This window comes from Quercus suber, unplaced genomic scaffold (genome assembly GCF_002906115.3).
Source record: "Quercus suber isolate HL8 unplaced genomic scaffold, Cork oak 2.0 scaffold_332, whole genome shotgun sequence".
NCBI lineage: Eukaryota > Viridiplantae > Streptophyta > Magnoliopsida > Fagales > Fagaceae > Quercus > Quercus suber.
This window is the reverse complement of record NW_027069785.1, coordinates 302314-374402: the sequence shown is the minus strand read 5'-3', so window position 1 is coordinate 374402 and position 72089 is coordinate 302314. Positions and strand designations below refer to the sequence as shown.

General features: G+C 37.7%; 2 protein-coding genes across 2 annotated transcripts; one reads left to right on the top strand and one right to left on the bottom strand.

Moving 5' to 3' along the window:
* The first annotated feature begins 32096 nt into the window (after nucleotides 1-32096).
* LOC136061592 (uncharacterized) lies at nucleotides 32097-36358 on the top strand. Its single transcript, XM_065759555.1, has 6 exons — nucleotides 32097-32447; nucleotides 32820-32966; nucleotides 33191-33376; nucleotides 34217-34590; nucleotides 34651-35032; nucleotides 35141-36358. Exons 1-6 carry the CDS (start codon nucleotides 32097-32099, stop codon nucleotides 36356-36358), a joined length of 2658 nt encoding a protein of 885 aa, XP_065615627.1.
* Nucleotides 36359-38327: 1969 nt separating this feature from the next.
* Nucleotides 38328-63812, bottom strand: LOC112040973 (protein FRIGIDA-ESSENTIAL 1). Its single transcript, XM_024073890.2, has 5 exons — nucleotides 63307-63812; nucleotides 40854-41382; nucleotides 40476-40705; nucleotides 38811-40393; nucleotides 38328-38714 (listed from the first exon to the last, which is right to left on the bottom strand). The coding sequence occupies exons 1-5, from the start codon at nucleotides 63554-63556 to the stop codon at nucleotides 38685-38687; spliced, it is 2622 nt and encodes an 873-aa protein (XP_023929658.1). The 5' UTR covers nucleotides 63557-63812; the 3' UTR covers nucleotides 38328-38684.
* Between the last annotated feature and the right edge of the window lie 8277 nt (nucleotides 63813-72089).

The following is a 72089-nucleotide window of genomic DNA, read 5'->3' as shown; positions in this document are numbered from 1 at the left end:
TCAGGAAGACCACAATCCACGACTAATACTACCGGGCTTCTGGGCTAGCACACAAATAAAATAAATTATATTCAAGCAAATGATGCATGACATGCAATATAATGACATATTGGACATATTATATACAAAAATCAATAAACAAATAATAACATGGTTGGCCACCATAACCTAATTGAAGCTTAGCCCTCAATATCCCCAGCGGAGTTGCCACTATGAGAGACCACACCCCTGGCCCGTTTTTAGGATATTGGGTCAAACCCACGTGAATGGATGGAGTCGTATTATTGCCTCTCAAAATGGAGGTTCGACTAGTTATAATTTCTCCCTTAGATTAAGGGTTTTACAATGGAGCCGTTACTTATTTAATTATTGAAAACATAAGAAAAAAATAATTGAAAAATTCTTCATTTTATTAATTTGAAATTTACATTGATCATAGGAAAATTACATGGCTTTGGTCCTAGATAAAATCTAAGATAAAGTGCATGGATTTGTTCTCTAGTTACAATCTAAAAATCAAAAATTACATGGATAAGCATCTGATCTACTAACCCTTGATCTAAGTTCGGAGGCTATGTTACAAGGTGGGAAGGTGTTAGGCACCCACCTTGCCCGGCGAAACCGGTCTTTTAGACTATGGTGGCCAATATTCATATCACATCATCCAATATGTTATCAATCAACTTGCATGTTGAATTTAATGTGTGTGCATGTAATAAACCCTAATTCAATTTATTAAGCATTGCGTTTGGATTAAAAAAATAAATTTTAGTGAATGTGTGTGGATGGTGATAACTTAGATTCAAGGATTTGAAAGAATTTTGAAACAAACATGTTTTTCATTTTTTTTAATGTGGATTTAATATTAAAACTAGTGTTATGCATGAACATATGATGAACAGCCAAGAACATGTGAAGAATATATAAGAACAATTAAGAACATTCAAACATATTCAAGGGGATTTAAATAATTACTATCATGCTTTAATCTTAAATTCTTATCATAGCAACATAAAAACTAGTTAGGGAAAGAGATTCTACCTTCATGCAAGATCTATATGGTGGAGGAGGAGACTGTTGGTGGAGGTCCTAAGGGTGGAGGAAAAAAAAAAGAACTAGGAGGGGGAGAGTGAGTCTCACTCAATACCTTGAGTTTCAGGAAGACCAAGATATGACAAAACTACTATACTTCACTAGAACTCAAGAGAAGAGAAGAGAGAGATTTTTTGTGTGCTTTGAAATGAAGGAGAAGGAGGATTTATATAGTAGTGGTGGAGGGAATATGAATGGAATACCATTTAATAAGGGTTGACAAAGAATCATGAACCTAGACCTCATTTTAGCCTTGGAAAAAATCTGGTGCATTAAATAGAAAGATTGGTGATTGGTGGGAGTGAAAAGTAAGCCTAAATTCGGTTTTCTCGTAGCTGCTGTAACAGCCTGTAAAGCCAACTTCAAAAAATCATATCTGACTCAATTCTGATCAAAATTGTCTCATTATTAAGTCAAATTGAAGCCTCAGATGTCTAGTTTCTGGAAAAATTAACCTCATTCACAGATTCAAAATATTCTGAAAGATATCGAAGAAATGGTGACTTATGCGTGGGCCTTATGGAGTAGTAGGAATGACATTCGCCAAGGGGGGAAACGGAAAACAGGTTTGGAGCTGGTGCGAGGGGCAACTCAGTACTTAGAAGAATTCCATGCTGCGAATACAGTGGAGGAGGTTGGAAGAAATCTTAACACACAACAGGTCCTTTGGGTTCCACCTCAGGGGCAAACGTTCAAAGCAAATGTTGATGGGGCCGTTTTTGCTGAAATAAAGGCTGTGGGGATAGGGGTGGTCATAAGGGATATGGAAGGGAAAGTCAAGGCAGCTTTGTGTCAGAAAATAAAAGCTTGGGTTCCACCTCAGGGGCAAACGTTCAAAGCAAATGTTGATGGGGCCGTTTTTGCTGAAATAAAGGCTGTGGGGATAGGGGTGGTCATAAGGGATATGGAAGGGAAAGTCAAGGCAGCTTTGTGTCAGAAAATAAAAGCACCATTTGGACCTGTAGAAGCTGAAGCCAAGGCTTTTGAAATGGGCACTCAGTTTGCAAAGGACTTGGGAATAAGAGATGTGGTGATCGAAGGAGACTCCTTAATTGTGCAGCGTGCATTGAACGAGTTAGCCCCACCTCCTCCATCAGTAGATGCAGTTGTTATGGGTATACTAGATGCAGCAGTTGACTTCCAGCACATAGCCTTCACACATGTAGGCCGTAAAGGGAACAAGCCAGCCCATTTGCTAGCAAAATATGCCAAGAGCATTGATAATGTTTTAGTTTGGATTGAAGAGATTCCTTGTGTTATAGAACAAGCTCTTATCCAAGATGTAATGTCTTTCTAATGATTTAATAAAAGTTTTCACTCTTCATATCAAAAAAAAAAAAAAATATTAATAGGTCTCAAATTAGCTGCCAATTAACATTAAATGGCTCCAATAACTGCCATTTCAGACTTAATTGGTTCCAAATTTACTCTAATTGAAAGATAATTGCACAAATTACTCATTGAATAATTAATGTTTAACTATCTAATTAATTAGGTATGCAACCTCACCATAAAATGTAGTCCTAACCAATCTAATTATGACATGTCATTGATCTCAAATTAATTACACTTATAACCAATTGAAATCAATTGTTCATAATCACATATAGTTGGACTAAATTTGTGATAGTGCATCTCAGCCATTAAAACTTGATTTGATAATAATATTCAATCTGGTGGTCCGATTAGGGCTTATAACTAATCAATTTGATTGTTATAATATCAAGATTATTTTAGTGAAATGAGATTAAGGATCTTATGGTTAGAATCAAGATGCATATTTCCAAGGTAAAATTACCCTTTTACCCTCTATGTGAGGTTAAGTACGAGTTGCAAAATGGGGTGTCAACAACTCTGCATTGTTCGGTAGTTTGCCCTCTGTCTCTATGGTAAGTACAATACATATTCTGATTTCTCCTCAAGAGGTCACCTTCCATCTTGTTGGGCCACCGAAAGTACAGCTCATTCTTGATCCAGTCCACAATCCTGTGCACTGACTCCTTGAACGTCACATTCACTTCCCCCACCTGTACACTCGGCTCCTGAATTCTCAAATCCTTCTAGGGCCTTGATTGAAAACCCCATTGTCTTGGATGACTTATGATTGAAGCATTTCCTTTGTTCTGTTACCGATCATCCTCTAACCATTTATATTCTTCGATACGCCTCATCAACTGCCTCATATCCTCAGGAGGCCTCCTTGTTAGTGACTCTCACAGTTCAGAATCCTCAGGCAATCCCATTTGGAAGGTACTCGCTACGATTTTTTTGTTGCCCCCGCCAATTTCGTTGTAAAGCTTCCAATACCAACTAGTATAGCTACAAAAGGTTTCTCCGCCCCCATTTTCATGGATAGCAGGGCATCTACTAGTTGCGGCACCCAGCTATAGGTCATAAACTGGAAACTAAACTCTTGGATCAACTCAGCAAAGTTATGGATCGAGTCCTTCCTCAATCCGTTAAACCACCGCAAAGCAGTAGGCCCGAGACTCGAAGGAAACACTTTAGACATTAGCGCATCTTTATGCGTGTGTAAAGACATCATTTGGATGTAGTGGCTTACGTGCTCCACTGGATCCGTCTTCCCATCATAAGAGTTAAACGGAGGCCGTGTAAATCTGCTCGGCATAGGAGCTCGTTCAATATCCCCCAAAAATGGTGACCAAGCAGCTCTGTGTAACAGTCAGCTCATTGCGTCCATAGCAGCATTCCAGGGTCATCGTTCTTTCAGGAAAATTGAGTCGCGGTCCGCGTACTCCCGCGACCAACACTGTGCTTATTGCATCTATCGATGAGACCCTCTTCATGACAATCCCCCAAACTAGCTGACTCCTCCTTGTGCTCCTCGTGATCCCTTCTCTGACACCTACCTCATGCTTCCAATTCCAAATCCCTCACCAATCTACGCAAACATTCAAGTTCCACGTCCCTTTCACCAAAGCGATTATGCCTTGATGCGCCTGATATTGTCCGATGCATTTGATACAACCTTTCTCTAAGGCCGGGTTGCTCTTCCTCCTACTCATGCTCTCTATATTCATGCTAGTTCTACCTTCTTTCCTGCCAAGTGGATCCCCGAGAAGATCTCCCGGAGCCACTTTCAGCATAACTCCTTGATTGACCTTCAGACATTCTTCCCGCATGAGTCTCAGCAGAACCACAGCTACGTAGGAGATTCCCACAGATGTCGCCAATTATGCGTACCCAAAAATGGTTATCAAGCTCAACCCTTACTTGGGCTCACAATTTATTTGTATTGTGGGTTTTGGGTTTCCTACTATGGGTGGTCCTATGTTTGGAGACTCAGATACACACTCTTGTTTTTACAAGCCCTCCTCTTTATCTTACAGAGCTGCTCTCCTTTCTCTCTTGGTTCAGTCATTCTTGTCTCTCAATTCTCTCTCCAGAATCGCCAACCCCCATTTCTCAATCCATTCTCCTATTTATAGCTTGAGATGAGTGAATGTATCATGATTACTTCCTTACTCATGTGAATGGAGGTCCAATTCTATTGTTCTAAGTGGATGTTCCGTCAGGAAAGGTGGTAATGACATTGGAATTGATTCCCCCCTCTAAAAAACCACTCGGCAGTGGTATTCCTGAAGGCATTACTGGGCAGCTGAGTACAAGTATCCCCGAGCAATGATACCCCCGACCAAGTTAAAGACAATCAGGAGGAGCTCACTTTTGGTATTCAAGATAGCATATCCTCATTTCAGCCCTTGGGCCCAGATTGGATCCTGAGGTGTCCGAATCGAGGTTATGGGTCCAATGGGGATGGGGTGGTGTACTAGGCTGCCATGCCAGGTCTCAAGGCCCAATGGGCCTGGGGCTCTGGCCTATACAACTGCCTTGTGACATACTTGCTGCCCTTGGACATATATATGTGTCAGATGAGTGGTAGGGTTTTATGCCATGTAATGCAATTGGATGATATGCCATGTTGATTGCTTTAGGTGCATGTTAGAGTATGTCTGTGAGTCTAGAATAACATGTTAGAGGATCCTCTAATGGGAATAAAATTTGAAACACAATAAGTGGAGGTCGACACATAGGTTGTGTGGGATTAGGTGCCTAACACCTTCCTATCCCCATACCTAAACTTCAGATACGTGCTAACACCTTCCTTTCTACCCTAGGCCGATGTGTACTTCCCACGATGAAACCACTCGTCATGAGCATTTGCGCTCACAGGTGGCCAACCACCATTGCCATTAGCCGGTGGTTGCTAACACTACCAGTCCCTCGATCACAAATTTTTTATCTAAAATTTTCCTCTATTTTTATATTTTATTATATATGTGTTTGGGAGATAAGAAAATGTGAGAAAATAGTAGAAAATACATTTTCCATATCAATTTTAGGAATGTAGCCAAATACTGAAAAATATTTCTTGAAGTATTTTCAAGAACATAACCAAACACATGAAAATAATTTATTTTTTGAAAAATATTTTCACCTAAAATATTTTACTATTAGAAAATATTTCCCATCAAATAAAACACAATCTTAGTCACAATGAATGGTACCAATGTCACATTGGATGATACCAACGTCTCAAATGGGAATACCAATGTCCATATGTAAGCAAGAGTGTACAAAATTTCATAGTCTTAAACAATCTATAGTGCTAGATAGTCATCCCAACTCCAAAAGGAACAATTTTTTTTATTTTATTTATTTATTTTTTATGATGTTTTAGATTTTTTTTTTCATCACTCACACATCTGATTGCAACTCACATATCACCATAGCATGCAAGGGATTATTCTAGGCATATCAATATACATATTTATCAGGGAACTACATTCATAGTAATTGTGGGGGGAAAAGGGCCTAACCCAACATAGTGGGCCGAGAGCCCATATGAGAGCTACTGTGCGACCGAGAAGAGGGAGATGGTAAGGGCAAGGCCCATCTGGAAGTGGTACCCTCAGAGAGAAGAGTAATTACAATCCGAAGAGGTCATCTTCTGTCCGAGGAGGTTATATTCCTCTGACGAGAATAGTATAGATCAATTGAACGTATAAAAGGTCAAGATGATCTTCTGAGGACTCCTCCTGATCGAGATAAGCTCTGAGTACACTAGGAAACGATAAGGATGGAGAAATATCTAAAGGGAAAGCTGCTACCACCGTATTTAATGTTCTACAGCAACTTTTCTGGCCGCATTTATGTGGAGAAGACCCCTGAACAGTGTATCCTCACCTACCGCCACTCACACAGAGCTAAAGAAGATGCTTGACGTGACATATACACAAGTAGCCTCACGGATGAGGTACAAGTGGACGATGGAGATGAAGAGAATAGAGGTTATATAAAGGAAAAAAGCTCCTAACAGAAGGGGGGGAGGAAAGAAAAGGAAAAACAGAGAAAGAGATAGAAAGAAAGAGAGAACTTGACTGTAACCCTAAGACCTTTGTTCATCAGATAAACAATAATATAGCTCTTCGGATATTCATGCTTTACGTGTAAATTCATGTTGGCTTGTGTTTGAAAGTTGTAATTCGTTGTTGTTGATCCAATACTTAACCTAGCTCTTTCACCCATACTCTATAAATTTATTGTTTTGGGCTTGGGCCGCAAATCCCAACCACACAGTAATCATTGTCAATAGAAAGGAAAATCATAATTATCAAGAGATTCCAAACAAGCATGCATAAAATTATCTTAAGTTAATTTTGACTGGTCCTTACAATATTAATTCAAATTTAATTCTATGAGTCAGACTCAATCGAAGTTGATCAATCATTTTTTTAACTTAGTGGTAAGCATAAGATAATTTGTAAAAGATTGTCTATTTGTGTATGTATTTTTTAACATCTTAGAGGGAATAACTTAAAGGTAAGTTACATGCATTTTAACCAATGATACCGTTGTTCGAGCCTTTGTGCTGAACTCTTATGGTTATTTTTTTGAAAAAAAAAAATTGATACTTTTAAAATTCCCATTCAAAAACAATAAACAATAACCCTAGCATCTTTTCTGTCTCTACCCTCCATTCACCAGCACCAACCCACTCTCCCAGGGTTTATCAACAAAAAAAAAAATTACCATATATTCATGATGGTGAACACATAGTACCTAAAATGAATACAATCAAATCAAATAGAGAAATTAACTTGAGACTAAAAACCAAAAATCGAAGTACAATGCATAAACCCCCAAGCTCAAAACCAATCAAAAAAAAAAAAAAAAATTCTTGATAAATAAGAACTTTAGTTAGTCAATAGTCTATCAGGCCCATATCTCAGCTATCTTCTTCAAGTTAGATCACCGTATTGCTGGCTTTTAAAGAAATTTATTCACTTAATTAATAAATAAATAAATAAAGACCCCTTCAAAAACAATAAACTAAATCTATCATCTTTTTCTATCTCTACTCTCCATTCTCGAGCGCCAACCCACACTCCTAGGGTTTATTAATATTAAAAAGCAAAACTATTCTACATTCACGATAATGAACACATAGTACCTAAAATGAATACAAGCAAATTAATTAGAGAAACTAACTTGAGATAAAAATAATAATAATAATAATAATAATAAATTGAAGTACAATGCGTAAACCCCCAAGCTCGAGACCAATCAAATAAAGTCTTGATAAGTAAGAACTTTTGTTAGTCAATAGTCTATCAAGTCCATATTTCCGCTATCTTCTTCGAGTAAGATCACCATATTGCTGGCTTTTAAAGAAATTTATTCACTTAATTCCTAAGAAAGGAAAAATGAAAAAACTCTATATCATTTGGCTCTTGTAAGAAATACATAAAAGGGAATTGAGCAAAAATAAAAGGGTATTGAGCAAAAAAGTAACATAAAAGGGAAATAAACACTGAGCACAGAACAATATACATAGGTGAACTTCAATCTTCTCAACAACATGTGGCATGAGATTCCTACTAATAGTACATTTACCAATGGTGGAATGTCAAAATACAAGGGAAACAACAAAATTTAGCACCTTTCATTTATTAAAAAAAAAAAAAAATCAGCTACCAATTGTTTTTGTTTCAGTATTAGGACCATCCATCTCCGCAGCTATACTGATCGTCTAGGCTTCTTTGTGGCACTTGGCCAAAACTAACGCACCAAATTTCTACTTTCAATAACTCATCTGTCTTCTCTCTAGGGGTGGTAAAATTGGATACTACCCACGAACCTGACATGACACGACACGAAATTAACAGGTTATAGGTTGAGACTTAATAGGTTTGTATAATATTTGAGTTGACACGATAGACCCATTTGATAAACGGGTTGGGTGAGCGTTCAACCTAGGGAACCCGTTTGACCTGTTTGACTTGTTTAATTAAATGAAATTTTACCAATATACCATTCAAACCCTAGGTATATAAACTTATTAGTTGTTGTAATTTATTTATTTTGACATATTGTGATTAATTATTTATGATATTGAGATATGCTTTAATTTTGAATGATTATTTGTGATATAGTTACTCGTTAGTTCTGAATTTTATATTTAAAATATTTATTTGCTTGTTTTTTCATAAATTTTTTTCTTTATTTTGATAAAATCAAATAAAAAGGTCGACACAACTAACCCGTTTAATAAATGGTACGTGTTAGGGTTGAGAAATCTTGACCCATTTAATAAACATGTCGGGTTAGTGTTGACCCATATAGTCGGATATGTATGAGTTGACATGACACGCGAACACAAATTGCCACCCCTACTTCTCTCATCAACATTTCTTCCAAGCACTTGATATCTAGATAAATATAGAATATGAATAAACTCATCCTATTTTGCAATTTATTCTGTTCAAATCAATCTTATTTGGATGCATATGGATATCATTGAAATACAAAAAAAAAAAAAAAATGATTATAATGCTTTCTAAAATCAAATTTTATGTCCACATTTTATCTATGCTATGTCCAAGGCACAAAATTCGTACAATCTGTCTCAGATGAGATGCATAGCAAAGACATGAAGTAAAGAATATTTTAGTTTGATGGCTATAACTATAGTTACCTCTCTGCTTTGAGAAAAAAACTTCTAACTTAGAGCTGAGATCCCTTTAGATATTAAAATAACTACTGATTTCTATACAAGTATTCTTCATGCATAAATCATAATTGTGCGTGCCTAAAGCTTGGCTAATGGGCCAACTGTGTGATTGGGCTCACAATGTACTTATTATTGTGGGTTTATGGGTTTTCTACAATGGGTAGTCCCTCAAGACTGATTAAGGCCCACAAAGATAATTAATCTCCCTGGCCAAACACTCTTCCTCCTAAGTTTCCTCACTTGCTCTTTCTCTATTCTCTAGTTTTCTCCCCTTTATTGTCTAACCCCTTTTTCCTATGTTTTCTTCCTATTTATAGCCTTTCCATAGTGGGTCAACAATGATTACTTTCCGACAACACTCATGTAGGTGGGGCCTGTTTTGATTATTCCCGACAGGAGTAGACCTCACTTTGGGAACAGGAGCTTGGATATTGGAAATAGCGCTAGACGCCGAATAGTGCTCGGCAGTGACATTCCCCAAGGCACTACCGAGGTATTTCAAAATGTACCCGAATAATAGCAGCTCCGAGGCCCAAAACAGTTATTGGTAAAACCTACCGTGCACATTAGTAATGGGCTAGTAACCATACACCATGCACAATTGGGGCCTATCTATGATGGGCCGATGACCACACACCGTACAATAGCCCTCCCTTGATTCGTTCCCTGTTCTTAGGGAACGGATCAAGGACTCTTGTCACAACGATGGTCTCTCATCGGGATACAAATCGTTGGATATTAATTACAGACAAGATAGTAGTTACTTTATGGGTAATTGTGGTGATAGGCTGTCTCATCGAACGACCATCATAACTTGATGGTTTATGTACTGATGCCACGCGTGCAACGGTAATGAAAAAAGGAATCAAGAGTTTTCCCACTTAAACACTCATTTAATACCTTCTTAGTCTTTTTCTCCCTATAAATTAGAACTTCCCCCTTACTCAGATCATTTTTCACATCCTCTATCTTTGAGCACCTTAAGTCACCGAGCACAAATTCCTTCCCGAGCAAGTCTCCCTTAATGTTCTTACTGTAAGTTATTCAATCTTTGCCTTGTTTTTAAGTATTCCTTCCCTTTATTTAGTGTTCTAGAATGGGTTTCTTGCATCTCCTTAGGACCGAGGCTGCTTTAGACAATTTTAGGGCTAGGTTGCCATTCCTTTTGACGTAGATATTGCATATTGTATTGTCACGAGGACAACATAGCCAATGAGAGGCGCCCTTATATAGTATTCTTCCCATTGATGGCAATTTTAGAGGGTGGGGTAAGATTTCCAATATACCTACTAATACTTAGGACCCTTAGATTTTATGGCTTTTGCTCCGATCAACTTCCACCAAACTTTTACCGAGTAATGAGTAGTGTAAGTAGGTTTAATGACTTGTACGGTCTACACCTTAACCTGCACGATATTAACTTCATGTAAAATTTGTTTGGTAACATACGGTCGGGGTATTACCTCAAAATCAAGGACACGATGGTACAGTTGATATCGTGTCTCCCCGATTCAAATAGAAACTTGGCAGGAGAGTTCATTTGAGTAAGAGGCAATTGGCTTGCTGATGAATTAACTTGCCCGACCTCACCTCGGGATGTCGGTCAATACCCTATTTTCTTTAACTTACTCCTTTATTACTGACATTTTATTACTTATTCGCTATAATCATTGTCTTCTACAAAACATAGATTGTTTTCTTTGCTGGTGCATATACCAAGCGATTTAGACAGGACATCAGTGCCATACACGTGCGGGACCTTAACTTCGTAATTTAGTCCGAGATTTTTGTGCACTTCGATGGACAACTAAGGCATCCCATCTTATCCTTAGCTGTACCCCCCCATACACGAGCTTTTAAGATCCCGGTTAAGCGTTAGCTGTGGGTAGTCCTCTCCTTTCTTATCTTCTCGACAAAGCTCGAGCGCTTGGCCCTCGGCAAATAAGGGAAGGCTCACGGTTACAAGTAAGGGACTATTCAGCGGATACGATGTTCCACGGTTGGGCCAAGCACCTCATCGTTGAAGAACCAGACAAAGAGACCCGAGGTAAGGACCCACATGAAAAAGCTCAGTTTAAGGGGCAAGTGGTGATTGAATCCGTAGACTCTTCTTCCAAAGGACTTGAAATTGAGAACCCTAATCTTGAGATGGTAGTTAAAAGGACAATGACAGCTGACTAATTCATGCCCGATAGACGGCTAGCCCCGCAACAACAGGCCCCTTCTCCTCCAGCTTCCCGTGGTTAAAAAAGGCCCTGAGACACAACTGAGCCTTTTGATTGACAGTGTGAGACAGCTTCTCGAGTCCCACTTGCCTCGCCTACTACCCCACTAGTCATTAGGGAGTCTGGTCTAGGCCCTCAGATTGCCGTGGAGGTGGGTTCCAATAAGCGTCCTCTTCGGCGCCTCTTACTACTAGATGGTAAAGTGTTTTTATACTCGAGGATCAACCCCTCTCGGTAATGTCTAGCATACGAAGCTAGGCGAATGGGCAAGGTGGTCATATTGCTTCGAGCTTAGGGCATGCTTTTCGGTTGCTAAATGAAGTGCAATATTTTGCAGAAGGCAGCAACAAAGTAGTGGCATTTGGGCTCCAATGGCATACTATTGCGGTAACAACTAGGCTCCTCTTCTTTTTAGTTATCTACATCATTTCTTTGACATTAGTTTAGTTTTATTATATATATTTTTCAAACAAATTTTCTGTCACTTGAATAGGAGGCCCAATTAGCCTTTATGTTGGAGGATAAGGTGAAGAGCTCGGCAGTGGAAATCGAGAAGGAGAGGGCTTTTAAAGAAGTAGCAGAGGCAACCATGCAGGAGAAGGGTAAAACATTGGATGCTGCCGTGGAGAAGGCTCATGGGTGTGCCTGAAGATTCCCCTTTCAGAAACGCCAAAAAAATCCCCTACCCGAAGCCTTCACCTCCTTCTACTTAGAATCTTGCCCATGGCGTGGATGAAGACAGCCAAAGTATGAGGGCACTGGTTGAGGAGATTAATGCCCATGCCGAGCTCATTGATCTTGAACTCTTAAGTGATCCTAATGTCGATCAAGGACAAGCACCTCAACCTATCCCAAATCCTGATCTCCAGTCTACCAAAGGTGCCATACCCTGCATATTTGATCAATCCCAAGAACCAACAGTTTAACTTTTTTATCAACTCGTTTGCTATTAGCCTTTACTTAATTTAAGTTTTTTGATATTACCCCTACTGCTTTCCTACTTCTCATGCTTCCCTAGGCCACTAGGGTGTGGTGGCAATACTTTAGACTTAAAATCACCACGGTTTCGGTGATAACACTTTAAATTTACATTTGAGGTCACCGTGGTTTGGTGATGAGACAATTGTATGTCATTAATTTACTATTCTTTCTCTTCCTTTATTATTCTTCGGAAGGTTCACATGACATTGCTTCATTTAACCTACTCGATTTTCCTTTGAATAGTGTTCAGGGTCAGATCCTTGAGAATTTAGGGTAAGGTTTCCACTTGGTCGATGAGCGGGGTCAGGCTGAGCCAAGGCTTCTGTCCTTAGAAAAGTTAGGATAAGGTTTCCACCTATTCGGTGACCGAGCTCAGGCCAAGCCAAGGCTTCCATCCTTAGAAAAGTAAGCAGTCCTAAGTAGCAAAATTTATGTACTACACATTCATTACAATCTACATGCTAAGTACTGTACATATTGACCACCTAAGCTTTACATACTTAATGATAATATTTTTTCAAGTTTTTGTACATTCCATGGGCGAGGAAGTGGTCTTTCCTCCATGTCCTCTAGATAGTATGCTCCAGCTCCGGCTATGGCAGTGACTCTGTACGGTCCTTCCCACTTTGGAGCTAACTTCCTAGCATTGATGTCCCGAGCACTCCCCACAGCTCTACGTAGCATAAATTCACTAGCACCAAACTCTCTCGTCTTCACATCCTTATTATACCATTGAGCCAGCTGCTGTTGGTAATCCATCAAGCAGATAGTCGCTGCTTCTCGACACTCCTTCAGTGAATCCAATTGTCTTACCATTGATTCCTCATTCGTGACTAGGGAAAAATCCGAGGTCCTTGTGCTACATAGACTTATCTCTATTGGTATAACTGCCTCCACTCTGTATGTTAAGGAATAAGGAGTCTCGCCTGTTGATCTCAATGGTGTTGTTTGGTATGCCCACAACACAATTGACAACTCCTCGGTCTATCTTCCCTTTGTTCCCTCTAGCATCTTCTTTGACCCATTAACAATTACCTTGTTTGTAGCCTCTACTTGGCCGTTGCTTTGGGGATATACTGGGGTTGAATACCTACTCTTTATGCTAAGGTCGCAACAATACTTGCGAAAAACTTTACTATCAAATTGTAACCCATTGTTTGACACCAAGGACTTTGGCACTCCAAACCTTGTTACTGTGTTCTTCCAAACAAACTTCTTGACATCCACATCACGAATGTTAGCTAGCACTTTGGCCTCAACCCACTTGGTGAAATAATCCATAGCCACCAAGACAAACCTTCTATTCCCTTTAGCTCGGGGGAATGGGCCAACGTTATCTAGACCCCACTAAGCAAAAGGCCACAGATTGCAGATGAGGTTTAAACTTCCTGCTAGTTTGTGTATCAACGGGGCGTGCTTCTAAAATTTCTCGCATATTTTGACATACTCAGCAGCGTCTCTCTACATCCGGGGCCACCAAAAGACTTCTGTCATTGCTCAATGGGCCAATGACCGACCTCTAACATGGTTGCCGCAGACCCCTTCATGGAGCTCAGTTAAAAGCTCATTAACTTTGGCAGGATGGAGGCATAACAGGTAAGGTCCCCTGAAAGATCTTCGGTACAATCTGCGATCTTTGGACAACCAGAACCGAGTAGCAATTCTATGCACTTTGTCAGCTTCTTTGCTTTCGTTCAAAAAATGGTCTTCGGCCAGAAACTCAATGAACGCGTCCATCCAGCTAGGCTCAAGTAAAGCAATAGCAGAGACATTCACTTTTAGGTTAATATTGGGTTCCTTCACCACTTCCACCCTGATTAACCGAGGTACCTCATCGGCCAATGATGATGCTAAAGGTGCTAAGGAGTCTGCATACCTGTTGTTAGATGCCCTAAAGCCCAACTTGAATGAATGTTCCACTTTTACTCCTTCTGGCAATATTATGACGATACCAGGCCCTGCTCCCATTGCATTGGACATGTCGTCCACAAACTCCTTCCAAGGCTGGGCTTCCACACTATATACAATCCCCTGGTCCCTTTGAGGAGTAAACTTTGAGACAAAGTCTACAAGTACCTGGCCTTTGACTGAGCTTCTAGGTCTATACCGAATATCAAATGACCTAAGCTTGGTCTCCCACTTGGCTATCCAACCCGTGAAGTCGGACCTCTTAAGTAAGGATTGTAGTGGGTACTCAGTGAACACATACACCGTATGGGCTTGAAAATAGTGGGGTAACTTCCTGGTTGCATGCACTAACGCTAATGCAGCTTTTCCAAGGGTAAATACCTCGTCTCTGCATCAACCAAGGTTTTACTAATGTAGTAGATCGGTTTCTGGGCTCCTCCCTAATCTTTCAATAATACCGCACTCACTGCATGCTCAGATACTGCTAAATACATAAACAAATCCTCACCAGCCTCTGGGGAAGACAGTATTGGTACTCTCACCAAGTATTTCTTTAGGTCCTGAAAAGCCCCATCACACTCCTTAGTCCACTAAAAACCTCCCTATTTTTTTAGCAATTGGAAAAAGGGATGGCACCGATCAGTAGACTTCGAAACAAATCGGTTTAAGGTAGCTAACATCTCGGTCAATACCTGTACCTTCTTTGGTTTACTCGGTGGTTTGAGTCGTTCTATGGCACTTATCTGATCAGGATTCACCTCTATTCCCTGGTGGGTGATCATGTAACCGAGGAATTTGCCAGCCCCCACGTTGAAGACGCACTTTTCAACGTTGAGACGCAACCTATGCCGCCTAAGTATTTCAAATATCTCAATTAAATCGTGAACATGCCTCTAATTTTCTTTGCTCTTCACTACCATGTCATCAATATACACCTTTGTCGTGCTTCCAATCTTCTCTCTGAACATTCTAGTCATCATCCTTTGATAAGTGGCCCCTGCATTCTTTAAACCGAAAGGCATTACCATGTAGTGGTAATTTGCCTTATGAGATATGAATGACGTTTTCTCTTGCTCCTCGGCAGCTAATGCAATCTAATAATTGCCCCGAAAAGGATCCAAAAAACTCATCTTAGGGTGTTCACAAGTGGCACCCACCAGTTAATCGATCTTCGACATCGAGAATGGATCCTTAGGACAAGCTCAGTTGAGGTCGGTAAAGTCCACGTAGGCTCTCCATTTTCCATTCTTCTTCTTCACCACCACAGTTTTGGATAACCATTCTGGGAAATAGACTTCTTTGACTACCTTTGCCAATTTCGACCTCTCAACCTCTTGCTTCACAACCTCCACTTGTTCCTTAGCCAATCTCTTAGGCTTTTGCTTCTTCGGGGGGAACTGCGGGTCCACATTAAGTTTGTGGGTAATGAACTTTGGGTCCACGCTTGGCATGTCATAGGGGCTCCAAGCAAAAATGTCCAGGTTTTGAATTAATAGTAATAATATATTCTCCCTATCTTCGTGCTTCATACTAGCTCCTATATAAAAGCTCATATTCTCATATGGAAGTATACTTACTTTAATCAGATCCTCAACACTATCAGTTCCCTTGTCCTCTGGGGGCTCCTATAATTGCTACAAAAGATCCTGCTCGGCACACTCTTTCTGCTTGATCTCTCGGTTCACGACTACCACCAGACACTGCCTCGCCACTTGCTGGTCTCCCCTTACCACGGCGACACCATGGTCAGTATGAAACTTCACCTTAACGTGCAAAGTGGACGGGACTACTCACATTGTATGAATTCATCGTATGCCGAGTATTGCCATGTATGGAGAAAATGAACTGACCACAATAAAATTTACCATCACCTTTTTCCCCTCCATATTCATGGGAAGCTATATCTGTCCATTTGGAATCACCATTCTGCCATCAAACCCCACTAAAGGGGTATCGTATTTAGATAGATCCTTTGCCTTCAACCCAATCCTTTGAAGAGATCAGGGTACATTACCTCGACTCCACTTCCCTGATCTACCAACACCCTGACTATAAAACCATTTATCTGGCCAGTAACCACAAGCGCATCATTATATGGTTGGGTTGTTCCTTCTAAATCATTGTCGTTAAATGCAATTGGCTCTCGGGTAAGCTTCACTTTCTTTCTGGGCCGAACGTCTTCCTGTTTACTTTCTACTAACACCACGATTAACACCCCCCTCCATCGACTCACACTGGTACCCATTGAAGCTGCATGGATAACTTCGATCACACCCAACGAAGGTGGAAGTGCATTCCCCTGTGACCTTGAGGCCTGTTCAGTAATGCCATTCTTGGGATCTATGACAAACTCCTTTAGATGCCCAGACTTTACTAGTTGTTCCAAATGATCTTTAAATACCCTGTATTGCTCAGTGGTGTGCCCCTTATCCCAATGGTAGGTGCAGTATAGGTTTTGATTCCTTCTTGTTGAGTCACCCCCCATTTTGCTCAACCACAAAAAGTAAGGTTCATTATTGATTCATTTCATAATCTTATGTATGGGCTCCTTAAATGCCACATTGATTTCCCCAGTATGAACATTGGGCTCTTGAATTCTTAATTCCCTCCTTGCCTTTGGCTGGAAGTCCCCTAGCCGAGACTCCTTCGTGTATTGTTATGTGGCAGGCACCTTTCCTTTACTTTGTTGCCGATCATCTTCTAGCCTTTTATACTCCTCAATACGTCTCATCAGTTATCGCATATTGTCGGGAGGCCTCATAGTCAACGACTCCCGTAGCTCTAAGTCCTCTAGCAGACCCAATTTGAAAGTACTAGCGGCCACCTTCTTATTACGCCCACAAATCTCATTATACAACTCTCAATACCTATTAGCATAGCTCCGAAGAGTTTCCCCGACTCCTATCTTCATAGAGAGCAATGCATCCACCGGCTGCGGTACCTGACTACATGTCATAAACTGAGAACCAAATTCTTGAATTAGTTCTCCAAAATTATGAATTGATCCCTTCCTTAACCCATTAAACCACCTTAAAGCGGTAGGCCCAATACTGGAAGGGAAAACTTTACACATAAGCGTGTCATTTTGATTGTAAAGAGACATCATCTGAATATAATGACTGACATGCTTGATAGGATCTGCCTTTCCATCATACGAAATAAATGGTGGTCTACTAAATATCCTCCACATCTGCATATGTTCAATCTCATCTGAGAACGGTGACCAGGCCACCCTATGCAGCGCACAACTCATGGCATCCATTGCTGCACTCTAGTGCCTATATCGTTCAGGGGAAACCAAATCCCTATCAGTAAAATCCCATTATCTTTACCTTGACCAGCGGGAATTAGATCTGCGAGACGCTTCTCCATGGCTATCCCTAACACTTACAAACCCCTCAAGAGACTCATCGCGGTTCCTTCTTCAACACTTGCCCCGCACCTCCAATTCCAGATCCTTGACAAGTCCGCGTAGGCACTCTAACTCTTGATTTCGCCAAACATGATGCTCTTGCTCGGGGACTTTGGACGCTGACCGATACGTTTGTTACAATCCCTATCCTGAACCAGAATGTTTCTCGTCCCATTCGTGCCTTCGGTCTTCGTTCCTCTTATGCCTCCTTTCTCGCCAACTTGCACTCTGAGACAAGCCCCCAGACCTACCATCAGCATAGCTCGCCGAATGATGGTCGGACATGTTCAGTCAAGTGAATTTCGTTGGAACTATAGCTGTGTAGGAGATTCCCACATACAGCGCCAATTGTGCACGACCAAAGCTCGGCTAATGGGCCAACTGTGTGATTGGGCTCACAATCTACTTATTATTGTGGGTTTATGGGTTTCCTATAATGTGTAGTCCCTCAAGACTGATTAAGGCCCACAAAGACAATTAATCTCCCTAGCCAAACAGTCTTCCTCCTAAGTTTCCTCACTTGCTCTTTCTCTATTCTCTAGTTTTCTCCCTTCTATTGTCTAACCCCATTTTCCTATGCTTTCTTCCTATTTATAGCCTTTCCATAGTGGGTCAACAATGATTACTTTCTGACAACACTCGTGTGGATAGGGCACATTTGATTATTCCCAACAAGAGTAGACCCCACTTTGGGAATAGGAGCTTGAATTTTTTTTTTTTTTTTTAATAAACAGCAGAAATTTATTCAAACAAAGAGTAAAATTGTACAATAACAAGGCAGCAATAGGGAGAGCCGAAGAAACCTAAACTAGCTACAAAACTTTCCCTACACCTAACAAAGATAGTAGCTAAATGTTAGATTACAACAAGGAAAGCCAAAGAAAACAAAACTATCTTACAACCTCAAGACAAATTTCCATAATTAGCTTCCAAATATTCTATAGCATGAGCTGCAATAGACCTGGCTAGAGAAGAGGGGTCAAGATGTGGAGTACCATAGTGAGCCTCATTACGCTTGTTCCAGATCATCCAACTGGTTGTGAAAAATATTGCAATCTTTGGGTCATTTTTCCTTTGCATAATTTGATCAACCACATCCACAAATGAAAGATTTGTGGAATGAGACATGGTCCTCCATAAGCATGTGGACTTCCAAACCATATCCAAATATGTACAGCTTAGCAGGATATGGTCCGTTGACTCTACCCCAACCACACAACAATCACATCCAACATCCAACAATATTTTTCTTCTAGCAAGATTAACCTTTGTAGGCAGTATATCTCTACAAGCTCTCCAAATAAAAGTTTTGATTTTATTATATACCTTGGCCGCCCAAATTGCTTTCCAAGTTTTATTGCACTATGAGTAATTGGATGATTGGCTGAATATTCGCTCGTGTTTGTGTATGCCCAAGTTTGGATGTCTTGGATATTGGAACTAGCGCTAAATGCCAAATTGTGCTCAGTAGTGACATTCCCCAAGGCACTACTGAGGTATTCCGGAATGTACCCGAATAATAGCAGCTCCAAGGCCCGAAATAGTTCTTGGCAAAATCTACCGTGCACATTATACCATTTGGGCCCACAAGTAATGGCCTAGTAACCGTACATCATGCACAATTGGAGCCTATCTATGATGGGCCAACAACAACACATCGTACAATAATCATCAATGTTAATTAGCAAGAATTCAATAGCATATATGGGTAACAAGTTCGAGCCAAGAAAACCTATTTGTGAAAAATAATATCCAAAAGATTAAACTAGGGTCTTTTCAACAAAGAAAGGGTCTTTATAGCCTAGATTCTAGTTGTTAATAAACAATCATTGCCCAAAAAAATTCATTTCATTAACCAACCAAAAAAATAAAGCACGTCGCCAAATATAGCCTGAGACCTAAAGCATAATTTTGCATTGATGCAGGACTTCTTCAATTGAACTATATACATTCCCTTGAAGGGAATAGCCCTGGCCTTTGCAAAAATTAGAAAACCATCCTATTGGCTATAATTACATTTCCCCTGTAATAGAGAAGTAACTAGGTTATGTTTGGTAGACATATTAAGTAGTTTGATTATATTTTTATTACAGAAAATAGTCATTTCTTATGAATAATTATTTTTTAGAATGAGGAATAACTATTTATTTTTAAAATAGTTGTAATAGCTATTCTTTAGTAGGTATATTAATTTCTAAAGTTAATATATTTCCAAATAAACAAACTTTCTATATGCACATAACAATTATGAAAATAAAAAATCATAAAAAATAACTAATTGCTATTTCAATTTTTTTTTTTAAATTAGGAAATATAATTATATGAGTAAGATATTTCCTAAGGAAATCCTTAATGAAGCTGTAAGGAAACCCTCAATGAAGCCGACAAGAAACCCTTTAGGGGTAAACGGGGAAGGGTAACCGACGGGTCCACCGTGGCATGGCTTGTTCCCCATGCATGTCTATACATGGATATGCCTTGCGCACCACACCAAATAAAACCCAGTACTCATCCATATCTCCCTTACATGAAAAGGGACCATGGAATCTTGGAAACCCTGAGTGCCAAGCCCTCTCCGCAAGGAAAGATCCCTACATTCAAGGGATCTCGATTCACCACTCACTACTATATAAGCGCCAAACCCCCGCTTTTCCCGGGTACGGAAAAAATCTATAGCTCTCTCGCTATAAAGTTCTTAGAGATTTCTCATTTACTAACTTAACCTTTAGAGGGTTCTTGGTCAATACCACTCCGGTGCCTTCTATTTGGTCCATTTGTTCTTATTCCATAGGTACCCATTGGAGCGTTTTTGGAACCTACAACTCACTGATGATTTCAGAGCATCATCAATCTACATATTTGACTTAGCCCTAAATATATATATATATATATATATTAAGCATGACCAGCCATTCAGTTCAAACTTCAAAAGGCTAAATAATACATTACCACCCTAATGCTATCATCCTCGAATTTATGCGTAGCTTCCAAAAGAACAAACTAATACGTGGGTATAGTAGAATGACCCTAAATTGAAAACTCCACTATTAGATTTGTACAAGAAATACAATATATATATATATATATATATATATAATAGGTATTTATAAGATAGGTTGTAATATATAAATAAATGGAGAGTATATCATTTGAATAAGATGATAATTATAAAACATGTTTAAGGATTTCGACAAGTCGAAAATCCTGTTCGATCGATCGAATTGATGGTATAAGTCTTCTGTCCAAATTTGGTTTGTTCGATTCCTATTTGATTTATGTTTGATTGATCGAAAGTCAAATAAGAACCGATTCAATTAATGTTCAATCGATCGAAAGTTGAATAAGAACAATTTCTACAGTATTTCTACAGAATTGCTGGCAACGGTTTTAAGCATTTCAAAATTTTGATATACTTTGTGAACATGCAATAAATTGTTGAGAACGTGCAATGAACTGTTGTAACTCTCCCCAAGTGCCTATTGATGGATCAAAACCTTTTAGGTATAAATAGAGGTCCATATACACTTGGTAAATTATCTCTTCTCTCTTCTTTTTTTAAGAAACACAAGAAATCCTATAGGCTCTCTCCAAAATTGCTATTTGTAGAGTCCAATAATCTTGATTGTATTCTAGAGACAAATTTGTAAAAACCCTTTAGCAACTTTAGTGTGGGGGCAAATATTGTCAAAGAAAAGCATTTTATTGTGCCTCCAAGTTATCTAGTTTTCTATATTACCCTGTTCTTTCACTGTAGAATCCTTTAATTTCCAACAATGTTCTTAACACATTTATCAAATTTCATGTCAAATGAACTTTATTTACTATTTAATCCATAAACCCATTTTTGATGCATAATTTTAAATTATAAAAAATTCAACTTTAAACATTTGATTGATGGCATAGTTATTGATCTTTGATTGTTTTGAAATTTTGCAGGCATGGAGAATATATGAAAGATGATGTAATCTAACAATAGATTTATCAAAATTTGCATCCAGTAAAAAGATATTGAATGTGTAACATTTCTTCAAGTTATTGTAGGTTTAACCTTTTTTTTTTTTTTTTTGAAAATTGAAGGAAGCATGTAATGGTAACATGTGTCCCATTTAGAATTTGTTAATGAGATTAGCAAGGTAAGGGAATCGAAAGGGGGCTCATAACCCAATCCTACGAAAAGGATTGTTCTTGAACTATTTTTGAGATTCTTTAGATTAAGTTTGTGTTGTATATGAAAATCTCCCAACAATTACTTCTACATTGATCACCATATATTTCGCCTGGTGTTTATTGATTCACACCTGCCCAAATTCATAGGTATACCATTTTACTATCATGTTTTGATTTTCTATTTTAACTATTATCTTCTTCTTCTTTTTTGTTATTTTTAGCGTGTTGATTTTTATTTATATTTCATTTAGAATTTGTTAATGAGATTTGGTAAGGGAATTGAAAGGGGGCTCATAATCCAATCTTGCACAAAGGATTGTACAATGTACATGAACTATTGTCGAGATTATTCAGATTGAGTGTGTTCTATATGAAAATAACAAAACTGGTCTTTGAATTATTTGCTTTCAATGTGTTCCTTACTTCTTAGATTATACATATTGGATTTTCCACCTCCACCTAATGTTTGATGAGAAGCCACCATCATCCATCAACTCAGATTACATAGGCGATGCAATGGCGTCACCTCCACTTTATATTTCTCATTTTAGCTTCAATCCCTCTCTCCTAAAACTTTTTGAACGGTTCTTATTAAGAGTTTGTTTGGAATCCGCTTATTTTATTAAAACTGAAATTTTTAGATAAGAGTAAAAGTTAGTTGAAATAGTATAGTGGAACTCATGAATAGTACTAAAAGTGCAACGGGACTCATAAATAGTAACAAATATAAGTTGAATAGTAAAATAAGTTGGCTTTTTAATTTAGAGCCAAATGCACACTAATTAATCTCCTAGATTAAGCAATATAAGTTTCACCTATCTTTCAAATATTCACCTATCTTTCAAATATTTTGGCCTTTTTTTTTCATTTCATTTTGATTTTGATTTTTTAATAATGATGGAAATCTTGAGGAGAAATTGAGATATATATAAAATAATAATAATAATAATGCAATTGTCGGCTAGATCCTTTTGGTGTAGAAATTTTCAGTCAAAATATAAAAATATGATACTGTAAGTCTTGCAAATTTCTCTCTCTATGTTTGCAGCATAATGAAGGATGCTAAAGCAAAGAACTTAAAGACGTTCAAGTCACGATTAGTAAGTTCTACCAATATGACGTAATGATTTCATAAAATAGATAATGTTCAAACAGGTCACAAAGCAGTTGGAAAGAACATTCTGGGAGAAATTTGAGGAGATAATACCATTTAAGGAATAATAATGAAATGCTCATTTAATTTAATAAGGTCAAATTAAGTGTACTGAGGCTTGAATGGAGATATAAACGTATAGGGAGAAAGTGAGAAACCAAAAGCCAAAGAAGAGTGAACTGATGTTCACATTTATGAGTAAAAAATAAAACTCATTTTTATTTTGAGTAATACTACATACACAAACTATTTTACAACATTTTTATAAATTGCTGAGGTGATAAATTCTTACTAGTTCTAATATAGACCCATCACTAACATCACAATTTTACTTACAATAACTATTTGGAAAATACTAAAACCACATCAGTAGTTTGTAAAAATGTTATAAAATAATTTGTACCTATAGTATTACTCTTTTATTTTGGGGTAATATGAAAGGTTGTGCACATTAATGTGAAAATGAAAGGGTATTTTTTTTTTTTTTAAAGATAATGATGAGACAAATTAAGAGTATATATTTAAGTAGAATCTAATAGAAAGTTATTAGGTGGTATAACTTGAACTCAACCCTCTATATATATTCACATGCGAGTAATGAGATTGATTAAGTAGTAAAGTCCCATATTGGATATTAATGAGAAAAAATGGTAGTTAATATAACATAATTAAGCTCATATCTATTGGATTTAAGCTTTTGGGTTAAGTGGTATTTCTACACGTTATATCAATTACTTAATAATGAGTCTTCCCAAAGTGTTTTTTTTCCCCCCAACAAGTGGCATCAAAGCCGATGGTTCCCTTATTCTCTCACCTGTGGTTGAGTAAAGGGTAAAGGTACAACTAGGTGTGTGTCAAGGGCAAGTGTTTGTTAGTGGGTCCCACCGGGTAGAATGAGGAAGACTCCCATATTCTCTCACCTATGGTTGAGTAAGGGTTCTAGTGGTGTCTCTATATGTTATATTAATTACTCAATGAGTCTCCACAAAGTGTTTGTTAGTGGAGAGTTCAAATCTTCTGTCCCACACTTCCTGCTCCATTATATACTCCACAAATAAAAATATGACACATGTCCATCTAAGTTATTAAATGCTAAATTTATGCCTTCTATTATTTCAATTTCCTAAAATAAATAAATAAATAACCCATCACATTTAAGTAATTGAAATAATAGAAGGCATAAATTTAGTATTTAATAACTTAGATGGACATGTGGCATATTTTTATTTGTGGAGTATATAGTGGAGCAGGAAGTGTGGGACAGAAGATTTGGACTCGTTAGTAGATTCCACCAAGTAGAACGAGGAAGATTCTTATGTTCTCTCACTCGTGGTTGAGTAAAGGTTTTACTAGGTGCGTGTCAAGGCAAGTGTTTGTTAGTGGGTTCCACCAAGTAGAACAAGGAAGATTTTCATGTTCTCTCACTTATGGTTGAGTAAAGGTTCTAGTGGAAGGGGGGGGGGGGTAAGGCACTCTATTTTATTAGTTAAAAATTAATAATATTGAGTAAATTTTAGGTAAATCCCCCTTCATATATATATATATATATATATTTATTTATTTAAAGTATAATTGCTCTTTAATTTATTGTTGTCTCATTTATTTTCCTCTTAATATTGAATTTTTGTTGTCATATGTAAATCATTAATTTTAGGAGCATCTATAGCATAGGTTTATAAAATTATTTATGCAAATCTCTTTAGCAAAATATTATTTTATGTTTTCCAAAAATAAAGTCATGCATTTATATTGAGAAAGTTAAGGCTACTAGAATACATTAATACATTTAGCTTGGCTCCACTTGTGAAAATTTTATAGCTCCACCATTGGTGGTGCATATTTGTGCAAGGAGAACTCCCAAGTCCACCTCAAACATGGTTGAGTAAAAGGGCACACTATTGGTGCTAGTGTTGGATGACACTTGGATTGTTAAGAAAAAGGCTTTCATTTAAGGGGAGACTAATCAAGACTAACCGAAGTACTACAAGTGACTTAATAGAAGGCTCACACGTGAAGGAGGAGATTTTTTGGAATATACATGTACAAGTAGTGTGATTGGTTAAGTAGTTAAGTCTCATATTAGATACTAATGAGAAGAAAGAATGGTTAGTATAACATAATTAAGCTCATACCCATTGGGCTGAATTTTTTGGGTTAAGTGGTGTCTCTATATATTATAATAACTATTCTAGGAGTCTTTCCAAGGTGTTTCTCTCCCCCAACGTATATAAGTAATATTACATAATCCAATAACTTGTTATTCAATTCATTAGGGGTGGCAATTCGTGTTCGGGTGTCAGATTCGTGTCGTGTCAACTCATACGTATCCGACTATATGGGTCAACACTAACCCAACATGTTTATTAAATAAGTCAAGATTCCTCAATCCTAACACGACCTATTTATTAAACGGGTTAGTCGTATTAACCTTTTTATTTGATTTTATCAAAATGAAGAAAAACATTTATGAAAAAACAAGCAAATAAATATTTTAAATATAAAATTCAAAACTAATAAGTAACTGCATCACAAATAATCATTCAAAATTAAAGCACGTCTCAATATCATAAATAATCAATCACAATATGTCAAAATAAATAAATTACAATAACTAATAAGTTTATATACCTAGGGTTTGAATGGTATATTAGTAAAATTTCATTTAATTAAACGAGTCAGATAGGTTAAACGGGTTCCATAGGTTGAACCCTAACCTAACCCGTTTGTCAAATGGGTCTGTCGTGTCAACCCAAATATAATACGAACCTATTAAGTCTCAACCCATAACCTGCTAATTTCGTGTCGTGTCGTGTCGTGTCAGGTTCGTGGGTCGTGTCCAATTTTGCCACCCCTACAATTCATATTTTGAAAATTTCACCGTTGAATTATATGTTTTATATGTTCTTCACATGCATATCAATTTTTATGACAATTGGGTGTTATTAACATTCGATTCATAAACTCATCTTTTATACATTATTTTGAATTACAAAAACTTGAATTTAAATAATTAATTGATGACATGACTATTAATCTTTAATCATCTTAAAATTTTGTAATTATGGAGAATATACGAAGATAAATGTAATCTACCGGTGGATTAGTCAAAATTCACACCCAATTAAAAAGTATTAAGTGGTATAATATTACTTAAAGCTACACAAAGTATAACTTCAATCTAACCTCTCTCTCTCTCTCTCTCTCTCTCTCTCTCTCTTTATATATATATATATATATTGATTGCACTATTTATGGCCGATGATAGCTATACATTCAAAACGAAGTCATTTTGTGACTATATAGAGTTCAAAACGGCATATTTTTGTAATAAAACAACAAGTTTATATGTTGTGCCATGAATTTAAAAACTAGAATGGTCAAAGAACTGAAAAATTGTCCAATTCCTAGTTTTTACCTATCAAACCACCAATTTTTACCCATTTTAACTGTTTGTACCTACAGGTTTATCAAATCTAGCAAACAAGTTGTGTTGGCAAGCTTGGGTATGACCTAACCCAACACCGGTAAAAAAAAAAGGTCAATCTAAAACGAATTTATATTTTTATTACCCATTCAATATTTTATGGGTTGGACCAACCTTACCCATATTTTTTTGGCACATAAAAAAAACAATTAAAAAAAACCTCAAACATAGTTTTAAACATTTTTTTTTGTTTTTTTTTTTTAAATACATGTAAAAGGAAAAAAAAAAGGTTCAAAAATGAATATTAAAGAATATAAATAGTGGTTTAGCTTACCTCTAGTACTTTTTTAACCGAAATCTTCTTTTATTTTAATGGAAAATTGTCACATCATTCACTAACTAAATAAAATGTTGAGATTAAAACTCATATCATTTACCATTGTATATTTAAAATAAAAGAACATGTCCGGTTAAAAAAGTGTTGAAGGTAAGCCAAACCCTATAAATAGATAGAAATTTTACTCTAGGCTAATCTAAGTGTATATGCGTGTGAAGCTCCATCTTAGAGACTTAAACTCCTGCCCTTACCCATCCATACTTCACAAACACTTATACTTGTGGAGTGACCATCACAACAAAGGTGTGCGATGGTTATAAATAGATACTAAAATTGTGTAACCAATAATTTCTTTAGATGTAAAGAACCTAACAAAATTTAATCCACTCATTTCCAAATGGAAAGAAGGGTTTTAACTTTGAAAAAGTCGGAGTTACCCTAAGAACACTAGATAACTTTAGTTGCAACTTCTTAAGCAGTCTAACGAAATCTCAACATTACAGACCATCCAACTTAATCCGGAATAGTAAATAAACCCAAAAGTTTAAGTCTTTTGAGTATTGGGCTTACAATGCAGATTGCATGGTCAGTCAAACGAAATAGATTTTGCTTGCTTTTAATAAACAGACATTAACATTGTTTCGGCTAATTGGACTGATCTTGAGTCTTGGCACAGTTTTCAGAGAGCACCATTGACATTGACGTGATCGTGTTTTTGCCTATAGACGGGAATTGCAGCAGTAAACTTTCACATAGCCCAAGTACTTTTACTCTCTCGTGTAAAAAATGATAGAAGTCCATTGATAATGATATCCATTATTGTCAGTCTAATATTTTGACACAATCCTTCTTGGAATTTCCACCCATGTACTTAGTATTTTACTCCTGAAATTGTGGATGGAACATTGTGTTAATAATAGAGCATACAAAGCCAATCTTCCACTAAGATTATACCACTGGTCATTCATTGAGTTGACTCAACATGTCATCCTCGTTCGTATCGGCAAACTCGGACTACATTTGGAAGTACGTATTAGAACGTATTAAGATTTAATGGCGCAAACTTTTTAGTATAACCGTCCACGTTTGAGAACAATAGACAACAGGTTCAACATAAGACTACACAAAATCTTTGGTAAATCCACCAAAGAGATTAGGAAACAAAAACTCACAAGTTGCTTGTAATGATGACATGAGAACTATTTTACTTCGAGTCACCTTGCATATTTACAACCATCAGGTATAGCATCAAAACAATTAGGATAGCTTCTCAGCTTGATCACTTTTACCTTTATTTTTAATAGGAAAATAAAGGCGGCAACAAGTGAAGAAGAAAAACAAAAGCTGCAGAACAAATCTGCACTTCCAAACAGTATCCAGTTTTGCACATATAAAAGCTCTGGACACTGGCAAACATAGTCACATAATCAATGGAAACCAAACTGCGAAACAAGATATCCAAGGATGCTGCAGCAGATAACAGTTGGGCTGAATCACTCTCCTTTGCTGGTCTTGTATGTATTCAAGATCAGCAATCACAATCACTTAATATCAGCGCCAACCGAATCAACAAGCAAGATCCAGAATTTGAATTTGGCCGCACTAGACCAGATTTGAATGCTACTGATCCAATCAAATATTTCCCAGCTGATCTGTTAATCTCTGATGATAAGATCCAGCCAGAAGCTTTCCTACTTCAATCAAAGCGATCTCATTTGATCACTCAGTCCTCCCAAGACTTCTTGTTGGCCCAAGACTCATTGCCAGCAACCCATAGCAGCAGCAGGAGATCAAGTGCCAACACAAGTGGCATGAAAGTCTCTGAAAATCCAAATCACATGGTGAATAATCAGGAAAATAGGCACACTGCAGAAAGGTTATCATTTGGCCGCAAGCTATTCCAGACATTTCTCTCCCCTTGGAGGCAATGCCATGCAATTACACCAACTGCGAAAACGCATACCGTTCCCAGTCAAATTTGAAGTTCCATTAACCTAATGGCCTCTCATTTCAATTTTATCTTTTAATTGAATTAATTGGGAATTCATTTTATTTAGTTGGGATGAAGCAATTTTTTCTTTAATTGAATTCATTGGGAATCCATTTTATTTAGTTGGGATGAACATTTTGCTTAGAAGGTTATTATGTTTAGGAGGTTATTAGTCTTCTATTCTACCTGAGGTATTACAGTAGGCAGCACTAAATAAAAATTTAGACATGGGTTTTCTTTCCTAAGATTGTATGACTTAAGCACTAATGACGAGAACTAAATAGTTCATTGCACATTTCTGCATCTCAATCTCTTCTCACTTTACATAATTACAGTTGCATGTAGATGTATGGCCCCAGCAGCCAGCAGTCTACTGAGAACAGCCCTAGACCTATTAATCAAATATAATTAAGCACCAATACACACTTAAGAATAATTCACCAGTTCTACCCCTTCACCACCCACTCTTTATCTAAGAACTTTGAAATTTCAACTTCAAGTTATTTTTTCTAAACCCTCGCTTTCCTTTTTTGCAATATCACATATGCAATAATATTACATTAGCATTTTATGAAACATTTTATGGCAGTACAACACATAAAGCTAAAAAACAAGCACACCCTAACATAATCAAATTAGTTAATGGGTGCTCATAGTTGCACAACTCTTTAGCACACTTATTTTTCCACCTCGTTTAAAGGAAATTGTTCCTCATCAATTCACTGAATGACTGCTTATAGAAATATAGTATATACTGGAGATCAATTTTTACTAAAACTAAACCCAATATACTGCATTTTCCCGAAGGTCAAAAGCTAAACCCAATATAATCTATTTACCTCTTGAGACTTAAATATCCTGCATCTTTTAGCATGGTATTTTTCCTACTATTCTTATAGACAAAAAAATTTAGTCAACAGATAACAGACACCATGGGTCCTCATCATGAATATGGTTAATTAAGTCTAAAGGAAATACTACAAAGTATTAACCAAAAGACAAATTCTATATCATCAGTGACTTTTAATTATTGATGAACACCAGCTTAAAAAAAAAAAACAAAAACAAAAACAAAAACAAAACAAAACAAAAAAGGATGTCTGACAGAACCTAAAAAATAGTGATACTGTGAAAACACATTCTGGCAACATGCATTGGGGGTTTAAAATTGAAATTTAAGAAACCAAAGGCATGACATAATAAAAATGTGATAAGTACCTCACTCCACAAATATCCAAAGGCATGACATCACTCCACAAATATCTCCAGATATGAGCAACAAAACAATGTAGCAAAACGTGCACATATTATCTATAAACACAGGAATATAATAACCACAACTAGAAAGCGTGAAAAATAGAATTAATTATCGAACAGAAGTAAACCTCAAATACACTGCAACCTATATTGTAACTAGTTTATCCAAAAGTTTAATTGAGCATACATTTCATATATCTACACGACTTTCAAGAACCAGTTCATTTGCAATTCCAACCTAGTATCCTACTTGCAAAAATAGTCCAGATGTCCAGTGATGAGTTCTAGCTTAGCCTTTTTTGATGAACTAGCATAGCCTAACAGAGAGCACATAAAACAAAGAATATGTCGTGAAACCCTATGAATGAATGAACACAAGACCATAAGGGAGAGAAGGGAGTGTCAAGAGCTGCTTTGCATTTGCTCCCCTAACTAGTTAACAATAGTATTTAGATGCCTTCCCTTCCAAGAATAAATTGCTGGTGGAACCATTCTTTTAAAATTAATAAATAAATAAGTCATTAAATGAAACATTTGTGTGTGTACAGAAAACTTGTTTGATGCCTCACATGTCAACATTAATATAATATCCATATGTCAACTCCCTAAATAATATTTAATATTTTGTTTCCACATTTTCTTATCATTTTCATCTTGTTGGCAATCAAACTTGTGTGAGAACAAAATCCCTTTTAGGTTTTTTTGCTTGATTACTTAAACTTTTAGAGTTTAAAAATCCAAGGTGAATAAATGAAGCCCAAGGAAAAGAAAATATTATATTATTTTGTTAGAAAAATTCAAAAGACACCCAAGAAGTTTGAATAGTTTTTCCAATCTGCTATTATATATTTATAAATACTTCCACATTAATTACTTTTCTTTATTTATGAGAGTATTCCTGCTATTATGGTTTCTTCTTCTTCCCTTCCTGTCCCCCACCCCCCCCCCCCCCACCCTCCCTCCCTCCCCACCACACAGCCATAACCTTTCCCTACCACACAGCCAACACCTTTCCCTCCTCTGATCCCCTCTCTACCTCTGTCTCTAAACCAGCCACTTCATCCTTTCCCTGGATTCTTCCCATCACCGTTCCCATTCCCATCCTCTTTTGGTTTTTTTCCTTTTCATCCCTCTTGTCCTCCTCTTTCTTCATCCCTGAACATCCCATCACCTTCTGACCTGCCTTTTAAACCACCGTTATGGCCTAGACCAACCACTACAAGTTCACCCACACCCCCTTCCCAATATTGGTCCTTTTCGCATAGATTCCAAAACTTTTTCTTTCTCTTTTGATGGCAGGCGGGCTGATTTTTATGCTATTCACGAATGTCGTCAGAATATTAATAGTTCCATGTGGATGAGTCATAAGGGATTGGAATGGATTCTCGCATGTTTTGCCGATATTCGAGACTGGGTTCCAGGAAAGGATTTCTTGTGCAAACGTTTCAAAGCAAATAATAAGTTTTTCGAATGCCGGGGAAGGTCGAATAAGGCTGGTATTTTTGTGGAGATAGTTGTGTATTATGGTGGAGCTCGTCGTGGTTGGGTTTTGGTACCTGCGAGCTCAAACCGGTCTGGGTGGCATTTGTTTTCTAAAGAATTAGATATTTTCCTATCTCGTTCAAACACTGCGAGGGTGGTAGGGAGGTCTTCTGATGTAGCTAATGGTGGTGGTCAAAGTGGGAAGCAACCTGTCAACATCAGGAACCAGCGGAAGTTAAGGAAATTTGAATTTCCTAGAGCTGTGTCGGGAAATAACGTGTTGAAGGGTGTCTCTAGTGCTTCTGTTTCTTCTAAAAATGGCAGACCCATGCGTGACTTTACGTTTGAGGTGACTTCTGCTACTTTGGCGCAGAGGGCGTCAATTTCTGATGGGATAAAAAGAGTGGTTAAGTGGATGAACCCATATCCTCAGCACAAGTCCATTAACACTGGGCTGTGTTGTTTAATATTGCACCTGGGCTTGAAAAAGCCCATTTAGCTGACCCAAATACCAAGCCCCACGGAGAGGTTTCTGGTCCTTTTGGTTTGGGTGCAAGTGGGTTTGGCAATCAGAGCGTTTGCGTGGTGGGTGAGAGCTCAAATCCTCCGATGGAGTCAACAGTGCCATCGGCGATGCCTAAGGCTTCGACGGTTGGTGGATCGTCGTTTTCCAGCTCCGATCAAGCTTCGAAGCTTCTCGCACCCATCCCATCGAGAGTTCTTGGATACCCAGTGGCCGGAAAAGCCTCGTCGCCCCGTGGTAGCTCCAACGCAACGGTTCTTGCCTCCGTTAAGGCGGGTTTCTCTATGGGCTTAATCTCCGATGCCGAGACAACTCTTGGTTTAGGAAAACGTGACTCTGGGTCCACCGGTGTAATGGTGGGTAGCTCGGCGACGGCGAAGATTATGGTTCAAAACCGTTTTTCTCCTCTCTCTGACCTAGGCAATGGGGTTGAAGATGAGTTTGTGGCAGGGGAAGATCATGTTGAAGATTAGAGGTGTCACCACCATGCTCATAAGACGCGACAAAGGTTAGTGGTTTCTGTTGGGGATTTTCAGTTAGTTTCTGGGCTTCACCTCTCTTCATGGGAGTCCAGTGTAGGGTCCGACCATAGTGGTGGAAGTGGAGAAAAAGATTTTTGTGTGTTGGAGTGTGACCCTCTGTCTCAGTGGGAACCCAATGATCTCAGAGAGTTGTTGTTGGTTCAAGACTCTACAAAAGGAACTTAGGTGATGGAGTCTGGATCATAGTCAAACTGGGTGTCACAATTGATGAAAAATTTCTACAACTTGGTGGGGTTCCCTATCGTGAAACACGAAGCTCAATGTATAGCTCTGTTTTGCCTTTTGGAACAGGAGTGTCTCAAGGTGATTGATGTTGGGGTGCCCAAGCGACCGACTAATTCAGGGTCACAAGGTCTCAGGGAGCTTAAAGGGCTTATCTCTAATGTTAATTATGAGGGTGTCTCTTCTAGGAATAGGAGTAGAGTTTCTTCGACTGTTGTAAGGGTTGTTGGTAGTTGTAAATGAATCTACGACTACTTTCTTGGAATGTAAGGGGGCTTAACAATCCCCGGAAGAGAGAGGTTTGTAAGAATCTTCTAAAAGATTGGAAATGTGATATTGTTTGTTTTCAAGAAACAAAAGTATCTTCTACTGATGTTGTTTTTGTTTGGAGTTTATGGGGGAGTACTTTCATTGACTGGGCTGTTTTGGATGTGGTGCAGACTTCGGGAGGGGCCTTACTAATTTGGGATAAGAGGGTTTTTGAACAATTGGACATTATTGTTGGACAATTTTCTGTTAGTGTCTTACTAAGAGGTGCGGTGGATGACTTTCTTTGGGCTTGCACAGGTGTGTATGGCCCCAATGAAGATGGACAGCTGGCTGCATTGTGGGAGGAGTTGTCTCAGGTGCGTGCCAGATGGCCCATGGCATGGTGCTTGGTAGGTGATTTTAATTGCATTATGTACCCAAGTGAAAGACTTGGCTGTGAGTTGTTTAGTCCTACTAGGTTTGCTTTCTCGAACTTTATAGAGAATAATTCTTTAGTTGATTTACCATTAAAAGGTGCTTCCTTCACTTGGTTTAGAGACTCTGGTCTTCCCTCTATGTCAAGAATCGACAGGTCTTTGGTTTCTCTAGATTGGGATGAACATTTTGAGAATGTATCCCAAAGGGTGCTTCCTCATGTTATTTCAGACCACTGCCCGCTTTTGTTGGACGCTGGTGTTGTTTGATGTGGTCGGAGTGCCTTTAAATTTGAAAATATGTAGTTGAAAGCTGAGAGTTTTGTTGATAGAGTTCAACTTTGGTGGAATGGGTACAGTTTTGTGGATTCTCCAAGTTTTATTTTGGCTCAAAAACTGAGGGCTTTGAAAGATGACTTAAAAAAATGGAATAGGAAGGAGTTTGGTGACTTGGCTCTTAGAAAAAAAAATTTGCTAACTAAACTGATGGGTTTAGATGCGAGAAAGGAGTTGCTGGGGCTTTCAGGTGAGGATCAACTCCGTCGTATTCAACTCAAAGGAGATATAGAATAGTTGGCTTCCCTTGAGGAAATTTTTTGGAGACAAAAATCTCGGGCTTTGTATGTGAAGGAGGGAGATAATAATACTCGTTTCTTTCATAGATTAGCAAACTCTCATAGAAATGCTAATCACATTAAGATAATCGAGGTGGATGGTGTTCTTTATGAGGATGAGACAGAGGTGCGCTCTTAATTAGTTCTCTTCTATCAAGGGCTGTATTAGGAAACTGTTTTGGGGCGCCCTTCTATGGATGGTTTAGATTTTGCTTGTATTGTGGAGGAGGAGAGGTTGTCCTTAGAGAAGGAGTTCACAAAGGAGGAAGTTCTCCAGGTCTTAAGGGAGATGGAGGGTGATAAAGCCCCTGGTCCTGATGGTTTCACCATGGCTTTCTTTCATCATTGTTGGAGTGTTGTGGAAAAGGATGTCATGGATTTTTTTGATTTTTTTCATCGGCACTCTGTATTTGAACGGTCCTTGAATGCTTCTTTTCTTACTTTAATCCCTAAGAAGTGTAATGTTGTTAACATTAAGGACTTTCGCCTTATCAGTTTGGTGGGCAGTGTGTACAAGTTGTTGTCCAAAGTGTTGGCGAACAGGTTGAGGGCGGTTTTGGATAATCTCATCTCTGAGTCTTAGAATTCTTTTGTTGGTGGAAGACAGATTTTGGATTCAGTGCTCATTGCAAATGAGTGTTTGGATAGTAGGCTAAAGAGCCGATTACTAAGGGTGATTTGCAAGCTTTATATTGAAAAAGCATATGACCATGTTAATTGGGAGACCTTGTTTTATCTGTTGGACCGGATGGGTTTTTGTTTGAAATGGAGGGGGTGGATTAAGGCTTGTGTTACTTCTGTCCGTTTTTCGGTCCTGGTATATGGATCCCTTGAAGATTTCTTTGGAAGTTCTCGTGGGTTAAGACAAGGTAACCCATTATCCCCTCTTTTGTTTCTCTTAAAAATGGAGGTTTTAAGCAAAATTTTGAAGAAGACAGAGGAGAATAACCTTATTCAGGGTTTTCATGTGGGAGTAGTGAATTCTGTTGGTGTGCGGATTTCTCATTTGTTGTTTGCGAACAATACTATCTTATTTTGTGATACCTCTAGGGATTAGTTGTTGTCCATAAGGTTGGCGATGTCTTGTTTTTAGGCATTTACAGGCTTGAAGGTTAATGTTGGGAAACGTGAGATTGTCCCTGTTGGGGAGGTAAATAATCTAGTTGAATTGGCTAGTATTCTTCAATGTAAAGCAGGGAGTTTACCTATGAAATATTTGGGAATGCCGTTGGGAACTTCTTTTAAGACTGCTTCGATTTGGAATCCTATTTTGGAGAAGATGGAAAAGAAACTTTCAAGGTGGAAGCGTCTCTATTTATCTAAAGGAGGTAGGCTAACATTACTAAAGAGTACTCTTTCAAGTCTTCCAACGTACTTTCTATCTCTCTTCACTATTCCTAAAGTTGTGGCTGCTAGAATGGAACGTGTTCAGAGGAATTTCCTTTGGGGGTCTTCTGAGGGTAGTTTCAAATATCATTTGGTGGCTTGGAAAAATGCATGTTTACCTGTCAAATTGGGTGGTTTAGGGATAAGAAGTGTGGTGCCATTTAATCAAGCTTTATTAGGGAAATGGTTGTGGCGTTTTGGGCATGAAGTTACTCATCTTTGGCGGAGAGTAATCTCCACAAAATACGGTGAGGGTCATGAGGGTTGGCGTACGAAAGTGTGCAAGAGGACTCATGGTTTTGGTCTTTGGAGAAGCATTCATGAAGGGTGGAAGAGTTTTTCTAAGCATTTGTCTTTTGTAGTGGGTGAAGGCACCCGTATCCGCTTCTGGCATGATAGGTGGATTGGGGATAATACCCTAAAAGACCTCTATCTTGAGCTCTATGTCTATTCAGTTGCAAAGGATGCATGCATCTCTGAGGTTTTGTGGACTCCGGAAGGAGGTACTTTCAGAGTGTGGGACTTAAGGTTTTTTAGAGCTTTTGAAGATTGGGAGCTGGCTGCATCTTACTCTCTACCTCAGCTTATCCATCCTCGTATTCCTCGGAGGGATAGGAGGGATACACTTTGTTGGCGGCTCAAAAGGGATGGTAAGTTTGATACCCAATCTTATTACCAAGCAATTCAGGGCAATCCAAGTCTTTTGTTTCCTTGGAAGGGTGTGTGGAAACCAAAGATTCCTAAGCGAGTGGCCTTCTTCTTGTGGATAGCTGCGCACAATCGGATTCTCACTTTGGATAATCTCATGCTTAGGGATCTCCCTTTGGTAAATCGGTATTATATGTGTTATGGTGATGGGGTGTCGGTAGACCATCTTCTGCTTCATTGTCTTGTTACACATACCTTATGGTCCTCCATGCTTTAGGCTTTTGGTATACATTGGGCTATGCCAAGATCGATGGCGAGTTTATTATCTTACTGGCATCAATGGCTTGGGAAGCACAATTCAAATATTTGGAATTTGATTCTAGGGTGTTTAATGTAGATTGTTTGATTGGAACGAAATCGTTGCTCCTTTGAGAACATGGAGAAGACGTTGGATGAGTTAAAGGTCTTATGCCAGCGTAGTCTTTTTGAGTGGGCTCGTTGTTGGGGCTTTACTGATTCTTCGTCTCTTTCAGAGTTTATATTTTCCCTTAGATTATCTTTCTGATTTCCTTATCTTTTGTTTTGCTATTTGGTTCTTCTATTTCTTGTTGTTCATCATCATGAACTACTTGTACTTTTTCTTTTTCTTTTTTTCTCATTTATAACAGTTCTCTGATTACCTATCAAAAATAAATAAATTTTGTAGTTAGAATGAATATATAACTTTCAACTATGCTCAAAATTATAAAGTAATTGCTGCCAGTATATTAATATGACTTTTACTTACGTTGCAATTATCATTTATATTACTTAGTAAATGTATACCAAAATAATTATCTCAATCCTCCCCATTCGCTCCCTCAGCTTTCATCTCAATGTTAGTGTCAGCCTAGCAAAGTGCTTTCATCGTTGGTGTTCTTTCTAGTCTTTAAGCATTTCACCGCTCCTTGAGAAATTCCCTCTACCCCTATCGTACTCTAGCTTGGTAGTTGCCACCACTTGTCTAGGGTTGAACCTTGGTATTTGACAACAAACTTAAAAAGACACCTACAAACGCTTTACATCAAATCATTCTGGATAACATTAGCATCACCTATTACAAGCACAAAGTTAGTTGGTGCTTATTTCTTGGATACCATCACTGCTTCTCTAGAAAAAGAAGTTGACCATAGGCCTTCTACCTCCACGGCTGCACCGTTAGGCTTTTGCTCATTATGAAGAATTCCCCTACCTCCCGAAGGAGTTTGGGCTATGATGCACCGACGCAGCAAAATGGCCGTCGAACCCGCGTTCAATGTAGGGTGCAGCAGACGATGCCGCTACCCGCACGTCGGTGCCGCGTCTGAGTTTTTTTTTTTTTTTTTTCCTCCAATTCATGCCGACTCGATTTCGATTCGCACCAAACCGGGCCAATTTGGCTAGAATCAGGTCGTATCAGTCGGCGACCGAAACAGCCATAAAAGGCCAAAATCGGCCTTGAATCAAGCCGGAACAACCGAAATCGGCTTTGGGGGACAAATTTCCCACCTCAAAGATTTTATATAATGTGTAAATGTGTGTGTGTGTGTGTGTGAGAGAGAGAGAGAGATGCCTTTCAATTCGACACCACGGTGGAAAAATTCCTTCTTTGAACAATCTTTGGCAACTCCCATATCATTAGTTGCAATGCCAATAACTGTGTCCTTTGCATCATATAAGATCTAACCAATTCCATAGCTTGTATTTAAAAAACTGTCCACGAGTATGTTGATTGGTAACAAGAGCAAAAACAAGAGTACCTCACTAGCAGCAAAGCCAGGATATATTTCTACCCCCAATTCTTCAGCTTTAGTCCCCATCCAACGTACTAACTGACTTAAACTACAATCATTTTGTGTTTTGTTTGTGTTTCTTGCCTTCTTCTTTCTTTGTTTTGTGAATCAAGGCATAGTAATGTGTTTTTTAAGAATATCTTAATAGTAAAAATATATAGAAAATATAAATAAAAATATTTTTAATAATTTTTTAATCGCCACACCCTGCCACACCTGCACCCTACTTTTTCAAAAATTGCCTAGTCCCGCATCTGCACCCGAATCCGGAAACACCCCCGTGCTTCATAGAGTTTGGGTAGTGTCTCAATCCTAGTGTGGATGATCATCCTCTTGGACCATCTACTAATCATTGCCTTGAAAAGTTATTGCCTCACCAACTAGTTAATCAAACGCACTAGTACCCGTTTGCCATGTTGGATTATTAGAAGCCAATTAAATTTAACAAGAAGTCTCTTATGCAATAATGACGTATCAAAAGAAATAACACAACTAATTCTTTTATGCCTTAATCAAGGGCACTTGCCATCTAAGGCCCAACCTCTTCCTTTCATGACACAACCTAGTACAAAATTGAAAGAGACAGAATATGTACAGTTTACTCCAAAATGGATCGAATGACAAAAAAAAAACACAAATAATTAATGAAGAAAAACACTCAAAGGGAAACCAACACATATCATGTTGTCTAGTTTAAATTCCATAAATATAGCCTCAGACAAACTGTTGATGACTTCCAATTCGCTGCAAGCGTATGAAACTGTACAAAGAAAAAGCACTTAGCCTAGCATCTCAAGATTTGCCATATTTATCAACGTATCCCTGCAAATTAAAAATTAATGGTCAAATTCAGGAACAAATTATGTTCCCAAGATTGTATTGTCTAGTATATTTTGTTTCTAGATTCAAGAGACTCACCTCAACAAGTTTTGAAATTTTCGAACCAAATGAAGAGAGATACTGCTCTACTAATTCCATGGTAGGTGGAATTTGGTGAGACTGTAAGGTGCTAAGAACCTTGTCAACCACTTTTTTTACTATCATGTTGTGTGCATCTTTACTGAGATGACCATCACGCCATTTTGGTTTCAACAATTCTTTCACCAAATCTATAAGAGCAGCACGAAAATGTCTCTGTGCTTTTGATTCTTTGTGCACATTTCCATCCATCTTAGGGCCAACATCCATTTCATTGTCCTGTCTAGCCCTGCTCAATTTCGAGTCCTTTTTGTGTCTTGAACCATCATTTTGATGACTTGAAGCATGATCATCATTGAGCTTCCGCTTTGGTGTGGTAGTATCATTGGCATGAGAGGTGCTGCAGAGATTCTCTTCTTTAGGCATTGTCCCATTTTTCCAGTCAACAACAGAAGTTCCTCCTGTATCTGCCTCAGTAGCAAGTGAATCTCTTTCAATTGCATGGCACCTTTTTTCCAACACATTGTCATAAAATTTATTATGAGAAGATACAGAAGTCGTATCATCATTACATTCTGGTCCCAGGGTCCCAGGTAATACAGAATCACCATATTTCTGCAGATGTGATTTGTCCATGATGGATGACCCATGACCATAGAGAGAAATGTTAAAGGATTCATCTCCGATCTTCGGTGACTCAGTGCTATCACGAAGAGGGTCATACTGGCTTCCTGGAGACGATATACTCATAGGAGGGATAAAAAAAGATGGTCGGAAAGGTACAGAAGGCTCCCAATCATTTGAAGAAAATTTTGTTTTATGCTCAGCAGAGCACAATGGTACATTGGTTATAGGCAAATTTTTTGATTCAGAAGTAGGGAAGGGAGAAGAGAATTGCAGCAAGGAAGATGAACTAGAAGCATGGCACTCTTTCTCACCATCCAAAAGCTTTTGAGAACCAAGATGACTCATACTGAAAGAGGAAAAAGTAAATGGCGATGAAGATGCTGTCCAGGTAGAGATAGAGTGAGATGGCAACATGCCAGTAGTTGGAAGAGAAGTATTTGAGCTCAAATTTCGAGAATGGCTCCTAAGGGGTAAAGTAAAGTCATCGTGTTTATGTTGGCTCCGAATACTAGCCATTTCCTCCATACTGCTTGAATGAGAAGAGAAAATCCCACTGCGGTAATTCCGAGACAACAGATCAGAGCCGCTTGAAGAAAACCCATACTCAGGAAGCAAGCTGTTCCTTACCATAGAACTTCCTGTGCCGTTTGAAGAAGCATGGTCAGCAGGCCAATTTAGTGTCTGAATATCTCTTCCTACATCCTTAAACCTGGAGACAAAGCTAGGATCATCTTTAGATGAAGATAATTGCTGGGAGTCAGGGGTAATGCACAAAGATGAATCCTCTTTCTTAAGCAATGGAAGCTTATGTTGTCCATGAAACTCATTCCACCTTTGGCTTTCTCCAAGATCCTTATGCAGGATTGTTTCTAGATGAGAAGAACTATTTCCAACTGAAGAAGCCAGTGGCTCAGGAAAACCAGGTGACATTGATCTCTCGGTAATCTCTCTCAAACCTGTTACAGGAAAGGTGCTTATCAGAATCGTCATAGCAGAGAAGGATCTTGAACATCTATTCTCCACAAGATAATGATATACCTTCATCAAGCTGAGCTTCTCTTTTCCAATTCACAGAAGCTACATCTGCCTCATGCTTTTGGGTAGTACTATTCGAATCACCTTTTTTTATATGAAGAAACCTACATGAACTACCTTTGATGCACCACCCTTTTGCAAAAAAGTCACAAATAACTGCCGGGCAGTCGTTTCCATCTTTAATCTCAGCACCAGGGGACAGACCTCCAGTCCTTGTATCAGGAGCAGCCAATCTGGAAAAACCTAATGGTTAGTAGGAACTGGCTCAAGTGTTATTTTTTGAAATTGGTGGAAACATCCCACCACAAAAGAGATGATAAGCAGTTTAAGCCAACATTTTGGTTGTATGATAGGAAAAATCAAGAATAAATTGCACCAGACCTTGCTGCCAGTCGCATTTTGTCATCCCCTGATTGCAAGTCCATTTGCTTCATTTCCTCAGAATTCATCACACCGTTGGCCTCCTCGACTGAGTGACTACTCATTGGGATGGTATCAGTCATCTCATTTCCATTGATGCTAGAAGGAAAGCTGGTATTAGCATTTAAAATCTCCTTGTTACACAAATGACCCTTAGTGTCAGAATGCGATTCACTGTGGTCTTCAGAGGCATTCTCTTCTGGAAGGGCCTCAACATCTTTCTCATCAACCATTTCTAGGCTTCTGCTGTCCTCAGCAGTAACCAGATCTTTTCCTGATTTTATGTTCTTCATATCCTCATAGTTCAAACCTGATTCCTCCTTTTTTGTTGTCAATGACTCATTTGAAGGACTAGAAAATATGAAATTACCACCACTTTCTTTCACAGCAAGAGTGTCGGATGGGATCTTCACTTCAGCCTTTTCTAGAGAAGAATGCCATGATCTCAATCGCCCATCATTCCCCTCAGACTCCATATCTTGACTAACATCTACATTGAAGAAAATCTAAATCAAGAAATAGAGAAAAACAATCCTCCTATCTAAAATAAAAGCTCAGAGCCAGTATACATTTTTGGATAATAGGTTAGATCCTAAAAGATGACTCTCAAGTTATGAGTATCGCTATAGAAATGGAATACGAATATAGGTTAAATAAAAAAAGAAATGCATATATAGTCAGAAAAATCTTTTAAAAGGTAGATGGCAGGGATGCGAGTGATAGTAAACGTTGATTCTATTTATAAGTGACAAATGGCACTTTCTCCCCCCATAAAATGAGGTTGAGTGAGGCTATGGGTACTTAACTGGTGAGTGTGCATCTTGCTAATCCAAATAATAAAAATAATAATTTGTTATGTTCTATAGTAGCACTGTTTACTACTCCCTCCATCCCATTTTGTTGGTTGTTTATTCAATTTTAGCATGTCCCAAATTATGGTTCTCTTTGAAAATTCAATATGCAACTTTCCCGACTTATCATTTACTTTACTCAAAAAGTCAATACCTTTTTTTATTACTTTTATGTGAGCTTAAATTAAAACAGGTTGTTTTGGAACTTATACCTTTTTACTTGAAAGTAGGCATTAATAGATGTTCCCTTAAAAAGTTGATTTTTCTAAACAATAACTCAAAAGAAAATGAAAAGAGTGTATCCCTAGTGTATGGGAAGTATACAAATGATACACTCATTAAAGGAAAATGGAAGTTAAGATATAAAAATTTAGAGATCCAAAAAAGACAAGGAAAAGAACCAACCCTTAATTGTGCTCATCGCATGAAAAATTAGTCTCAGGAAAAGTTTTTTTTTTTTTTTAATAAGTGATAAGTTTATTGATATCAAAAAGGAGAGCACCCTAATACACAGGGAGGGTACAAGGGGTCAAACAATCAAGAACAAAAATTACAAGAATCTAGGAAATCAAGAAAAGATAAAAATGATTGGTTCCGCAATGAAGCCAACCAATCCATTAAAGTTCTAAAGAACAATAGCTTCAAGTCTGATATTGATCACTTATCTTCAAAGCACCTACTATTTCTCTCTCTCCAAAGAGACCACAATAAGCAATGGGGAACAATCAACCATATATACCCATTTCGATGACAACCAAATCTGCCTTGCCAACATGCTAAAAGCCCCACTACAGATTGCGGCATAACCCAGCTCACTCAAACAATCCGCACATCATAGCCCATGTATCCATTGCAACCGGACAATGAAGAAAAAGATGATCAACCGATTCACCGTTAAACTTGCACATGTAGAACCAATCCAATATCCAAACAAAGAAAGCTATTCGAGAAGTAATCTTCTGTTTCCAAATACTTTTCCAAGGAAAGCAATAGTCATTAGAGCCCACTAAGAGACTATAATAGTCTTTAACCAGGAAGCCCTTCTCTCTATCAAGTTTCCAACAGATCTTATCCTCACCAAACCCTTTCACCGAAGCACCATAAATGGTATCCATGAAACCAACCAGTGCCTCTAATTCTTGAGCATGCACACCCCTAAAGAAACTATCCCAAAAAAGGACTCCATTATCAAGCTTCATAAGCTCAACCACACTAACCTCCTTGTCTCGGCAAACTCTAAACAATTCAAGATAGATGACTGCAAGAGAAGTCTCACCACACCAATGGTCTTACCAAAATTTCACCCTAGACACATCCCTAATATCATAGAGAATGTGGCAAGAAAAAGAAAGCCATCCCCAACTAATATATGTCCACAAGCCAACACCATATGGACCATTAACATGCCTAGTAAACCAGCCATCCCATTCACTGCCATATTTCACCTCTATCACTTGTCTCCAAAGGGCAGCCCTGTCCATCCCAAATCTCCATAGCCACTTTCCAAGCAAAGCTTCATTAAAAATTCTTACATTCCCTAAGCCACCCGAAACAATGGGACTGTAAACAGTAGCCCATTTAACCAAATGGAATTTTGGTTCATCTCCAATGCCATAAGAAATTTCTCTGAAGTTTCTCAATTCGGCTAGCCACAACTACAGGAATAGGAAATAGAGATAGAAAATAAGTGGGTAAATTAGATAGAGTGTTTTTAATTAAATGACTCTACCTCCCTTGGATAAGTACAAACGTTTCCATCCTACTAATCTCCATTCTATCTTCTCCAGAATTGGGTTCTATATTGCCTTATCCTTGAATTTAGCCCCCAAAGGAAGACCCAAATACTTCATTGGAAGAGTACCTTATTTATAGCCAAGGACAATCAACAATAAGTCCAAATTATCCACCATACACCAACTCTGATTTACCCAAATTTATCTTTAGACCAAAGACGGTCTCAAACCGAATAAGGACCATATGGAGAAACAGAACCTAATCCAAATCAGCACCACAAAAAATCAAAGTGTCATCCGCAAAGAGAAGGAAGATGAGACACTGCCAATGATCTTCCCTCTTAACGACCCACACCAAAGCCTGACATATGACCATCATGGACAGCTTTATCCAACATTATCCCAAGGGTTTCCATAACCAGTACAAACAGCAAAGGGGACAATGGGTCACCTTGTCTCAACTCCCTAGAACTCTCAAAAAACCCACAAGGAGAGCTATTTATCAGAATAGAGAAACAAACTATAGATATACAAAAGAATATCCACTGTCGCCATTTAGCAGAGAACCCACCCTTTTCTAGTAACTACATAAGAAATCCCCAGTTTACATGATCAAAGGCCTTCTCAACATCTAATTTACAAAGTAGCCTTCGCAACCCAGTTTTCAATCTACCATCAAGGCATTCATTAGCAATAAGTACAAGGTCAAGAATTTGCCGGTTCCTCACAAAAGCATTTTGTGAAGCTGAAATTATATCTTCCATAATTGTGCGAAGTCTGTTGGCTAAGACCTTAGCAATGATTTTATAAACCCCCCTCCCCCCCCAAAACAAGACTAATGGGACGAAAATCCTTAACTTCAATTGCTTCATTTTTTTTAGGTATGAAAGTGATGAAAGTTGCATTCAAACTCTTCTTAAACTAACCTTTAGCAAAAAAATAATGAAAAACAGCCATAAGATCAATTTGAGAATTTCCCAGCAAGCTTGGAAGAAAGCCATTGGAAACCCATTTGGTCCAGGCGATTTGTCACCATTAAAATTCTGTATAACCTCAAAAATTTCTGCCTCATCGAAGGGTCTATCTAGCCAATCTGCATTATCACCAGATATCCTAGGAAATACCAAGACTTCTGGAAACGATCTATCAACTTGCTCCTAAAGTATAATTTCATAAAGAATTGAGTAATACAATCGGCAATCATACCTTGATCTGAAGACAAGATTCCATCATCCATAAGGCTCTCAATTCCATTATTTCTTCTATGGGAATTAGCCATTCTATGGAAAATTTTGGTATTTGCGTCCCCCTAATGCAACACCCTAGACTTCTGCCTCCAACAAGCTCTAGCTTAATTGGCATTCTCCTCCTCTTATAACTATTAGGTGGATGGTTAGGCCATGGGTTTAAGACCACAAGAGGAGTGTGTGTAACTTACCAATTAACTAAAAAAAGTAGTCTTAGGAAAAGTGACTTCAATATAACCACTGCAAGCTCAATTCTATTAAAAGACCACTCCTTCCAACCACACAAATGGAAGGAAGCACTTGTTCGTGACAACCAAATCTATGAATTTCTTAGACCATCTTGTATACCTAGCCAAAAGGGGGGAGAGAGAGAGAGAGAGAGATTCATGCAAACCTTGCCTCTATGCACTCAACTGCAAAGGCCCTATCTCCTTCATTCCACCAACTCCCTCCAATGGGTTCTAACCCCAACCTCCTTTTACCTACCAACCAAGTTCCACCCAGTTAAACCCTTCACCTTAGCCTCCTACCCAGTCTTCGCACACCATCCATTCCTTTCTCCTACACACTTCATTCCCAACTAACCAAATGTTGCCCCCAACCTCTTCACCCCATCCCCTCTACCTTTCACCACAAATCTCTTAACCACCACATGTTCCTTTGGTTAACCAGATGCCACAGGTTCCTCTACCCGCAAAAAGAACCCAAAGACATTGTAGCAAAAGAACTTTAGTTCCTAGGGAGGAGGTCAAGTGGTGTTAATGTTAGCATTGCCAATTATTATTATTATATTAGCCCTAAGGGGCATTTGATTTGCTGTAATGTGATAAACATTACAACCACATTACCGTAATGTGAATATTAGGGTGTTTGGTTTGTTTATTTGTACATTTATTTGTACACAGCATTACGGTACTGTAAGATTCCTAAGAATTTCACATTACCATAAATTATAGTAATTTGATTACCTTATTAAATAATGTTAATTTTATATTACCTATTTATGGAAATGTGATAATTTTTTCAATTGACAAAATTGCTTATGCCACTAAATTTTGATTACAAAATTGTCTTGGATATATTTCTTTATTTCACGATGGGAAATGTCAAACCCTAGTCTAACCTCCATCTCTCTCAATCTCTCCAAATTCAAATCCTTGCATGGTGAGGATAGTCCAAACAACAATGGAGGCTAAGGAGAGAAATTTGGGTCCAGAGATTAGGGTGTAAGGCATGGTAGAGAATCTGCCATTGATTTTATTGAACATGGCAACTGAGTTGGGTCACCAAGTTAACCACTTCCACTCACAAAAGACAAGGATGGCTACGCAAATCTACAAACCGAACCCTAATCCTTCTGCAATTCTCCTTTGGCATTAGGAATCAAAGCATGGAAAAAGCAAACATCAAGTTAATAGAGGCAATGAAGCTGAAACAGAGAGATTTGGGCTGTTAGGAAAAACAAAGCAAGGAGCGAGGTACAAAGGGCATTGATTGAAAGTTGAAGCAAAGAGCCCAGAGACAGAAACATAGTAGTAGAAGTTAGACCTAGAAAAGCATTTTGATTTTTTGACTTTATGACGGAAACAAAATTTTGTTTATTTTTTTGTGGATCTTAGCTATTTGATTGGCGAGAAAGTGTGGGAAAGTGAAATAGAATTTTCTTTAGTTGTTTTGTGGTTATTTGCTTGTGAATATGGAGTGTAAGTGTTTGGTTGGGGAGAAAGTGGAGGAAAGTGAAATAAAATTTCGTTTAATATTATGCAGTTTTTTTTTTAAAGGGAGACTGATGCAGATTGGTTAAGGGAGAAGAAAATATTTTTAATATTTTATGTTGTTTCATCTTTCCTATTGGAATTAGGATTTATTTGCTTTTAAAATATTTTCTTCTCCCTTAACCAATCTGCATCCAGACCCTGTAAATTGGGAGTTTTGTGCATTGAGTAAGACCTTTTTTTGGTTATCTTGTGGTTTTTAATTAAAAAGTTAAATTTTGTCTAGTTATTTCAAATTGATTTTTTGGAAATTTGTTATAAAAATTGTTATGATTACTGTGAATCTTAGGAACCAACCAAACAAAGCAATGTTACATTCTTGGAAGTTAGAATGTGATGGAAATGTAACTAATGAATCAAACCAAACACTATAATATTATATTCCTACAATGAGATTCTAAGAATCTAACATTACAAACGTTACGCGTATCGAACGCTAGCCATGGCAGCCCAATACATACACACATATATATCTTATGCCCAACACATACTCACATGTTATGAGGGGATTGAGGACCACCATGACCCCTCTACCACCTCGCCCTACCCTTCTACTGCCACCACCATATTCACAAGCCCTTCCATCACAACCTGTCCAACTTTGTCCCCCATGTACACCATCACTACCACCACCACCACCACTACCAACTTTTCATCCTTATAACCCATCTCATCCTCCTCTACCTTTTGGCCCTCTTCTACCTTTCACACTACCACAATTTTTTTGGCCAACCTTTGTCCAGGAACCACAATCACCATTCCCCTCAATACCTGTACCCATAGCTTCCCCTCCTAATAACGTTTCACACCCCTCAACCTTACAATCCAAGCCCACCGTTACTCCCTCACAGCCACCCAAACCTCAACAGCCCAAGCCTAAACCATAGTCAGGGGAGTTAGAGAGGATTTCAGCTTTCTTTCGTATTAACTCAAAAGGTTTTTTCTTTAGCTCTCGATAGTGGTAGAATAGATTCCTATGCTATTCATGAACGACAGGGATAAGTTCCATGGCTCCATTAGGGTGGGTCGTTTAGGTTTGGATTGGATTATTGCTTGTTTGGCAGACCTTGATCAGTGGAACTTTCAAAAACAACATTTTTTCAAATTTACCTGAGAACTCTAAACTTTTGGAGTTTACTAGTAGATCTAACAAGGGCGGCTTATTTGTGGAAATCTCTGAATACCACAATGGTGCAAGAAGGGGCTGCTTACAGGTTCCAGAGGGGACCAAGATAGGCAGTTGGGGTTCGTTTCGAAGATGATTACGTGACTATTTTTTGGGAAAGATGACCACTGGACTGGAGAGAAAGGTGGTGGCCGGAGGCAGCAAGTTTGAAAAAGCAGTTGACATGCAAAAATCCCAAGTTTGGAAAAAATTAAATGGCCACGAAAATAAAGGGAGTGATTTATGTTTTGTGAAGCATCTTCCAAATATAACTGGTCAGTGTAATCAGTTTGAGCCTTTGGGGGGATTTGATTTTTCCAAAAAGTCAATTTCTACTAGTGTGTCAACAGCTAGCAGGCTTGTACATGCAAGTCATTTAAAATGGACCCAGGCCCATTTTAGTTTAAAAATATCTATTGACTTGGTGGGTGAGGGTAAGCGCACTGTTTCTTGGGGTAAAATACAGCCCATTGCAAGTCGGCCTGCTCAGGCCCACCAATCCAATTGTGAGAATGGGTCGAGCCAGCCCTTGTTTGACATTTCAGGACATGCTCATGTTGGTGATGGGTCTGTTGCCTTGCAAACTTATGTGGGTGACTAGTGAAGGATCGTGGACACACGAGGAAGAGGAAGGGGAGATCCCAAGCTCTGGCGAGGGACTAGGCGGCTCTCTTGCTGCTGATACAAAGCTTGATGGGGAACCAAGGACTCACAAGGAAGAGGTAGGGGAGTTCCAAAGCTCTGGCAAGAGACTCGTTTGCCCTCTCGTCATTGTCACGAAGCCCGACAACCGTGTTTTGGTGGCTAATTCAGATGTTCACGGTACTGTTGTTGAGGCAGTTTTAAGCGCCAATAGAGAACCAATCCACTCCCTTGATGTCACTAATCAAACCGTGGACCAAGGGGTTGGGTTTTTGGTTGCCTATACAACTTTTGGAGCTCGTTCAACAATCGTTGAAAATTCTGGGTGTCCAATTCTGGTTGAAAGCCAACTTTTGGTGGGTTCAAACTTGAATATTCCTGTTTCTGAGGTGGGTTGTGGTTTGATTGTATCTAAGGTTCCTAGATTGATTTGGGATGACCCTTTGTCTTCAGATAAGGGTGAGGAGGCTATTAATCCTGTGGAAGATGGTTCAGGGGTCCTCAATGGAAGAGGTTTTGGAGCCTTTAGAATGGGTGAGAAGGATGATTGGAGGTTTTAGTACTTTCATGCGTTTCCCAATTGCTTTTTGCGAGAGACAGTGTATTGATTTCTTTCAAAAACTTGAGAGGGTTTGGGAGCAGTAAGCGACTATTGTTGCTACTCATTGAGTAAGCAGTTCAAACCAAAAGGGTTTGAGAGAGTTAAGAAATTTGTTTTCTTCTATTAATTACGATGGGCATTCTGGTAGAAGTTCTAGAGGCAACTTGAAATCCTCTAGTTTGGGTTCGTCTATTGGTCAGTGAATTTAAAAATTTTGTCTTGGAATGTGAGGGGTTTGAATCATCCTCATAAGAGAGATGTTGTGAAGAATCTTTTACGGGAATGGAAGTGCGATACCGTCTGTTTTCGAGAATCTAAACTGGACAGCACCAACTCCAGCTTGGTTAAAAGTCTATGGGGTAGCCCTTTTGTAGACTGGGGGCCTTAGATGCCATGCATACAGCTGGGGGTGTAATTCTAATGTGGGATAGAAGGGTTTTTGAGAGAGTTGATTCAGTGGTTAGAAGTTTTTCAATTTCAGTTTTGTTAAAGGGAGTGCCAGATGGCTTTGAATGGATCTGTTCAAGGGTGTATGGACCAACTGACAGAAGTCTTAGGGATGCAATGTGGGCAGAATTGGACTTAGTGAGATCACAGTGGGCTAGGGCTTGGTGTTTGTTTGGTGATTTCAATGTTATTCGTTACCCAGCTGAGAGACTTGGCTGTAATTCTTTTAGTCCAGCTATGTTTAAATTCTCGGATTTTATTGCGAAACATTCGTTGATTGATTTGCCTTTAGTGGGAGGTGAATATACTTGGTTTCGAGACTCTGATAGTCCTTCTATGTCCAGAATTTATAGAGTTTTGATGTCAGCGGGCTGGGAAGAGCGTTTCTTAGATGTGACTCAAAGGACTCTCCCTATGTGGTGTCAGATCATTGCCCTCTACTAAGGAAGGCAGGTGGTATGTCGAGGGGGAAGAGCCCTTTTACATTTGAAAATATGTGGTTAAAGGTGAAGGGTTTTGTGGATAAGGTTCGTCATTTGTGGAATGGTTATCATTTTGTGGGACCTCCAAGTTATGTTATAGCTTGTAAGTTGAAAGCCCTTAAAGCATGTTTTTGGAGATGTAACTTTTAGAAAAAAGGAGTCTACTGACTAAGCTCTTAGACATTGACATGAGAGAAGAGATGCAAGTGTTGACTCAAGAGGACAGGGCTAGAAGGTTGGTGGTTAAATCGGATATAGATTTTCTAGCTTCTTTGGAAGAGATTTCTTGGAGGCAGAAGTCCAAGGCTCTTTTTATCAAAGAAGGTGATAACAACACACGGTTCTTTCATAGAATTGCCAATTCCCACAGGCGATCCAATCAGATTAGGGGAGTGGAGGTGGATGGTGTTCTCTTTGAGAATGAGTTAGATGATATGAATCAGGTGGTGGATTTTTATAAGAGATTATATCAGGAACCGGAAGCTTGAAGGCCTACTATTGATGGGTTAGAGTTCGCTTGTCTAGACAAAATTAAGAGGTCTACGTTAGAGAGAGAGTTTGAGAAGGAGGAGATTATTAAGGCTCTCAAGGAGGTGGAAGGTGATAAGGCCCTAGGGCTGGATGGGTTTACTATGGCTTTCTATTAGAAATGCTAGAGTGTTTTAGAAGGGGATGTACTGGCTTTTTTCAAAGATTTTCACTGCCAGTGTATTTTTGAGAAATCTTTTAATGCCACTTTTCTATGTTTAATCCCCAAGAAGACTAATGAAGTAAATATTAAAGACTTTCGTCCTATTAGTCTTGTGGGCAGTCTTTATAAACTTTTGGCTAGGGTGTTGGCTCATAGGCTACGAGGGGTTTTGGATTAAGGCGTGCATCTCTACAGTTAAATTCTCAGTTCTGGTTAATGGATCTCTTGCTTGTTTTTTTGGTAATTCTGGTCGTATTCGCCAAGGGGATCCTTTATCTCCGCTTTTATTTCTTCTAGTTATGGAAGTGTTGAGTAGACTATTGAAGAGGACAGAAAATGGTGGCTTTCTTTGAGGATTTCAAGCGGGGTCCCATAGACATGGGGGTACCCATATCTCTCACCTTCTTTTTGCTGATGATACTATTTTGATTTGTGATGCTTCTAGGGAACAGTTATTATACGTGTGGATGGTGCTAATCTTCTTTGAAGCTATTACGGGCCTAAAAGTTAACATAGGCAAGAGTGAGATTGTTCCTGTTGGTGATGTTAGGAATTTGAATGGTTTGGCTCGTACCCTTTGCTGCAAGGTGGGCATTCTACCTATGAGATATTTGGGCATGCCTCTTGGGGCACATTATAAGGATTTGTCAATTTGGAATCCTATTATAAAAATGATGGAGAACCGACTGTCTGGATGGAAACGACTTTATTTGCTGAAAGGTGGTAGGCTAATTTGTTAAAAGTTACTCTATCAAATCTTCCCACCTACTTTCTATCATTGTTTACTATCCCTCAAGCCGTGGCAACAAGAATAGAAAGAATTCAGAGGAATTTCCTTTGGGGGGCCTCAAAGGATGTTTTTAAGTATACTTCAGTTGCTTGGGATAAGGTATGCTTGCCAGTTGAGTGTGGTAAGGATTTTCCTGGGAAGTGGTTGTGCCGTTTTGAGAAAGAAAATAATAGTTTATGGCATCAGGTTATAGCAGCCAAATATGGGGAGGCGAGAGGAGGCTGGTGCACTAGAGGGGTAAGAGGTGCTCGTGGGTGTGGGATGTGGAGGAATATTAAAGAAGGAACAGAGAAGTTCTTTAGCCAGATTCTGTATAATGTGGGGGAGGGTAGCCATGTTAGTTTTTGGCATGACCCATGGTGTGGGCTACTCCTTTGAAATTACTCTTTCCTTCTATGTATGCTTGCTCTGTATCTAAAGAAGCATGGGTCTTTGACTTGGTTGTATCTACTGTAGAAGGAGGCAAGAGCTGGAATTTACTATTCCGTCATGGCCCTCAGGATTGGCATGCAGCCACTGTCTATTCATTTTTTGAGTTTATTTATTCCTCTATGTGCGGGGGCGAGGGGGGCGATCAACTGGTCTGGAAATTGACTACATCTGGTGTTTTTGATGTGCGCTCTTTTTATAAGCTATTATCTAGTCCTACCACTGATGCCTTTCCTGGGGAGTATATTTGGCATACTAAGTTGCCTAAACGGGTGTCCTTCTTCTTATGGACAGCAGCTAATGATAGGATACTCACAATTGATAATCTTATTAAGAAAGGTCAGTCTCTGGTTAATAGGTGTTACTTATGTTGCTACGATGGGGAATCAGTGGACCACCTTCTTGTAAGTTCTCTCACGCTTTATGGTGTGAAATTTTTGCAGTGTTTGGGATCTAGTGGGTAATGCCAAAGTCAGTGAACTCTTTTTTCTTTATTTAGAGAAACTAGTTTGGAAAGCATCTTTCAACTATTTGGAATATGGCCCTGACATGTTTAATGTGGTTAGTCTGGCAGAAACGTAATGCCCGCATTTTTGAAAACAATGCAAGAACATTAGAAAATCTAAAATGTTTACTTTTTCATACTCTGTTTCTTTGGGCTCGTGTTTGGGGGTGTACGAACTGTACTGTTGTATCTAATTTTTTAGTTTCTATTTCCTTTAGCTCTTGATCTTTTTGTTTTTGTTTTCTTGTTCAAAGAGTTCACCATCGTGAATATGATGTTCAATTTTTTTCTCAATAAAAGTCTTATTACCTATCAAAAAAAAATGTTATGAGGGGATTGAATAGACACATAGGTTTAAGAATGAAGACAATATGTCTTATGCCTTATATATATATATATATATATCAAAGAAATTGGTGTCCCTTCCATAAAAAAGAAAAAGAAAACAAAAGTGGAGTCTCAGCGTCTTTTGATCCAATCCAAGAGACATTCTTAATACCCTATGAACCGATAATATGCGATTAGGGATGGCAATGAGGTGGGGCAGGGCCAAAGTAGGGATGGCAAATATAACCTAACCCGCGGGTACCCAATCTGACCCAACCCGTTAAACAATAGGGTTGGGTTTGGATTTTAAAAATCAAACCCGTAACGTGTTCAGGTCAGGTCCAAGTTTTATGCATACCCAGCTTGAACCCAACCCGTATACATATATAATATTAAAAAAAAAAATTAAAATCCTAGTAGCGAAGATGAAACAGAGGGAGTCTAAGTTGTCTGACTAGAAAAAGAAAATAAAGGGAGGCAGGAGGGGTTTACGGGAACTACGGAGCTTATTTAGTTCTGTTAATTATGACTCTTCTTCAATTAGGCCTTGCAATGTTAGTAGGGAGAGGACTTTGATTGTGTCTAAATGAATTTGAAGATTTTATCTTGGAATGTGAGAGGCTTGCATGAAAGGGATAAAAGGCTTCAAAATAAGAACCTTATCAGAATGTGACAAGCTGATATCATATGTATACAAGAGACAAAGAATTGATTACTAGGGGATTTGTTAGATGTTTATGGGGTTGTCAATATGTGGATTGGGTGTACTTGGGTTCTTTGGGCGCCTCAAGAGGGATTTTGGTTATGTGGGATAGTAGGGTAGTGGAGAAGTTAGAAGAAGCCGTGGGGCACTACTCAGTTTCTTGTAGATTCAAGAATGTGGGTGACAATTTTGAATGGGCATTAACTAGTGTTTATGGTCCTAATGTGGACAGTGAGTGTAGATTGCTTGGGAGGATTTGTCGGGTCTTCATAGTTGGTGGAACATGCCTTCGTGTGTATCAGGGGATTTCAATGTTGTTCATTTCCCAACGGAGCGATTAGGGGCTGTTTATTTTACTCAAGCAATGCATGACTTCTCAGATTTCATGTCTGTGCATGGTTTGTTGGATATCCTTGTGGTAGGTGGTAGGTATACATGATCCAATTCCATCTCTGGATCCAGGATAGATTGTTTCCTTTTTTCTCCTAATTGGGAAGATCATTATCCCAATATGTCACAAAGGAGGTTGGCTAGAGTCATATTTGATCACTTTCCAATTATCCTGGAGGGTGGTGCAATTCAGAAGGGACGAAGACCTTTCGTTTTGAGAATATGTGGCTCCAGGTGGAAGGTTTTGAGGGGAAGGTGAAAGATTAGTGGGGTTCTTATCAATTCCAAGGTACACCTAACTATAGAATGGACATGAAATTAAAAGCCCTAAAGGAAAACTTGAAGAAGTGGAACGAATTGGAGTTTGGAAACGTGGCTGTAAAAAAAATACAACTATGGAGTGATTTGAACGCTTTGGATGCAAAGGAGGAAGTGGTAGTTCTATCAAAAGAGGAGAAGTTAGAGAAGGCAAGGCTTCAAACAGAATTTTAAAAAAGCAACCTTTTGGAAGAGATTAGTTGGAGGAAAAAATCAAAAATGCTCTACTTGAAGGAGAGGGACAGCAACACAAAGTTCTTTCATCAAATGGCTAACTCACATTTAACAAACAATGCAATTACTAATCTCAAGGTTGATGGGGTCCTGACTTCTAATCAAAAAAGTATAGAGGATTGCATTATTCAGTTTTATAAAAATTTATTTATGAAACATAAAGTCTATCGCCCACATCTGAATGTGCTGAATTTTCCTAAAATCTCTAATGACAAGGCTGGCTGGTTGGTGAGGCCTTTTGAAGATGTAGAAGTTTTCGGGGTAGTTAAAGACTTTGAGGGGGATAAAACTCCGGACCTAGATGGTTTCCCTATGGCTTTTTTCCAAGCTTGCCGAGATGTTATCAAATTAGATCTCATGGAGATTTTTTAATTTTTTTTGAGAGAGGTCAGTTCGAGAAAAGTTTAAATACAACGTTTATCTCCTTGATTCCCAAAAAGTCAGATGCAGTTGAGTTGAAAGATTTTCGGCCTATCAGTCTGATAGGGGGGTTTACAAAATTATTGCTAAAATATTGGCTAATAGGTTGAAAGAGGTGATTGGGGATGTTTTTCGGAGTCTCAAAATGCCTTCGTTAAGAATAGGCAGATTCTAGACTCATGTCTCATTGCAAATGAATGTATGGATAGTAGGATGAGATCAGGAATTTCGAGGGTGTTATGCAAGTTGGATGTGGAGAAGGCTTATGATCATGTAAACTGGGGTTTCCTAATGTGTATGCTTGAGTGGCTTGGGTTCCTAGAAAAATGGAGAAAATAGATTTTTTACTGTATATCCATGGTCAAATTCTCAGTTCTGATTAATGGAGCTCCATGTGGTTCCTTTGAGAATTATAGAGTCTTAAGATAAGGTGATTCTTTGTTTTCATTATTATTTGTTGTTGTTATGGAGGCAATTAGCAAAATGATGGATAAGGCAGTAACAGAAGGTCGATTGTCTAGATTTAGTGTGGGTACCTCCACAGTTGATCACTTATAGGTAACTCATCTTCTCTTTGTAGATGATACGTTGGTATGTGCAATGCTGATATCGACCAAATGATGTTTTTGCACTGATTTTGTCCTAGGGTCCGTTTGGTTCCCGTAAAATATTTTCTGGAAAATACCTATTTTCCGAAAAAGGAAAATATTTTTAAGTATTTGGTTGTATTATGAAAATTGTTGTGGAAAATATTTTTATGTGTTTTGTTGTATTAGGAAAATGCTATTTTCCTAACCATTCAACAACAAATTCCGGCAGCAAATTCCGGCAACAACAACACAACAACAACAACAACAACAAATTCCGGCAACAACAACGACAACAACAATCAAACTTTAAAAAAAAAAAAAAAAAAAAAAAAAAAAAAAAAAAAAAAAAAACTGAGTCGTCAACGAGATCGAGGAAGAGAGAGCGATGGGTCGTCGTCTGGGTTTGGGTCGACGACGAGCTCTGGGTCGAAGGGCTGGTTCGTCGAAGGCAATGGTTCGAAGGTCGAAGGTCGAAGCCTCGTGGGTTCGTCGGTAGGGTGCGATCTTTGTTGGATCGGTCTTCGGTGGTGATCTGGGCTCTGGGTTCGCCAGCAAAGTCGAAGATCAGTTCGTGGCGCGAAGGCGAAGTCGAAGATCGTGGGTTCGCGCCGCCGGCGAAGTCGAAGATCGTGGGTTCGCGCCGCCGGCGAAGTCGAAGATCGTGGGTTCGTCGGTTCGTGGGTTCGTCCGTTCGTGGCGCCGGCAAAGTCAAAGATCGTGAACGCCGGCGATGGGCTGTGGTGGTGGATCGGAGCTCGGGGTGGTTCGTTCTCTCTCTCGCTCTCTCTCTCTCTCGCTGGTGGTTCGTTCTCTCTCTGGCTCTCTCTTTTCCGGAAATGATTTGAAGTGAAATTAAAACCGTAAAATCATTTCCGGGTCAAAGGTGAAAATTTTGGTCAACTAAAGCTTATTTTCCGGAAAATGCTGTTTTCCTTGTCTTCCAAACAGTGGGCTGAGGTGGTAAATGATTTCCTGAAATCATTTACCACCAAAACAAACACAGCCCTAGTTTGAGATTGTATCAGGATTGAAAATTAATTTGGATAAGTTTGAACTAGTTCCTGTGGGAGTGGTTCCAAATTTTGAGATGCTAGTAAATGCGTTGGGTTGTAAGCAGGGCTCACTTCCTATGAAATATTTAGGCCTTCCATTGGGTGCAAAATGGAAAGATAGAGCAATTTGGAATCCCATCATTGAGAAGGTGGAAAAGAGGAGCAGGATGGAAAAGATTGTATCCATCCAAAGGAAAGGAGACATATTTGGTATGATGAGGGAGACACAAGAAGATTATTATTTAGTATTATTTATGTTTGCAAGCCCATTGTATTTTTATGTTTTAGGTCCTATTAGTTTATTGGGCTTTTAGTTATTGGGCTTTTAGTATTTTAATTTAGAAGTAAGGTTATTTTTGTAATAAGGCAATTAGGGTTTCCTAGCCAATTAGAACTAGGGTTTAGCAATCCTTTATAAGCAACTTATTGTACTCCTTGAGGAGATAGTTGATATTTTGATGAATGAAAAAAATGGCCATTTGGTCTTTCTTTGGTCTGGTGCTGACTCCAGGTCTATCCTAGGTGCTGACTCCTAGTGGTTTCCCCGCTTGGTGCTGACTCCAAGCAAGGCCTAGGTGCTGACTCTTAGGTCATATCCCTTTATTTTTCTATTGTTTAGTTTTCGTTATGGTTGTCCTGCGTCAGAGACTTACTCTCATAAAAAGTACTTTATCTAATTTACCTATTTATCTCCTTTCCCTTTTTCCAATTCCGGCAGATATAGCATACCGTATAGAACAACCTCAATGAAATTTTCTTTGGGGTGGTCTGGGAGATGATTCTAAACGTCACTTGGTGAATTGGTCCAAGGTATGCTCTCCTATCCAATCTAGGGGCCTAGCAATTTGAAATTTAAGATACTTTAATGAAGCACTATTGGGAAAATGGTTGTGGAGATTTGAATATGAGAGAGATGCGTTATGGAGAAGAGTTATAAGGGCTAAATATGGAGTTGAGGAGGGAGATTGGTGCTCTAATTTTGTTCCAAGCTCCTATGAGGTGAGTTTATGGAAAACTATTAGTAGTGGTTGGTCTACTTTTTCTCGCTATATTTAGTTTCAAATTAGAGATGGGACTAGAGTGAAATTTTGGCATGATGTCTAGCGTGGGGATAATCCTTTGAGTATGTATTTTCCAAATTTATTCAGAATCAGTAATGATAAAGAGGCTTACGTGGCTGATCTCATGCAGTTTCCTAACGGGCTTCTTTTTTGGGACTTAGAATTCCTGGGAGAAATTCATGATAGCGAATTAGATTCTCTATTTTCTTTTTGGAACGTTATATATGGAGTCTCATTGAGAGGTATTGGTGAGGATAAGATGTATTGGACACCTGCTAAGAGCAAGGGCTTTGAGGTAAGCAGTTACTATCAGGCTTTCTTGGGTGTATGTACTCAATCCTACCCTTGGAGAAGTATTTGGAAGCAAAAGGTTCCTTCCAGAGTTGCATTTTTTGTTTGGACTGCAGCTTTAGGAATTATCTTGACTATTGATAATTTACGGAAGAAGAAGGTTTTTATTCTAGATTGGTGTTATATGTGCAAAAGTAACGGAGAATCAGTCGACCATCTTACACTACATTGTCCTATTGTTTACGAGTTGTGGTCTATGGTGTTCACCTTGTTTGGTATCCACTGGGCGGTGCCAAAGACTATAGTTGAGCTCTTTGCTTGTTGGCAAGGAAATTTTGGCCATCATTGTAATGGTGTTATTTGGATGGCTATCCCTTATTGTTTGATGTGGTGCATTTGGCCAAAGAGAAACAACCGGTGTTTTGAAGATTCTGAAAGGACTATAACTAATTTAAAACTTTTTCTTCTTTAAAGAGAAGAAGAAGAAGAACTTATCCAAAAAAAAAAAACTTTTCTTTAAAACTCTATTAGATTGGATGTCTATCATAGGAAGCCATTCCATTTTTTGGGTCTATGATTTGATGGACGCTTGTAATTTATGCATTTGATTATGTTGGTCCCCTGCTGCATACTTTTTGTATACTCAGGTGACTCGTTATTAAGTTCTTGAATAAAATTTCCTGTACTTATCAAAAAAAAAAAACTCCAGGAAACTCAATTTGAGAGAACTATCCCCACACCAAACACCATGACAAGATTTTACTATTGATCCGTCTCCAATATCAAATTGAACATAACAAGAAAAATTAGGCCATCTACTTCTGATAGATTTCCATACACTTACCCCGTAAGGACCTAGGTTGGACTTAGAGCACCAACCTCCCCCTTGACTTCCATATTTAACCCCTATTACCCTTCTCCAAAAAGCATCTCTTTGTCCCAAATCTCCATAACCATTTCCCAACAAAGCTTCATTAAAGCATCTCATATTTATGATCCCTAACCCCCTAGACTGAATAGGAGAGCATACAATAGATCCCCTGCTACTTGTGCTTTTTTTTCCCTCTATATTTTGACTATTTTCTCTTCTGCTTTCAATGAAGTTATTACTTATCAAAAAAAAAAAAAGGGAGAGCATACCATAGACCAATCCACCAGATGAGTTTTCAAATCATCTCCCATACCACTCCAAAAAAAAATTTCATTGTAGTTGTTCTAAAAAATTTGCAATATCCACTAGTATAGGGAAGAGGGAAAGAAAATAAGATGACAAATCAGATAAAGTACTTTTTATTAGAGTAACTTTATCTCCCTTAGAGAGATACAACCATTTCCAACCTGCTCATTTCCTTTCCACCTTCTCAACAATTGAATTCCAGATTGATCTATCTTTAAATTTTGCACCCAAAGGAAGACCTAAATACTCCTCCCAATAAAGTCTTACATGTGTATCGTAGTAAATGACCACCTCTCACTGAACCTTCTCTTCCATCTGGAGATTCTCTTCCTGGTTCTGATTCTCTTCCAATTGATTTATAGAAAGGTACGCATACTTGTACCTCTCATACTACTTCTCAACTCAAAATGCATGTACATTTATTTTGATCACTTCGTGTTTTTATCTCTTTTATGTCTTCTATGAGTTCTATGGTTATTCCAACGTCTATCGAGGAGGCCTTGTCTATTCTAGTATTGAGGCAAGCTATGGAAGAAGAGATGTGAGCACTTCATCAAAATGACATATAGGACTGAGCTAATCATCCATCAGGGAAATCTTGATTGGTATATTTTGTGAAGAAGAGATGTGAGTGTAAAGACTCCTGTGGATCAGGGAAATCTTGATGGGTATATATGTGTTAGATATTCTATAAGAAATAGGCTTGTTAGGTTCTACACTGTAGTGCGTAGAGTCCTATGGATCCCAATGTCAAACTGTAAGTAGATCAAAGAGAGATGTCATCACTAGATTGGCAAGCTAAACTATCTCACCATTACAAGTCTAGATATATCATTTGCAGAGAGTGTTATGAGCCAGAAAATGGCAGCTCCTTGCCTTCCGTATTGGTAGGCAGTTGTACAGATTGTAAAGCAGCTTAAAGTACATCCAAATTATGAAGTATATAGCTAATGGTCATCTACAAGAATAAGCATTTGCATATTCAGATCAGGTAGGATCGCCTTCAAACAAAAGATCTACTACTGGATATTGTACCATTTTAGGGGAAACTTGGTCACTTGAAAAGTAAGAAACATAGTATTGCACTATGTCCCAATCTAGCACAAAGGATGAGCATAGAGCCATGCTCATACAACATGTGATGAGCCATAATTCATAGGTGGAAGCCTATTAGGTATAATGTGAAGGGCCAGGTAAGGATAAAAGTGAAACACGTTGAATTGAAGTTTCACAAGGTAATGGGCCGAAAGAAGATGGAGTTAAGACCTCAAAGGCAAGAAGCCCACAAACGTCAGTAACCAAATGGAGGACCTCATTTATATTAGGAGCTTACCAAGCTAACCCAAAAGTCAATGTTGTTACATTGCTCAAGAAGAATTTGACATCTTCCAAGGAGTGAAGAATCATCTACAACTGTGGAAAGTGAACTTATCATCAATGATTGAGGATGGGATGAGTATTGGAGAGAGTTTATCATAGCCAGGCATAGTTTTGCAGCTTTTGCCTATGGTTGAAGGAACAAACTTGCTACTAGTGATTCCCATGAAGCCGATGGTGGATACTACCAATGACGTAAATTTGGCGAAGGAATTAAGGTGTGGGAGACACGTATACCTCTTGGATCAATGTCAAGAGGTGTTGGGATTAGATTCAGGCTTCAAAGGTTGTTAGAGAAACTACAATGCTAATGCAATTCTGTAGAGCAAGTTCACTCTTCCAAATTCAGAATTTTATTTTCTAGATTCTACTAAGGTTCACAAAGGGGATTTGACAATCAATGGGAATGTTGGACCCATTCCCACCACTAAGTTGGCATTGAAGGTGTGTCAACAGCAAATGAAGAAAACTCAAGGAACCAATCGAGCCCAATCTCTTACACGCAATAACAATTGTAAACCCCAATATGGGAATCAAAGGAGGCAATAACAAGGGAAGCATTAGAGTGGATTCAAAAACAAATTAGAAATCTTAGCAAATCCCTGTGAGCACTAGTGGATGGATTTGAGGAGCAAGCAATAGCATCGCTCAAAACAATCGAGATGGTGTGCAATCCTCAATAGATGCGGCTATGAAGTGTAAAATTGTTTCTCAATCTGCCAAGGCGTTAGGGAATTCCAAAATATTGAACCCTTAGAGAAGTACGATGCATGCAAGCAAGAAATGGTCAAAAGATGTCATCAATCCAAAGCTGTTAAGCCTACCAATTCATTTTTAATGAAGATTTGAATCATCTCATGGAATGTATCAGGGTTGAATCATTGCTCCTAAAATCATCAACCAACAAACAGCTACATAGACCTCAAAAAACAAATAAACAAAAGCTATACATACTAATGTTTGTTCCCATAACAATGTTGTCATTATCCTACTTTTACAATCTTTATTTCCTACAGTATTGGCATTAGCAATCAGACTAGTGTAATAAGTACTTGCATGAAGTAACATCAACCATACTGAAAAGTCCTAATAAATTAACAAATGGAAAAAATAAAATAAAAGGTCAACTTAACAAAAACCAACCGTGATAGATGATGAACAAAGGAATATAGGTGCAAAGTAATCATGTCTTCATAAGCCTTTGTGCTTGTTTGGGACAGCTTACTTTCATTGTTTATTTAACTTGAAAAATAAGCCAAACAAAAGACCGGCCCTTTCACTTTCCAAGGCACTAGGAAGGGGGGGGCGGGGGGGGAGGACAAAAAACCCTCATAGACAAACAAACGAAAAAACCCATACTACACACTATCAAACATTTAAGAGCTCCATAAATCCATCACATCATCCTAACATCACCAATCATCCCAAAATCACTTGACCTTAATATCCAAAGATCAAACGGAAAAAACTTCAACTTAAAAATGAGGTAACTTGGAGTTCTCCCTTCCTGCAGACTTTCATCAAATTAACTAAGTTCCTCTCCAAATAAATAATCCATCTCCTACCCAAAAGTAAAAGACCTTATTTCACCCAAAGGATGTCCTCTCAATTAAACTCCTCAAGAAACTCAATATAATAATGCAATAATTAGCCTTCTCCACGAAACCAAAAACATCTTCTTTGAATGTAAAAATAAAGGCTGAGTTTAAATGATTATGTACTGCTTATTTGCGACTCACAATATATCATTGATGCTTAAATGTACACATTCAATGACATTTCTTGGGAAGCACTGAGCTTCTTGGAACCACTTTCCCAACATCCCTCAATCTTTGAGCTAAACTTTCTAATATTTAGAACATACTTCAACCAAACTCATCATTCTATTTACAACGAGTGAACCAAGTAAAATGTTGATAAACATGTTTAGCTCCAGCAATTGGCTAATTTCAGAGGGATCAGACTGAATTATACAAGTGAATCTTTAAAATCCCATGTTCACAAATGATTACCTCACTATCCTTGTTTGCTACACCCAAACAATGAAAGGTAAATCAAGCAATACAACAGTTGAATAACTTTAATGTAGGGCTGCAAGATACATTTCCACTTAACCTCATTCCGGCCATTCTTCACTACAAAAAACTTACAGACTCACCATGTAATGGAACACTTAATCACAACTAAACTGCTCAACAACTAAATTTAATTATATCTTCTTGAAATAAAAATACTGTTACTGATCAACAAACACCACCCTGGAATGTGTTATTAAAACAGTTTGCTCAATGCATTTGACCCCAATTACATCAGTCTTTCGTAGTAAAATTTAGGTTTGACCAAACTCCAAAAATTCACTAATTCACTTGATTGTTCAGTTGACTGCATATATCTTCCTGCAGTGCTGCATGCATTGTTTGCTTGAGGCAAGGAATAAAAGACAACAAGCTTCTGAGACCCCAAATCACATGGGAATCATACACGGATATCCAAAAGAAAAGAGCCAGGATTCAATGAAGGTACTAACAACATCCCATTGACTTCTCCCACCTATTCCATCGCCAATCACCTTAAATTAAAACTACTCTAATCCAAGATGCACCATAAGTTAAGCCTAATGGCCAATAGAGCGTTCCGACACCATATTTTTCCCACCTTTGGATTGCCAGTAACTCCTATATCATCCAATACAAAATCTAAGCAAAATTTTCTAAACAAATCATATTACCGTCATCATCTTTGCCTAATTTGATTCTAGAAGCTAGTTATTCTTATCGAACCGCTATATATTTAAGTTTAATATATATAGCATTTACCCCTAACCCATTATCATTACCTCTCTTCTCTCAATATCACAAAATTTCCAATATGAAATACAATCATTCATTGACCATATTAAAGCGAATATTCTACCAATATAAAAATGCACATAAACACAAAAAATTTATAGCATGAACCAGGAAAAAGAGAAAAAAAAAATTGAAAAACAAAGAACTAGAATCAAAGAAAGCATCAATGACAAGAAGAGTAGGCATAATCAAGGCGTATAAACAACAATATCAGAATGATTATCTTAATGCAATATGAAAAATAATCAATTTATAGATTAAACTAACCGTTACGCTCCTCATCGGCGTTGATTCGCGAATCGGACACATCCATCTCCACCTCCTCTTCCTCCTCCTCCACTTCCTCCACCACTTCTTCTTCTTCTTCTTCTTCTTCTTCATACTCTTCTACTTCTTCGTATTCTTCAACCTCCTCTTCTTCTTCTACTTCTTCGTATTCGGGTTCTTCAGGATCGTCGTTATCGGAATCGGAGGCTGCGGCGGGGGCGTGGACCTCGCCGTCGTGGGAGGGAGGCATTGGGACGCGGCAGAGTGTGTGGGTATTTGGTTCGGACAATAGATGATTGATATGATTATGGGCAGAGTTCTTCTCTTTTCTTTTTTCTTTTTTTGCGAGGAACGGGCGCTGCTGATGCTGTGCTTTGAGTTGAGTGACTTCCGAGTCGGACTCGGACCTTGCTCCTATGTTGCGAGGCCCGCCCCCACTGCTGCCCCCTACGCGTTACACAGCGCGTCGATGACCTCTTTTTCTTTTTGGGTTAAGGTGGGTCTGGGATACCGGGGCTCTTGGGTAAGTTTTTTTGAGAATTATTTTTAGAGTTTAAACAATATTATTTGTATTTTTATATATTTTTATTTATATGTATTTAAAAAAATATAAATAATATTATTAGAATAATATTATCAAATGGTTCCTAAGATTACAGGTTGTGCTGCGAAAATTCTATGTTTATAATATTTTTATAATAATTTTAGGTCTTGTTATTGATTTTTAATTTGAATCTATCATTGAAATTAATTTTTTTGCACATTGTAACAATGAGTGACAATATGACACCTAAGCTTTTTTGTAAAAATATTGTGAAAAAAAACATTTCACTTTACAATATGCCTATTACTACTCAAACTCAAATTGGTAATTAAATGGTGTAATTTCTTGGGTAACCCAATGATGTCATAGGAACCACAAGGGCTTTTGATTAGTAAAGTAAACCTGAAAAAATAAACACAACTAAATAAATTTATTGAAATTTATGCTAATAATAACCATCAAAATAAGAGTAGAGCAAATAATTATAGAATACTTTGGGAGTACAATAAATACAAGATATTCATTTTCAAATAATAATAGATTCTACTAATTAATGGCTTATTTGGAAGTTTAGAGAGGGAGGAGAGTAGAGGGGAGTAGAGGGGAGGGGAGTAGTGGGGAGGAGAGTAAAGGAGAATAATTCACCTTCACCTTATTTGGATGTTTTTAAAATTAGTAGGGGGGAAGGGAGTAATTAATCCTTCCCCTTGTGTAATTTTGTTAATATAATAAGGGTAAATTAGGTAATTTACTTGGTCAATAGTTTATGTACTCTACTCCTCCTCCAAATCTCTCCAATTTGGGGGAATTAAAATTGGGGGGTTAGAGGGAGTCCAAACCCCTCCAAACTCCTCCAAACTCCTCCCTCTCATTCTTTAAAAAACTTCCAAACAAGATAATTGCATTACTCTCCCTCCCTCTACTCTACTCCCCCTCCTTTTTTAAACATCCAAACATACCATAAATTTATAATGAGATCCACAATTTGTGAGAGAGGAGATTAAGTATTTGTGGTACTCCCAAAATATTCTATAATTTTCTAAGTGAGACATGAATGAAATAAAACAAACAAGAAGTATAAAGTAAACTTGCACATTCATGTGCATAATTAAAAAAACATGCGTAACCCCCATTAGGTCATTTGATATTGTCTTTGTGTGACTTTCAAAGGTTTGCAAGTGATTCAAGAAGTCAACGCCATATTTTGGTCATTTTGAAGGTTTTGGGAGATCCTTTAAACATTTTGATTATTTTAACGATATTTTTATCATTTAGGTGGTTTTAGTAGTATTTTAGTCATATTTGAGGCTTTGAAGGTCATTTTGGAGGTTTCAAAGTTATTTTAATCATTTGTAAATTCAAGGGCAAGGTCAGGTCCATGTGTATGATAGGGTGGTCACAAGACTAGGGATGGCCATACCTATTGGGTAATGGATATCCAACCCTACTCAATCCAAATATTCCGAGTAAAACCTAGTTCTTCATGGATAAAAGGTAATCAAGTAGGGCTTGGATATTACCTGAATTTTTCAAGTAGGGTTTAGATATTACCAATTACTCATTGTTACCCATTTAACTAATTACTTCTAACTCAAACCCAACTCAATCCAATTATTATAGATAAACCTTAACCCACCCAATCACCCAATAATCAAAATTAGCAAATTTCTCCTAAAACTTCAAAATGACCAAAATACTCCTAAAATCCTCTAAAATTACTGAAACACCCCTCGAAACCTAAAAAATTACCGAAATACTCCCGAAACCGAAAACATGACCAAAATACCCCCAAATCCTAAAAATTACCAAAATACCCCCGAAACATAAAAATTACCAAAATACCCACTAAAACTTAAAAATGACAAGAAAATACCCTCAAAACCTAAAACATGACCAAAATACCACTCAAAACCTAAAAATTACCAAAATACCCCTAAACCTGAAAATGACCAAAGTACCCTCTAAACCTAAAAAATTATTGAAATACCCTTGAAACCTATAAAATGACCAAAATACCCCGCCCCCAAACCTATAAAATGACAAAAATGCTCCTAAAACCTATAAGATGATAAAAATACACCCTAAACTTAAAAAATGACCTAAATACCCATAAAACCTTAAAAAATGACCAAATGACCCTAAAACCTAAAAAATGATAATGGATATTGACTTTTTATGAACAAAGATGGAAGATGGACATCAAGCTCTATTTCAAATCACAGTTAATGAAGAGTAATGTTGTGAGTTAAACTAAAATTATGTTATTTTAATTTGGTCTTTTTTGTTTCATTGATGAGTAATGTAATATATTTTAATTATAGATGTAGGCTTGTAATGTAATGAGATGTTTCTTAGATGGTTAGACCTATTGCTATGTAATGAGATATTACAAATTTTTTTGATAAGTGATGTGATGATGATGTTAGGTCATAAGAAGTAAGGATGATTCTGATCAAATTATTCAAACTCGACACCATTACACTTAAGCAAAGGTTGATGGTCGAATTCTTTATAATCTTTATGATGATGCTCACGTTAAGGTAAATTTCAATTTGAAGTGCTATGCTATTTATTGTATATTTTATTTTGATAGTCTAACTTGTGTTTTTATTTGTTTGTTTGTTGTGTTTAGGCTATTGAAGGAAAGCCTAATTATATCAACAAGATTGTGGAGATATTTGAGGCTATAGGTGGAAGTTCTTATTTAACAGCTCAATGGTATTATAGAGCCGATGATACGGTAAGTATTATCTTAACACCATCTCTTAAGTGATTTGGTCCTCAATATTTAGCTTGCTAATGTCTAGTTCTATTTTTTTTTTTCCACGGGTCATACAGAATTGTCATAATCTTATCTAGAGCAAGCATGTATTCTATTCAAAAATCAGGGATGATAACCCATTGGATTGTTTAATTACAAAATTAATAATTGCTAGGATTCCTTTGAATGTATGATTTCAAGTTCTTATATATGTTTTCTGATTTTTATAAAATGTGATAGTAATTAAAGTTTTTTTTTTTTTCAAGTTGATCTAGCAAAGAGAAATTCAATTCCCAATTGTGATTATTATTGTGACATGCTCTATTTATTGCCATATTCTACATATATTTTAGAGAGTTTCAACCTATGTGTAGACACCCTCATTTTGTACCTGGTTAATAAACTTTAACCCCTAGTCCCAATGATGAGCTTGAAATGTCTACAAAATGTAACTGAAGTTATTTTGATAGTTTGGAAGTAATCACAACTCAAAAGTGCTCAAATCGCTTTGAAAACAATGCTGAAAAATGATATTTGCTCACTGTTTTGATCATAACTTTTGATTCATAAAGAATTTTTGAGTGAGGTTTGTTACATTGAAAATTAGACATCCTGAGCTTTAATTTGAACACAAATTTTGCCTAATATGGATTAATATTGAGTGAGTTATGGCTGTTTGAAATTGGGTCATCAGAGCTGTCAAAATTAGGGTTTCTGAGGACGCATGCATGCGTGCATAGCCCTAAATCGACATACGCAATGCCTGGTCTAGAACCTCAAAATTTTAGTTTTTAGGGCCCAAAGCCTCCCTCTTTGATGGGACTCGGCCCCTGGACCCCTTGGAACGTCCAAAACCTTTTAAATAAGCTTGGAAACCCTAGTTTAAACATATAAATACAACATTATGCCTCCAAACTCAAACCCTAGCAAGTGAGAGTTGATTTTTCACCTAAAATCTTCCAAAACTCTTTTCTAACTCTGATTTTCTACACACACAACCACCGAGAACGATTTTTGGCTTCTCAAAACCTCTTTCTATTACTCATTAGGGCAGAAACTATTTTCTAATATTTTTCAAAACATTTTTTCAAACAATCTTTTCAAGAACATCTTTTTATTTTGAGTTGTGATTATGTATCAACTATTGAATACTTTGACTCTCTTGATTATCATTCAATCTTGTTGTGTAGGCACCGAGGGGCCGGTTAAAATATCAACCAAATTGTGTTCCTTAAGCAAGGTGAGTCTCTCTTCATGACTCTTCCTCAATTTAGGGTTTTATAACTTGTGTTCTTTTTGTTTTAATTTGATTTATATGTTATTAATCCTTAGAAATATGTTTTGCTTTGTTTAATTTTGTTTTGTTGTGTCTTATCGTGTTTTGATTGGAGAGTTGAATGATTGGATATATTGATGAACATGTTTTGATATGTTAAGTGTTGTTCTTGTTTGTTATTAGATCCAATGCATGTTTAGATATAGATTTTTTTTTTTTTTGTTTATTTTTGATATCTTTGTTGTTAGTTTAGTATATTTTAGTTTTGTATTAGAAGTATGCTAGAGTTTGTTAAATTGTCGTTTTGTTTGCTATTCTGAAACTGTGTTTTTCGGCATGTATGTGTGCGCGTGCTTTATTCCCATGTACGCATACTTAATGACCACGTACACATACTCAAGTATGCGTATGCATACGCATACTCGACCCCAAAAACACAGATTTAGGGATTTTTCTATTTGATTTGTTTTGATTAGTTTTAATCACATGTTTAGGTCTTATTGAATCTAGTTTTCACATGTTTAGCATTAGGGTTAGTAGAATAACATGTTTCACATGTTTTGATTGTTGAATTGATGATTAGGGTTTATAACCTTGATAAACCACATGAACATGCATTGATGTATAGGTGCTGAGATGTTATGGTGCAATGAGGTAAGTAAAGGTAAGTTATACATATGAATATGAACATACATCTTTGAATATGATAATTGGTCTCCTTGATTGATGAATACCATGATGCTAGGTTTGAATGACTGAATATGCTTGATGATTAATGCCTTATGGATGTTTCTGTTTTGTGATGTGCTTGCTGCCTTTGGATATATATTGGTAGATGAATGGTAGGGTTTTATGCTATGGATGAGTGTGGGATAGATGCCAAGTTGATTGCTAGATGTATGTTAGTGTGTGTGTGTGTGTGTGTGTTTGAATTACATATTAGAGGACCCTTTGATGGAATTAAGATTTGGAAAACAATGAGTGGAGGCGAACCCACAGGTTAGGTGGCGTTGGGTGCCTAACACCTTCCCATTCTCATACCTAAACTTCAGACATATGCTCTGGTAATAGATCATTCATTTCACGAAGGGCGCTATATTTATGGTTCCTATACCTAATCTAGGTGGCAACTCCATTTTTCTCGGCCACAGTCCACTCAGTCGAGGTGTACTCCCCCCATTGCACTTACACTATGGCGTCCGCTTCTAATGATAACTCTTTATTATTGGACCAAGACACCATTCGGTTTTTGATGTAGGCAATGATTGAACCCTAAGTCTTTTGTTCAACCATCAGAGACTTTATCAATTGAGTTAAATGGAACCCACTATATTTGTTAACTTATTGCAAGTTGGAATTTTTTGTTATTTGTATCAAATTGTATTTGTGTTTTTAAATTTGAAAGACCTTATTTTCATTTCTCCTATTTTGCCTCCTTATAAACTTGAAAAAAAGAGGCATAGTAGTTGTGAGGCATCATCAACAATTTCTTGTGATGTGATATGAATGGGGTTGAACTTGAAGAAGTCTCTCAAGCTTAAGATCAGCCTAAGTCAGAGATGACATTGCTAGATCCTTACTCCGGTTGTGGTGCTATGTCAACTAGGTTATGTCTTGGAGATGATTTGTTCGATTTACATCTTGTTACAGTAAGTTCTATTCTTTAAGCCACAAAATATAATTTTGATATCGTATTTTGTCCAACCTCGATTCATGCATCAAAACAAATGCCAAAATAAAAAAATAAAAACAAAAAGTGAAAAATTGCAAGTTTCAAATCCAAAGAGTGTAAAAAATAAATACAACATGGTTGGATAGTGGATTAATGGGTTCACAACATTTAAAAAATTCTTTTGATAGCAATTGAGGCCAAAACCCTAATCGGGTATGGTCAAAAGTTGACTTTTTTATTCAACCGTCTGATCAAGTTGAATTTTGGACCATATCATAAGGCATATTTTTCCCTTCGAAACGATAATTTACGAGCCAAAATTGAGAGTTTAAACGGATGAGATATCAACAAAATACTTAAAACTCTAATAACACTTTTTTTGGGGAAAATATACAGTTTTTAGACCAATTTTGCACAACAAATTGTACCAATTGGGCATGAACTAGAGCAATCTAGCTGAACCAACTTGAAGTATGAGGTCTTGAATACCTCTCATAAAAAGGGCATGATGATATCTACTACGGTTTAGGAGAAACAGATTTTTTAAGGAAAAACATCACAAAATTTTCAACATTGAGTCACCTTCCTTCTGGATGCAATATCTCAACAATCATAACTCCAAATCTTGCAAGGTCAAGACCAATGCAAACCAGACATCCAAATATTTCTAGGAATATAATTTTGAAGAAAACGAAGCTTGAAAATACCTCTAAACAACTGCACGATCATTGGACTAGAAACAAGGGAAAAAAAAAAAAACCAAAATAACCTGAAGAGGTGGCAAAAGTAGGAGAATATGTGTTGTGTGTCATGACACACAACACATAGCCTCCCACTTTTTTGGCTCTCCTATAAATGCTTCCCATTTTGTTTTGTAAAAATAACCCCAAAAAAAAAAATAGAGAGAAAAAAGTGCAAAAATTTTGGAAAAATCTCTAGAAATTCTGAAATTTTTTCTCTCTCTAATCCCTTTAGGAAACCCATCACAAAAAAAAAAAAAAAAAAAAAAAAAAAAAAAAAAAAAAAAAACTTCCATTTTTATTTGTAATTTCTTGTGGGTGAGCTTATAGGGATGGGATAGTTTTTCTTGTAACTATACACATCCCATTTTTCTTTACCCCTCCTCTTGTAGCATCATCAATTTATATATATGAATCTCTATTTTATTATTTTGTATCTATCCTTTTATCTTTATGTCTATATTATTTGTTGTTGGTTGTGATGTTGTGGTTATATTCCTAGACGGATATTGAACCATCTCCTAGACTTTATATGAGAAGTACCCTGAGGAGGAAGAAATCTCATTTCTTCTAGGCTTCTAGGAATTTTTATGTTTTTGTTTATATATATATATATATATATATGTTGTTACCCATTTAATTTCATGCTTTTCTGCATCCCCTTTTACTTTAATTTCATCCTGTTTAATTTATGCTCAATCTCCCTTCCCTTTTTATTTTCCTTGCTCTCTCTCTCTCTCTCTCTCTCTCTCTCTCTCTCTATATATATATATATATATATATTTCTATCTAGTCACCTAAAGAAAAAGATTTTCTATCTATCCATTTTAAATGGATTTTAAACCTAAAGTAAAGTACAATATGGGTATGTCTTATGAGGATGGTTGATGGCTTAGAACTCCCATCTCTTTTTTATGAAGCACTCATAGGGCTTCAAAGAGATTAAAATTTATTTAAAAGGGACTTCTAAAAAACCCTTTTTTTTAATTAATCTTTACAATATTTCAGCACTTTATTTTCATTTTCATTTAAATTTCAACATTTTACTTTTATTGTCATTTAAATTTCAGCACTTTAACCACCACACACCCTTAGTGCGATGGTCACTTCACAAGTATAAATGCTTGTGGGGTATAAAGGGTAAGGGCCAGGATTCAAATTTCCAGAAGGGAGCTTTCACATACATATACACTTAGATTATGTTAAAGTAGAATTTCTATTTTGTATAAAACAAATTCAGCACTTTATTTTTATTATCATTCTAATTTCAGCACTTTATTTTATTATCATTTAAATTCCAGCAATTTACTTTCTTTGTCATTTAATTTCAGCACTTACTTTTACTTGTCTTTAAATTTATAGCACTCTTACTATTATTGCTCTTTATTTTTCTCATAAATAATGTTGCCATAAATTAATAGCTTGGGTAAACAAATTCCTTTAGTATGCTTTTCTAAGGAAATTATTTTTCAAAAATAAAAAAGTTTTATTCCCTTTCCCAAAATTGTATTTTGACCCCAAAACTTTTCCAAAATTATATTTTGACCCCCAAAACCTTTTCTTTCCTTTAAAAATGTTCTTTCTAAAAAATATATATCTTTTTTTTTTTCTTTTTTTCTTTAAATCCAGATATGAGGTCTTTTATAAATCCTTTAAAAAAAAAAAAAATCTTTTCTTCCTTCTTCTTCTTCAAAAAAAGTTTTCTTTTACCACGTTCGAGCTTCTTTCAAAAAATGTAATAAAATAAATCTTTTGAAAGAGCAAAGCTTTAATGGGATATTTCATTTTCT

What these genes read in the sequence shown, in the direction of transcription:
- LOC136061592 (XM_065759555.1), top strand. Translation starts at nt 32,097, where the DNA reads ATGCCTAAGGCTTCGACGGTTGGTGGATCGTCGTTTTCCAGCTCCGAT. An exon ending in TTGTGGCAGGGGAAGATCAT is followed by an intron (nt 32,448 to 32,819) that starts GTTGAAGATTAG and finishes CTTTTGGAACAG; the next exon opens with GAGTGTCTCAAGGTGATTGA. An exon ending in TCCAAAGTGTTGGCGAACAG is followed by an intron (nt 34,591 to 34,650) that starts GTTGAGGGCGGT and finishes TGTTGGTGGAAG; the next exon opens with ACAGATTTTGGATTCAGTGC.
- LOC112040973 (XM_024073890.2), bottom strand. Translation starts at nt 63,556, where the DNA reads ATGCCTCCCTCCCACGACGGCGAGGTCCACGCCCCCGCCGCAGCCTCC. An exon ending in AAAATGCGACTGGCAGCAAG is followed by an intron (nt 40,706 to 40,853) that starts GTCTGGTGCAAT and finishes AGGTTTTTCCAG; the next exon opens with ATTGGCTGCTCCTGATACAA. An exon ending in AAATTTCAAAACTTGTTGAG is followed by an intron (nt 38,715 to 38,810) that starts GTGAGTCTCTTG and finishes TTTAATTTGCAG; the next exon opens with GGATACGTTGATAAATATGG.